This window comes from Miniopterus schreibersii, assembly GCF_964146895.1.
Source record: "Miniopterus schreibersii genome assembly, chromosome: 14".
NCBI lineage: Eukaryota > Metazoa > Chordata > Mammalia > Chiroptera > Miniopteridae > Miniopterus > Miniopterus schreibersii.
In genome coordinates this window covers 44,697,683-44,768,729 of record NC_138114.1, presented here as the reverse complement: position 1 = coordinate 44,768,729, position 71,047 = coordinate 44,697,683, and the positions used below count along the sequence as shown (strand labels likewise).

At 47.0% G+C, this 71,047-nt stretch overlaps 1 protein-coding gene across 2 annotated transcripts; it reads left to right on the top strand.

Moving 5' to 3' along the window:
- The first annotated feature begins 18,086 nt into the window (after positions 1–18,086).
- On the top strand, positions 18,087–59,603 carry XPNPEP1 (X-prolyl aminopeptidase 1). Of its 2 annotated transcripts, none has more exons than XM_081158772.1 (21): positions 18,087–18,227; positions 23,417–23,493; positions 28,277–28,401; positions 33,964–34,027; positions 35,231–35,335; positions 36,855–36,947; positions 37,273–37,416; positions 39,160–39,255; positions 41,301–41,382; positions 42,857–43,067; positions 44,822–44,911; positions 45,534–45,584; positions 46,763–46,821; positions 46,957–47,034; positions 48,900–48,971; positions 50,767–50,827; positions 52,250–52,319; positions 53,257–53,430; positions 54,303–54,379; positions 55,494–55,592; positions 59,051–59,603. In XM_081158772.1, exons 1-21 carry the CDS (start codon positions 18,196–18,198, stop codon positions 59,177–59,179), a joined length of 1,989 nt encoding a protein of 662 aa, XP_081014898.1. In that variant the 5' UTR covers positions 18,087–18,195; the 3' UTR covers positions 59,180–59,603. The 2 variants fall into 2 exon arrangements, with proteins under 2 accessions (XP_081014898.1, XP_081014897.1); XM_081158771.1 differs by having other exon boundaries at positions 18,090–18,227; positions 23,417–23,505.
- Positions 59,604–71,047: the final 11,444 nt, after the last annotated feature.

The following is a 71,047-nucleotide window of genomic DNA, read 5'->3' as shown; positions in this document are numbered from 1 at the left end:
CTAGGTTCTGCTCTTCTTTGCATTGAGTTGGTCAGAGTCTCTTCATGAGTGGTAAATGGCTACTGGAAGCCTTAGGCTTGCATCCTCAAAGCTCAGCACCCTCCGTGAAAAAAGAGCTTCCCCTTGCCCCCCAGTAGTTTCAGTGTAAGTCCTAAAATTAAGATTTATTGGTCTGACTTGGAAACACTATCCCCTGTCCTTGCATTGGCCACTGGTCTCAGGTCATGGGATCTGCTGATTGGATAGAAATGTGTTCTCCCTCTCTGTTTCTCTGTCTCTTTGTCTCTCTGTCTCTTTCTCTCTCTCCTATATGGGCATAGGGCATAGTCTATAGAAACATATAGACTAACACTGGGTGTGGGGTATTCCCCAAAGAAAATTGAGGGGAGATTACCAGAAACTAGGAGAGCAGGAGCTGGATGGGCAAACCCAACAGATGTTCACTACAGTAAACATGATACTTAGGCCAGTATTGGTAAGAAATGACTTACAGACACATTACAAGTGGGTTGTGATTTACCAGTGTGTGAGAGCAGGGTTATTGAAAACCTCTGACCTAATTAATTCTGTCATTTTCCAGATTTTCTTGGAGTTTGATAAGTTTAATTTTGGGAATAATGAGTGAAGTTTTTGTTTGTGATTTTGATACCTCATTAGAGGTTTTCTCAGTGTAAGGAGCCAACCTAAGGGGTCTTCTCCCGAGTTTTCCAAGAAAGAAATTGCCCCTCCAAAAGGGAGGAAGAGATTACTACAGCCTATTTTATACAGGGAGCATCCATACTCCTTGCTGTGGGGAAAAACAAAACACCTTACAGAATTTAATACCTCTGGTTTCCCAACTTTTTTCATGACCCAACGGCAGTAGAAGGAAGTAGAGTTTTATCACCTGGATTTAGAGACAAGGAAACTGAAATAGAGAAAACCAGGCTCAATACCACCGTGGTATGACTTGAAGCATGTCAAAAGGTTGACTATTTCCAGTACTCACCTGGCACCCTACATAGTTATGACAATATTATTAACTATATTCCCTATGCTGTACTTTACATTCCCTTGACTATTTTATAATTACCAATTTGTACTTCTTTTTTAAATTTTATATGTTTTTATTTTTTTAAATGTCTTTATTGATTTCAGAGAGAGGAAGGGAGAGGGAGAGAGAGATAGAAACATCAGTGATGAGAGAGTCATTGATTAGCTGCCTCCTGCACGCCCCCCACGGGGGATCAAGCCCAAAACCCGGGCATGTGCCCTGACCAGGAATTGAACCTCAGTCTCCTGGATGGTAGGTGGATGCTCAACCGCTGAGCCATGCCAACCAGGCCCAATCTGTACTTCTTAATCCCTTCACCTCTTTTACCCAGTCCCTCAAACCCTCTCCTGTCTGGCAACCACCAGTCTACTCTCTGTGTCTATGAGTCTGTTTCAGTTTTGTTTGCTCATTTATTTTTTTCTTTAGATTCCACATATAAGTGAAATCATATGGTATTTGTTTTTCTCTGAGTTATTTCACTGAGCATAATATCCTCTAGGTCCATCCATGCTGTTGCAAATGGTGAAATTTCCTTCTTTTTTATGGCTGAGTAATATTCCATTGTATAAATGTACCACAGCTTTTTTTATCCAGTCATCTATTGATGGGCACATGGGTTGCTTCTATCTCTTTGCTATTGTAAACAACCCTGCAATGAGCATAAGGGTGCATATATTCTTTCAAATTAGTGTTTTTGGGGGGTTCTTAGGATAAATCCCCAGAAGTGGAATTTCAGGGTCATAAGGCAGCTCTATTTTTAGTTTTTTGAGGAAACTCCATACTGTTTCCCGTAGTGGCTGCACCAATCTGCATTCCCACCAACAGTGCATGAAGGTTCCTTTTCTCCACACCCTCACCAACACTTGTCATTTGTGGACTTATTGATGGCAGTCATTCTGATAGGTGTGAAGTGATATCTCACTGTGGTTTTAATTAGCATTTCTCTGATGACTAGTGACATTGAACATCTTTTCAGATGCCTATTGGCCACCTGTATGTACTCTTTGGAGAAGTGTCTATTAAAGTGCTTTCTTAATGAGATGTGTGTAGTTTAACTGAATCAGTGCATTACATTGCCTGGAGGCCAAAGCATAATTAATGCATTTTTAGGGGTCAATTTAATTCAACCAATAGTTATTGAAGATTTAGTACTAGTTGTATCTCTCAGGGTGCTTTTGGTTGCAAGTAATAGAAAATCTGGTTCCAACAGTCTTAAAATAGAAAAGGAATTTATTAACTAGCCCAGTGGTAAGGTGGCCTTCAGGGGAAGCTTGATCCAGAAGTTCACCAAAGTCCCAGTTTCTCCTCTCTTTCTTCTGAGACTTCCAGGCTATCTGCTTCACGGGCTGCCTTATGATAACAGGATGGCTGCCAGAATGTTCTGAGAGCTACCTGCTTCCTTATTTACATCCATCGGGAGAAAAGCAGTTGTCCAAGGAGTTTATGGAGTGAAGCATCCCCCGTGCCCCGAGGATATCTCCTCACATCTCACTAGTTCCAACTGGACCATGTACTGCCTATTACTAAACGGTACTTTGTGGCCAGAGGATGGGATACGCTGGTAAACAAGGACTATGCCTGCAGCATCTTTCCCAGGTGCACCTAGGCTGGGGGTGGGGAGGGGAGAGGGCCAGCGGTCGTGTCTGAGTTAAAGAAAACCCACGTTCTGTCAACAGAAGGAAAGGGAATAATGGCAAATAGGCATCTCATTCGGTGCTGGCTTTTAGATGAATGAGTAGAATGGTATTGAATGTCTGTAAACACAGTGAAAGAATCAAATATCAAGGAGATAAGATAATTTTAATTCTAGACACACTGAGTTTCGAGTGCCTGCAGAGTATTTGGGCAATACAGTTGAGTAGAAAGTTAGGACTAAGGACCCTCTAGTCAGAAAACCAGGTTTGGGCTGGAGATGTGGGCGTGATACTTAACAGATGTGACGGTGGAGGCCAGGCACCCAGGGGCAGCGCAGGGCCGGCGTGAGGAGGAGTCCTGACACCTACAAGGGTGGGAAAAGGGCGACCCAGGGGGCTGGAGAAAGTGAGGGAAACGCCCTATCGAGAAGGCTTGGGGGAGGAATAGTTCCTGAAGGAGGGAGGGGTCATCTCAGAGGCCAAGTCAGGCCTCAGCAGTGTCTGTTCGGTTTGGCATCTGGGAGGTCATGGGTGGCCCCCGCACAGGGACGTGATGGGTCGAGGAGAGTCATGGAGGAAGTGACAGGGGACCTCACCTTGCAGAGCCTGTCTCTGAACGTCAAGGGAAGAGAGACAGAGTACCTTTTTCCTGATGGGATCTGAAAGAGGTTAAATACTTTTCGTATCAGGTCATTTAACCTATTGGTATTCCTCTCTCTGGACAGGGGGGGCAGGTGTGGGCACAGGAGGTGAGGGCTCAGGTCTACTGCAGAGGGTGGACCAGAGCATTTAGACCCAAAGAGTTCCTCCGAAACTAGGTAAAAACTAGTATCACCCCAGGGCTGTGCTCAGGTACGCAGGTACCTTCCTGCTCTCCACCCCCTCCTGCCCCAGGCTAGCCCAGGGGCATCTTCCTTTGGTTGCTCGGGCATCTTGAGTGAAACTCAGTATCTCTCCTCCTCTCGACCTCCCACCTCACCCCAAAGGAAGGTATGAGGACCCCTCAAACTCCATACAAGGACCTCCCAGAATCCCTAATGTGTAGACTACTCGCCCCAATGTCCAGGCTCCCCAAATCCTTCTCCTTTCACTCCTGTCTTCATCTTGCAGCACAACCTTCATCTGTTTTTGTTTCAAAATCCCTGTTTGACCCGTGGGAGTGTCTGTGCCTTGGGAGGATCCGATGAACATTTTTTATTAGGCTTTAACCCCTTTGTGTCTTTCATCTTCCTGCCCAATGACTCACAGCCCTTCTCCTTTCTGTCTATTGCTGAGAGTGCCCCAGCTGGCTTTCTTCCTGTCCCCATGGAAAACACCCTAGACGGGTGGGCAGAGCCTAAGGACAAGCCGTGGAGACTGGGCCTGTGCCAAGGTGCCCCCAGCCCAGCTTCTCTTTCAGCCTCTGCTGATTAGTCAGCACTTCAGAAAGAAAATCTCCATGAGGGTGTTTCTGAGGCTGGAGAAGGGAAGGGAGGGACCGGGCTTCACAGCAAAGCTACAGATAACGCCTCTAATTAGCATCCAGGGGCACTCTGCTCCTTCCAGCCTGCTGCATGCAATCATCTCTGCACTCTGCCCCAGACCTGGGCGTTTACTGGAAGTGGGCGCCACTTCTGAGGCGCAAGAGGAGGATTCCAGGAAATGCAGGAGGCCTGAGAGGGGTGGAAGCACTCGGCCAGGGCTAAAGCTGCCTTCATCTGGGCACACTAAGCGCTGGCATCTTTATCGGGGGAGCTATTAGCCTCTTCCCCAGAATCACGCCCCACCTATCACCTCCCTTCCATACTGGAGCATCAGCTACTTCGGCTTCCAAGTGCTCCAGGCCTGCAGTCTGTCTCTGCCCATCCTGAGCAACAGTTGATTTTAGTAGGAGTCCATTCTTCTCTCTGAAATCAATAAAAATTTAAAAAAAAAGAAGAGAGAAGCCCTTCCTCTTCTCAGTTCCCAGTCCCATATCCCATCCGCACACTTATTACCCCATGGGGGGGAGAGAGTTCTGACTGTAACTGAAATCTAACATACTTATGAGAAAGTGCTTAAGCTATAAGAGTGCGGGCCCACGAACTTTGATAGAGTAACCACTAACCTAACTTGTAACATTTTATTTCAAGTCTGGGGAGAGTTGATGGAGGAAGGATAATAACTATATCGATAAAGAATGGTAAGGACATTCAAGGATGTGCAGCATGTACGCTTAGGTGTCGGGGCCTTGTTTGTGAGAGTCATTTAGGTTGTGTGTTCGCTCAGTCTCGTGGCTCTACACTCTTCAGTTACATGGACATACCACAGTGTATCCACTCTCCCGTCCAAGGACATTTGAGTGCTTTCGGATTTGGGGCTACAGTGAACAGTGCGGCAATGCACATGCCTTTTGGTGAACGTATGTATGTGTGTATGTTGGGTACGCAGACCTAGGAGAGAAATATCGTTGCCATTTTTTACTTAATGTTAGAGTCACCAAATGCTAGAGCAACAGCAGGCCTTGAAGCACATCCAGGCTTCTGTATGACAGATAAGGGGACTGCGGCCAGGTGGGGACAGTGCTCCCTGGGGTCAAACCACACAGCTCAGCACTAGGCAGACCCAGGTCTCCTAAGAGCCAGGGCCCCTTCTCTTTCCAGTTTGGATCCCCTTTTCTTTAAGCTCTGTGATCCTTCTACTCCCAACTTGGGAGCATAGTTGCTGTTCTGGGAAACCTGCAGCCCCTTAGGGCATTTACAACATGCAAAGGTCCTGAGGCACAAAGAAATAATGAGGGGGAAGGTTGGACAGAGCCTTGACCAGCACAGCAGCTTAAGGGTTGTTTTTTTTTTTAACTTTTAAAGGCCTTTGCAGTTGACAAGCCCTGGGAGCTGGTAATCATGGCATACCACAAAATCTTCTTTAGTGATTTGAATCTATTACTTAAAAAAAAAAATTTATTACTTAACACCCACATGATTCCAACTCCACCTAACTTCAAAGAAAGGAAGAGAGACCTGTTTGGTGATGAGGTCATACAATATAGACTATTGCTTTGTTTTTACTCTCTCTGCATTTAGAAGCAGTTCTTCCTTTGCTCTGACCTCCTTCAGCCACCCCACTGCTTCTTTGTGCCAAAGAGCTGGGGAGAGCCATGGGGACAGGCTGTTTGCACAGCTGTGCTGAACTCCGACCCAAGAGAGCGCCTTCCGTGCCACTCCTCATAGCCCGCAGGCTCGGGCAGCTCCAGGGAGGAGGGAAGGGATGTAAATCATGCCCCCACCCCCGCGGTCCCCAGCTCGTTTGTCTCGAGCCTCACCAGGGGCCTCTTAGGTTCTGACTATTAGGTAGTGAGCCAAAGCTGCGGGGAAAGGTGACTCTTCCCCTTAGCAGCAAGGCCTCCCCGTGGGCAGATTGACCCTGGTGTCTACAGGTGTGCCTTGCTCAACACAATAAGGGCATTGACAAAACCCTAGACGGACGGGACCACACACTGGTCAAGGCCACCACCTCATCTTCGGCAGGAGAAAACTGCTTTTCTCATAAGTTTAGTGAACTCGATGCTCTCCAAGGACTCCTCCGGTTTTGACAGTCCTGCTTTCATGAAGATGCATAGATATCAGATTTTAAAAACGCACGGTGGGAGCTCAACAGTAATAACAGAGCCAACACTTCTTGGGTCCTTTCTGGGCTCCAGGCACGGTGGAAAGTGCTTTCCTTGTGTCCTTTTGTTTAGTCTTCAGAACAGCCCGTAAAATCAGGTGCCTTTTTCCTCCCCCGGATCTCCAATTAGCCATTGATTAGAAGAGCGTGGTGTGCCGCACAGCAGAGCAAACTAGGTGGCACTTTCTGGAAACAAGCCCAGCTCCTCGCACCAGGGGAGGCAAAGGGCCGCTGCTCACAGGACTGCATGCTGTTCTGACTTTCTTTGCGGGGACTTGTGCTCCGAGGCATCACACTGTCTTTATTTCTCTTTGAAACCTGCAGGGGCCTCGCAGCATCTGCTGCTCATTTTGTGAACTTAGGCCAAAAGGAGGCCCCACAGCCTCCTCGCTGGGCTCCTCCTCGCAGCACTCTGCTGTTCCTGTTTTGATCCCCTCCCCTCCCCACCCCAAGCCCTCCAAGCCTGCAAAGATCTCAGTTGCTTACCAGGATTTGTCTGTCTGTCTGCTGTCTCTCTCTCTTTTTAAAATTTTTAAATTTTTGTTCAGAATATTACAGATGTCTCTTCTTCTCCATCTTTCTCTCTTTTAACCAGGGCATGTACACTTGTAGACGATAAATGCATCAACACATCTTCTAATTCCCTATGATCTGGTTAAGAGTCTTTTTCAAATACTTTCAAGAACTAGGCAGGTAGCGTGATGAGTGGGACCCACTGGGTGGGCGCTGGGTGGGCGCTGGGTGGTGCCGCTCAGCCCCAGCCTGCTTGCTGGAAAGTTTAATCAGGAACCACAGGTCCAATGTTAATAGATTTTTGGGGGTGAAATCACTTCATTTTTATGAGTTGGTAACTTTAGAAAACATCTTAAAATACCATGTAGGATAAGCCTCGGATACCCAATTCACAACCTTTGATTGACTTTTCACTTGAATGGGCTTGTGGTAGGAATTATCCTGGGGATCATCTAATTCTTCACTTTGCTGGGGGTGTGTATGGATGGAGCCTTTGCTCCTGCAACTGTAAGTGCCCCAGTGTTTGCTAAGCTGGTTTGCACAGCTGACCGAGACTGGGGTGAACTGACACAGTGATAGAGGGAATCAGAAGACCTGGGTTCTAGTCCTATTCTGCAGTAAACCAGCTATGTGGCCTTGCTCACGTGAATCTCTTGGTCTGAGCATCTGCACTGATAAAGTGAAAGCGTTGGTGAAGGGATCCTTAGGGCCCTTCCAGTTTCAAAATTCCATAAATCTCTGGCTTTAATTTAAGTGACTGAATTACTTTCTTTTGCTTGTATCTAAAATATCCAGACTAGGTGCTTAGAGACTCAGGCTTACGCTGCATTAAGGAAACAAATCTGATTTACTAGAGTAAGAGGGACCTTTGAAGTATATTTTTTTCCAGTGGCTTCTATAAAAAGAGAGGCTAAGTAAGAGTTCACTCTAAAATGAAGTGCCACCTCACTTCTCCAGTGGAAAAAGTCATTAGGAATTTCATTTAAAGTCTGAGGAGAGCTGATGGAGAAAGAACAAATATATTGCTAAAGAATGGTAAGAACAGACAAGAATGTGCAGAAACTGGAACCTTTGCTCGTTGCGGGTGGGCATATAAAATAATACAGTCATTTTAGAAAACAGTTTGGAAGCTCCTCAAAATATCAAGCACAAAGTGACCATATGACCCACCAATTCCACTTCTAGTTATATGTTCAAGAGAAATGAAAACACATACCTACAAAAAATTTATACATGAATATTCATAGTAACTTTAGTTTACTTAAATTTTGTTTATTTCCTTATAACAAATAAAAGTGTATATATTTAAGGTATGCAGTGTGATGTTTTGATACAGGGATACATTGTGAAATGATTACCATAATCAAATTAACAAACCATCACCTCCTACAGTTGCTTTTTTGTGTGGTAAGAACATAAGTTTCAAGTACATGATACATTATTACTCGCTGTAGTCACCAGGCTGCACATTAGGCCTCCAGAACCCATTCGACTTACAACTAGAAGTCTATACTCTTTGATCAACAGCTCTTCTTTTCTCCCTACCCCAGCCTCTGGTAACCATCATTCTACTTTGTTGTTATGATTTGACTTTTTTTTTTTTTTTTGAGAGTCCACATATAAGTGAGATCATGTAACAATTGTCTTTCTGTGTTGGGCTTATTTTACTTAGCACGATGTCCTTCAGGTTCATCCATGTTGTCTGAAATGGGAGGATTGTCTTTCCTTTTTTTTTAAGGCTGAATGATATTCCATTGTGTACATATACCACACTTTATCCATTCATCCATTGGTAGGCACTTAGGTTGTAATAAACATGGGAGTGCAGAAGACAGTCTCTCAAGATGGTGATTTTATTTCCTTTGGATATATACCCAGAAGCAGGATTACTGGATCATACGGTAGTTGAATTTTTAATTTTTGAAGAGCTTCCATATTATTTTCGAAGTGGCTGTGCCAATGTACATTCCCACCACGAGTGCAAAAGGGTTCCTTTTCTCCATATCTTTGCCAACACTTGTTATCTTCCCTTCTTTTAGACATTATTAGCACGTTTTTAATGTCCATCTTAACAGGTGTGAGGTGACCTCTTATTATAGTCGTTTTGTACTTCCTTGATGATTAGTGATGCCAAGTACCTTTTCTTATACCTGCTGGCCATTTGTATATCTTCTTTGGAAAAATCTCTATTCAGGTCCTTTGTCCATTTTGTAATTAGGCGATTATTATTATTATTATTTTGCTATTACTTTTTTTAATATATCCCAAATGTCCACTTTAATGGATAAGTAAAATGTGGTATATCCATACAATGGAATATTCTTCAATCAAAAGGAATGAAGCACTGATACATGCTACGATATGAATAAACCTTAAAAACATTGTGCTAAATGAAAAAAGCCATACACAAAGTTGATGATGATTTTATTTCTATGAAATGCTCAGAAGAGGCAACTCTACAGAGACATAAAACAGATTAGAGGTTTCCTAGGGCTGGGAATGATGGGGGAAATGGGGAGCGGTGCTAAAAGACATGAGGTTACTCTTTGGGTGATTAAAATGCTCTGAAATTGGATTGTACAATTCTCTGTGAATATACTAAAAACCATTAGTTGTACACTTTAAAATGGGTGAGTTGTATAATATGTTAATTATATCTCAATAGAACTATTTAAAAAAGAATAGTAAGAAAAAAAAGTATTTATGGTCAATTGGCTGAGTGTCGTCCTGTGAGCCCAAAGGTTGCCAGTTGGATTCCTGGTCTGGGCACATACTTGGGTTTCGGGTTCGAGATCCACTTGGGGCATGTACAGAAAGCAACCGATCGATGTTTCTCTCTCTCTTTCTCTCTCTCTCTCTCTCCCTTCTTTCCCCCCTCCCTTCCTTTCTCTAAGCCTGTCTCGTGAGGATTAAAAAACAAAAAAGAATAAAAAGTATTTAAATAAAGAGGTGAATGAAAGTTATACAAAAATTAAAGAGAAACAGGTGAAAAGAATGTTATGTGACTAGGTTTAAGTTACTAATGTCTTTTCAGAGATCCTCATTTTATCATGAGAAGCTTAGCAGGCAAATTACAGTTAGAGCAAAGGATGATTAACGATTGGAAATTATGATTTTCACCCTTGGTTATGGTCCTAAACATGAAATTGTTTTTCTGGTATTTTTATGTAGTGTTTTGAAGCTCAGGCAGCCTGTTACTGTTTTATTTTTTTCAAACTCCATTTGTTCGAGTTTGGCTGATTTGAGTTAGTAATAAAGATGCATCATGGCAAGGGACACTCGTGACATCAGTACCCACAAGGCTGCCAAAATTCTGGAGGCCTTGCCAAGCCCCAGTGAATGACCCCCTTGCAAAATACAAATCACAAAATACAAATCGCAAGACAGGAAGAGTGGGGGACTTGATAGTTCACGGTGCTAAGTCTGGGGGACTCTGTGTGTAAGTGCCAAAGGTGAAAAGATTTTGGCAAGAAGTAGTTGATTTAACTCAACTGCAAGGGCAATTTCAGTGGAGTTGAAATCCAGGCCATGCTTTGTCAAATTCTCTAGAGGGAGTCACAGGCCGGGATGCCTACAAGCGCCTGCCAGGTAAAACAGAAGGGCTACGTGGTCAGATGGAGGGCGCCCTGGCCCGTTTCAAGGGAGCAGCCCATGCTCTGGTCATGCTGCTTGTTGCTGCATAGAAGGAAGGACCAGTGTTGCCAAACCAACCTTCTGATTTTCCAAAAGAAGCTGAAGATACGGATTTTAAAAATAGCAAACCTTTTCTTTTTAAATGTTGCATAATGGGAGCCCTAGCCAGTGTGGCTCAGTTGATTGGAGCGTCCTCCCATATACCAAACGGTGGCGGGTTCGATTCTTGGTCAGGGCACATGCCTAGGTTGTGGGTTCGATCCTTGGGTCTAAAAATCAATAACATTTTTTTTTTTTTAAATGCAGAATGGGAGAAAATATTTATAAATTACATATCTGATGAGGGACTTGCATCTAGAATATTTAAAGAATACAACTCAATAATAAAAATTTTTAAAATAGGCAAAGAATCTGAATAGACATTTCTCCAATGAAGACATACATATAGCCAACAAACACATAAAATGAAGCTCAACATCATTCGCTATCAGGGAAATGCAAATCAAAACCACAGTGAGATGCTGTTTTATATCCACTAGGATGGCTAGAATCAAAAAGAAAGAGAAGTGTTGGTGAGGACTTGGAGACATTGGAACCCTCCTACCTGCTGGTGGGAATGTGAAATGGTGCAGCCACTTTGGAAAACACTTCAGCAGTTCCTCGAAAGGTTAAGCATAGAGTGACCATATGACTCAACATTTCCATATGTAGGTATATATATACTCAAGTGAAGAGAAAACATGTCTACACAAATGTTTATAGCGGCATTATTCACGATATTCAAAAAGAGGAGACAACCCAAATGTCCATCAAGTCAGGAATGGATAAACATTATGTGAATATTATTTGGCAATAAAAATAAATCAAGTACTGATACATGCTACGGCCTGGATAAACCTGGAAAACAATGGTAAGTGAAAGAGGCCAGTCACACAAGACCACATAAGAGCCCATTGACATGGCATGTCCGGAAAAGGCAAATCTGTAGAGATATCAGATTAGAGAGGGAAGGGTGGAGGGAAATGCAGCCACTGCTAAAGGGTGCAGGTTTCTTTCTGGTGTGATGAAAATGCTCTAAGATTGATTGTGGTGATGGTTGCACAGCTCTGTGAGTATACGAAAAAATGTTGAATTGCATACTTTATTTATTTATGTTTTCATATCTTTATTGATTTCAGAGAGAGGAAGGGAGAGGTAGAGATAGAAACATCAATGATGAGAGAGTCATTTATCGGCTGCCTCCTGCACGCCCCGACTGGGGACCGAGCCTGCAACCCTGACTGGGAATCGAACTCCGATCTCCTGGATCCTAGGTCGACGCTCAACCGCTGAGCTACACCTGGCCGGCCTGCATACTTTATTTTTTAAAACTTTTTATTTACTGATTTTGAGAGGGAGAGAGATAAATATCAATTTGTTGTTCCACTTATTTATGCACTCATTGGTTGATTCTTATATGTGCCCTAACTGGGGGTCGAACCTGCAACCTTGGCATATCGGGACAATGCTCCAACTAACTGAGCTACTCAGCCAGGGCTGAACTGCATACTTTAAATGAGCTATTTTCAACCTTTTTCATCTCATGGCACACATAAACTAATTACTAAAATTCTGCGGCACACCAAAAAATATATTTTTTGCTAATCTGACCAAAAAAAATAGGTATAATTTTGGTTTATTTACACCTGCTGGATATTGTTGTATTGGCTGTTGTCATTTTTTAAAATTTTTATTTGACAATCTATGGGAATAGAAGTCAGTGCCCCTGACAAGTCAGATATTGCATGTTTTAAAAATTGTTGCAGCACACTGGCTGAAAATCGCTGCTTTAAATGGATGGATTGTACCGTATGTGAATTATATAAAGTTGTTACAAAAAAAAATAAATAAAGAATACAGTGAGGGTCACATAAAACATTTATGCCAGGCTATCACCTTCTAGTCCTCTGATTAGGACTTGATTAAATGCATAGCAGGCCTGGAAGGGGCTGGTCAAACATGCATTCTTAGGAAATCAGGAGAGGGTGATTTCCTAAGAAGAGGGTGATCTGCTGCTTCCAAAGTCGCAGGCCTGTTTAGTGGCAGGGCCAGGGCCAGGGCCAGAACTTGCCTCTTGACCTTAACCTCCAGGCCATGCCGCCTCTATCGGAAGCCCAGCTCTTAAGGCATAGCTAGGAAGGGATTGCGAGAAGTCCCTTTCCCGCATTTTACAAAGGTCTCTCGGAGACTTCCTGAGAAAGGAATGAAGAACAGAAGAAAGGAAGGAATGTTCCTTAAAGGGGGAGGCAGGCAGTGCTTCCCTGAGCTCCTTTTTCCTATGGGGGGGGAGGTTTCTGTGTGTTCGAGTCACTTACTCTGTATGTTTCTGATTCATTTACACTTAGCTCATCAACATGTTGTTTGTGCAAGAACCACTCGTTGTCCAAGAAACCCTCCAGGCCATTTTTTAAAATGTGAACCAGAGAAGTGAACTTTGCCAAGAGTAAATGGAACTCAGATATCAAAAGGTCTGAGTTCAGTTTTCACTGAATGCGAAGGGTGAGTGAGTTCTGAACTGAGCCAAATGCATTCTCTCACCCTTAATTTACAGTACATTGTTCTGGCAGATTCTACAATCCCGAAACTTGGCCTTTTCTCTCCCATTCCTTTCTGGGGTGTAACCACAAGCCTATCTTTCAGTTAACGTTATAAAAAAAAGTAAGGCCATGTTATAACAATTTAGGAGAGCCTCACTCGTCACTGTTCCTGTAACTATTAAGTTTATTGAAACAAATTGAAATGTTTGAAAAGGTTAAAACCCTCCTCTGCAGTGTAATTTTGTTTGCTATCCTATAAGAATTTCTACTTTTCAGTCCTTTCATCTGGGCGTTTATCAAAAGAGATGCTGCTCCCTTCTTCAGTCAATGGTCAGGCCATCAACAGGTTATCAGATTGAACACTAGGGGACTATTATTGCTGGTGGTGCTCAGATTTGAAGAATGTTACAGGTCCTCATTCTGTCTTCAAAGAAGAAACAGTCAGAGAGATGATTAGTACTTCGAGTTTCTTTAAATTAAAAAAAAAAAATCTCAAAAAATCCCAACCCAATAAAAGCATAGCAAAATTAAGATGACCCCCAAATCTGCCAACCCAAGAAAAGCACTGTTAATATTTTTGTGGATAATTTTCCTTTTATTCTAAAACCGTACCTTATCAGCATATTTATAAAATTATAAACTACATATATAATTATAAAATGGGATGTTGCATTGTTTTATAATTACTTTTTCCATTTTTAAGTTCATAGCTAATGATCGATATTAAAAACATTGTATCTCCTTCATGTATAAGATTCAGTTTTACAGATGAAACATAGTTAAAACGATTCAATGAGGACTCTTTTTATTGCAAGTAACAGAAAAATCCATGCCACACTGACATAAACACAAAAGGAAATTTTTGGCTGACATCTGAAAAGTCCAGTGGGAGATCTAGTCTCACGCATGGCAGGATTCGGGGCTCAAACAATGTAACGAGGCTTCTGCTCTTCCTCCCTGCTCTGCCCTCGGCTGCTTTGGTGCTATTCCCATCCTGCTCGTGGAGGCAAGAGTTTCAGATGTAAGCATCCAGGTTCCTGCCTGGAAGAGGAGAGCAAGGCTCTGCTCCAGCACTCACCAGGGACATTCCATTGCCTGGGGACCACTGCAATCTCTAGGCCCGTCCCTGCGGCTTATCACTGGGTCACAATGGACTCGTGGAGTCCAAGTGTTTTGATAAGAGAACACAGACTGAGAATGAGGGAGGGAGGGAGGGAGGAAAGGATGGATCCTCAGAGGGAAACAGGATGGTAACCAGAAGGATAAGGGACGAATGCTGCGTGGCCAAAATAACAGTCTCACAGCTCATACACTTGGGCTTTGAAAACTAATTTTGTATTGTTTCTTAGAACTTTCGGAACGAAGTACCATCGATTGGGTGGTTTAAACAGAAATTTACTGTCTTGCAGTTCTGGAGGCTGGAAGTCCAAGATCAAGGCATCCACAGGGTTGGTTCTTTCTGAGGGCCACGGAAGAAACTGTTTCCACGCTTCTCTCCTAGCTTCCTAGCGGTTTGTGGGCAATGTTTGGTGTTCCTTGGCTTGTAGATGCATCACCCTGACTTTTGCTTTCATCTTTACTTGGTGTTCTTAAGAAGGGGAAATTTGGACACAGAGTAAGGACACCCGTCATACTGCGTGAAGGTAATACTCTAGTATGACCTCATCTTAACTCAGTGACTTTCAACCATGGTGCCACAAAAAATTTAAAACATGCAATACCTGACTATTTAGTCAGGGGCACTGACCTCTTTTCCCTCAGACTGTCAAATAAAAAAGTGACAACAGCCAACACAACAATCGCCAGTGGGTGGGAATGAATCAAAATTATATCTATTTTTTTGACAGATGGGCAAAAAATATAATAAAATTTTTGGTGTGCTGCAGAATTTTAGTAATTAGTTTATGTGTGCCAGGAGATGAAAAATGAAGATCGCTATCTTAACTAATTCCATCTGAAACGAGCCTATAGCCAAACAAGATCGCATTTTGAGGTACTGGGAGCCTGGGCTACAGCATATGAACTTATTGAATTTGGGAAGATGCAATTCAACCCATGCATCCACACACTTAATGTTTCTGGCCACATTGAAAATCCATCCAGCCTGAGTTTGAGTGATGAAGGGTGGATCGGGTTACCTCCCTCCTTCCACTGTGTGGGCTAGGTTGGGTGATGTGACCTCTAGTCTTCCTTCCATACAATTTAGTGATTGAGTGTTTAGGGGCTAGGAATCCATCCCACTGCTGAATGCACACCACAGCCCCATCACATACTCGCTTTCAGACTCTGGGCAAATGACAATCTCTAAAAACCTGTCTCCTCAACCAGTAAATGAGGATCCCAGTCCTTTGCTCATTGGTTCATTGCGGCCCAGGCACAGAGCAACTCAGTAAATGTTAGTGCGACTGTTCCACCTCTTCAGACATGTGGGGACTGCAGAGCCACGAGAAGAGCCTAGGGGTCTCAGCCTTTAGTGATACTTCGGCTCAATATCTCCCTAAAGTTCTGCTGAAAGAAGTTCGGGGTCCGGGGGAGGACGCTTTGTTATCCTGCAAATAGGACCACAAATATGTTTCAGAGAGCACAAAGTATTTCTCTTTTTCTCCCCTAAAGCCAGATGCTATAAATTCTGAGCTGACTTGTCTAGGCAACGTGATTACAAAATACCTGTTCCCTTTAGGTCCCGGTTATCTATCTCTCTGCTGTCTCCTTTTTCCTAGTACAACTTGATCTTTCCCACCATCTCTCAGCTGTGGGCTGGAACCAGTCATTTTATTTACAAGCTCTCTCTTTTTGGCTCCATAAATTTGAGGAAATGGAACAGACGTCTGCTGCTTTCCAAGGCACCACATAGGTTTTTTTTTTTTTTTTTCATACTTTGTCTACAGGGGCTGAATTTAGCTCGTGGAGATGCTTGTTGAATAACAATTAGAACTTCGAGCTCTTGAAGGCAGCAGAACATATTTGATTACAGGCCTTCACCAAGGTCAAAGCAAAAAACGTGATCACTTTCATTTAGCAAATATTTCTTACGTGCTGACTCCGTGCCAGGTGCTGTTCTAAGCACCAGGGCCATTGCAATGAACAAGAGAGCTACTGTCCCTACCCTTGAGGACTTCATGTCCTGGGGACATTTATTCATACGGAAAATATATGAGAACTTGCTGCATATCAGTTATTGCCCATCATTAAACAAAACAAACGATTCCTGCACTGAAAGTTATGGTGTGTGTGTGTGTCTGCGCACGCTCAAGGTAGGACAGAATACAATACATATAAATAAATGTTTTTATCGGGTAAAAAGGCAGTAAGTGCTATGAAAAAAATAGAGCAGAGTAATGGGATTAGGAACGTTGGGGAGGGTTTTGCAATTTTAAATAGGGTGGTCAGGGTAGGTCTGGTTGAAAAGGTGATACTTGAGCGAAGACTTGGTGAGGAAGGGAGCCCAGGTATTTGGGGGAAGAGAAGTCCAAAGGCCCTGTGGCATGTGTGTGCCCAGCCTTTTCAAGGACAAGCAAGTTGGCGGGGTTAGCTGGAGCAGAGTGAACACGGTGAGGACGGAAGCTAGGGGCAGATCAAGCAGAGCTTTTAGCCCGAGTGAAATGGGGAACCCTCGGTAAGCGCCGAGCAGCGTAGGGACTTGCTCTCGGGCTGCAGAGGGCTGACCCGGGCTGCAGAGGACCGACCCGGGCTGCAGAGGGCCGACCCGGGCTGCAGAGGGCCGACCCGGGCTGCAGAGGACTGACCCGGGCTGCAGAGGGCTCACCCGGGCTGCAGAGGGCTCACCCGGGCTGACCCGGGCTGCAGAGGGCCGACCCGGGCTGCAGAGGGCCGACCCGGGCTGCAGAGGGCTGACCCGGGCTGCAGAGGGCTGACCCGGGCTGACCCGGGCTGCAGAGGGCTGACCCGGGCTGACCCGGGCTGCAGAGGGCCGACCCGGGCTGCAGAGGGCTGACCCGGGCTGCAGAGGACCGACCCGGGCTGCAGAGGACCGACCCGGGCTGCAGAGGGCTGACCCGGGCTGACCCGGGCTGCAGAGGACCGACCCGGGCTGCAGAGGACTGACCCGGGCTGCAGAGGACCGACCCGGGCTGCAGAGGACTGACCCGGGCTGCAGAGGGCCGACCCGGGCTGCAGAGGACTGACCCGGGCTGCAGAGGGCTGACCCGGGCTGACCCGGGCTGCAGAGGGCCGACCCGGGCTGCAGAGGGCCGACCCGGGCTGCAGAGGGCCGACCCGGGCTGCAGAGGGCTGACCCGGGCTGACCCGGGCTGCAGAGGGCTGACCCGGGCTGCAGAGGGCCGACCCGGCTGCCGCGCAGGCTGCACTGCAGGTGCCCGCGGGCGCAGGGAGGCCGCAGTCAGCAGTCACCGGGCGAGGCTGCGGGGACACAGCCCGAGGAGGCGGTGCAGCGGGGGGTGGTGGGCAGGGGTGGGTTAGGGATCCGCTCTGCAGACGCGGCCAGCACGAGTTTCCGACGGACTTGACGTGGGCTGCGCAAGAGGAGGTAGGGACGGCGCTAAGGTTTTGGCTTGAGCCTCCTAAGAATGGAGTAGCCACTGACGGAGACGGCGAAGGCTGCTTGGCGGCGCCCGTTTTGGATTCGGTGCGCGGGGCCAGGAGCGCCACTCGGAGATGCTACGTTTGGGGCGCCCAGGAGCTATCCAAGGGGAGCGGGCAGCTGGACTTGGAGGCTATCTAGAGGAGTGACTTGGGGGCCACTCTAAAGCCTCAGGAAGTGAGACCCCGCTGAGGTACCTCCAGAACTGGCCATGCGTCCCTCCTCTTCTTTGTGCCACCGTCGTTTCAGCCAACAACGCCCGTCTCTTCCCCTTCGGGGCCTGGCGAGAAAAACGAACGGAAACGCCCCGCGGCCGCGCGGCCCGAGCGCTCTAACGCGCGGCGCCCGAGGAAGACCGGCGCGGAAACCACGCGGCCCCGACCTGGCGGGGGGCGGGGCCCGAGGGGCGGGGCCCGAGGGGCGGGGCCGCGGCGGGCGGGGTCGGGGCGGGGCCAGGGGCGGGGCCGCGGCGCCCGGGTGCGCCACAGCCGGGGGCGTGGCCGGCCGGCGCGCGCGCGCCCGGCCCCTCGCGCAGCCGCCGGCCCCCCTCGCTCCGCCCGCTCCGCGGCGCATCAGCTGGTCCGTGCACCCCTTCCGTGGATTGGGGCACGTCACCGCCGGATGGCAGCCTGCAGAAAGGCACCGCGAGTCAGGTGAGCAGCCTGCCCGGGAGCCGGCGTCCGCGGGGCGCGCGGCTCCCCGGGCCCCGGTGCGCGCGCGGCGGCCCCGAGGCCGGGCCGGGCGGGCGCCGGGCGGCGGGCGGCCCGCTGCGGTCGGGCGGAGGCCCGCGCCGGCCGGAGCCCCCGGAGCGAGAGCTGGGGGAGGGCGCCGCGCGGCGGGCAAGTTCCGGCTTGTGCCCGGCGGGGCCGCGGGCACCCCGGGCTGCCCGAGCCCGGTCCCCGGAGGAGTGTGTCGCCGAGCTGCGCGTTTGGCCGGAGGAGGCGGTGACTCTCGCCGTCCCGGCCGAGCAGGAAGGCCCCCGTGGCTGGAAGTTGACGCCCCCTGGCTCCTCTGGCCAGTCCCCGCCCCTGCGCCTGGACCCAGGGGCGCTTATCCTCCAGTTACAGCCCCGAGGACACTGACTCTGCAGTTCACCTTCCGACCTGTCACCAGGACAAAGACGGGCAGACGCGGGCCCTCCCTGCCCAAAGCGTTGCAGAAGGCTGTGCGGGGCAGTGCTCTCAGGAACCTGTCCCCCTGCCCCCGGGTTCAGCTGTGCCTGGGACAGTCCCCCGTCTCACATTAAATACACGTCGGCCTGTTCACAACCCCTCCCGCCCAAGCCAGGGCGGGCTTATCTCAGCTGCTGACAGAGCAGGAGACTTGGAGAGATGTTCAGTGTTCCCAAGGCCCAGATGCCCAACTCCTTGGAGAACCGCATGGGGTCGGCCATCCTCCCACCAGGTGAAATTTGAATGAACAGGCTGAACAGCTTGGCCGGGCTCACTTGCTGAGCACATACCATGGCTTGTGCTTGTGTGTGTTAGTGGCCCCATCACGAGCCGCCCTTGGCTTGGCCTTGGCCCTGTATGTTAGGGGGGAGAAGCATGCCTGCCCTGTGGAAGGGTGAGGTGAGGTGAGGCAAACCTGCACGTGGGAGGAGCTGCCTGCATCGTAATGCTGAAAACCGGGTCAGGCAAGCTCCTAAGGATGGGTTAGGTCCTAGGTGGAGAACCTTTGAGGACCAAGGTGGATTTTTGCTGGGTTCATAGAATTATAACATTTTAGGGGCAGAAGGGCCCTTCAGCTCCAGCTGATAGAACCCCTTTACCTTATACAAGAGGTCACCGAGGGGCAGAGAGAAGGGAGACCATTTGCCCTAGGCACCTCCCCTAGGCAGAATTTGAGTGACACTCAGTGTAAAAATGACTCAGTTTAGGGGATGGAAATTGAACTCAAATTGGCTGGGGTAAAAAGGGGTTGAGGTGGCTTCTAGTGCAGCTGATTCCAGTAGACCACCACAGGCATCAGGCTTCCCTCTCTTTCACATCTCTTGGCTCTGATTCTTCCAGTTGGATTCATTGATAGGCCAGGTAATGAGAGTTCTAGGCTGACAGCCCCAGCAGAAATAGAGCCTCCTTTCTTAATGGTTGGAGCAGAAATCTCAGATCTGAGTCTCCCTGGGCTGATTTGATCCTTTTGATCACCCCTGAACCAGTCGTTGTGGCTGGAGGGATGGATTGTCTAGACCTGGGTCCCAGAACTTGGTGGGTGGACTCATCTGTGGACTGAAACTGGAGAAGAGACCTTCTCAAAAGGGAAACCTAGGTGCTGTCATCAAAACAAGAAGAGATGGATCCTGGGTAGGCTAAGACAACATTACCCACATCTCCACCCTTGAGCTTGTTCCATTCTACCCTTGCCTCACCTCACAAGGTATGATTGAGGATCTTGGTGGTCCTTGTTTTGTCCCATGCTGAGCGATAGAGTCTCATCATGGGCTGGAGGAGGAGGGAAGGTAATAAGAACCTTGCTGGGATTTTGTTAAAAAGAGAGAGGGAGAAAAACATGCTGTAACTGTCTTATGCAAAGATTGAACAGGAAGTTCTCCGCACGCTTCTTTTCCCTTACCCACCCCGTGGCACTTCATGATGCTGAGAAGGTGTAGGCTGAAGGAGCCCTGGGAAGGGGAAGAGCACTGAGCCCAGTTGGGAGCCCTGGACTCTTAAGTCCAGACTATCTCTGTCACCAAATAGCTGCGAGGCCTTGAGCAAGTTGTTTGATCTACGTTTTGGATGTTATGAACACTATTGTTACGAATAGTTGTGAACAAGTTTTTATGTGGACTTATGTTTTCAATTTCTACACCTAAGAGTGGACTTGCTGGGTCATAGGGTGACTCTATATTTAACTGTTTGAGGAACTCTGGGCTGTTTTCCAAAGCCACATTCCCACCAGCAGTGTCTGGGGGCTCCAGGTTTTTCGAATCCTTGCCCTTATTTGATATTGCCTGTTTGTTTTTTAAATTATAATCTTCCTAGTGGATGTGAAGTGGTATCCCATTGTGGTTTTGATTTGCATTTTCCAAATGATGTTGAAAATCTTCATGTGCTTTTTGACCATTCATATATCTTAGACACTTAAATGTCTATTTAGGCCCTTCAACCATTTAAAAATTGGGTATTTGTCTTTTCTTTTTTTTTGTCGAGTTATAATAGTTCTTTATAGACACTGTATACTAGACTCTTACCAGATATATGAGTTGCAGATATCTTTCTCTCATTTTATGGATTGTTTTTTCACTTTCTTGATGGTATCTTTTGACACATAGAAGTCTTTCATTAAACGATGCCCAGCATATCTGTTTTCTTTTGTTGCTTGTACTTTTGATGTCATATCTAAGAAATTACTGCTTAATCCAAGGTCAGGCAAGTTTATGACTGTTTTCTTCTAAAAAAAACATTTATGTCTATGATCTGTTTTGAGTTAACATTTGCATATGGTGTGAGGGTAGAGGTTAAGCTTTATTTTTTTGCATGTGGATGTCCAGTTGTCCAGCATCACTTGTTGAAAGGACTGTTTTTCTTCATTGAATGGTTTTGGCACCCTTGTTGAAAATTAATTGACACTAAATGTGAGGGTTTATATCTGAACTCTGAATTCCGCTTCATTGCTCTAGAAGTCTATCTTTATGTTAGTACCACACTTTCTTGATTACTGTAGTTTTATTAGCTTTGAAATCAGGAAGGGTGACTCCTCCACATTTGTTCTTTTTCAAGATTGTTTTGGCTATCCTGGGTTCCTTGTATTTCCATATGAATTTTAGGGTCTACTTGTCAATTTTTGCATAGAAGCAAGCTGGTATTGATGGTATTGCATTGCCTTCATTTTGTGGAGATTATTTTGTGGAGTATTTCCATTTTAACAACGTTAAGTCTTCCAATCCGCACATCCATGATCATAGAATGGCTTTTCATTTATTTAGGTCTTCTTTAATTTCTTTCAACATTGTGTTGTAGTTTTCGGAGTTTAAGTTTTGCACATCTTTTGTTAAATTTATTCCTAGGTATTTATTGTTTTGATTCTACTGTAAATGAATTATTGTTAATTTCATTTTTGGATTGTTTATTTCAAATATTTATAAATACAATTGATTTTTATATATTGGTTTTGTAGCCTGCATTCTTCATGAGCTTATTAACTCTAATTTTGTGTGTGGATTCTTTAGGACTTTCTATATTCAAGATAATGCCATTTGCAAAGCGATAGTTTTCATTCTTATATGAGTGCTTTTTTTTTTTTTTTTAAATATATCTTTATTGACTTCAGAGAGAGGGGGAGAGAGAGAGAGAAACATCAATGATGAGGGAGTCATTGATCGGCTGCCTCCTGCAAGCCCACGACTGGGGATTGAGCCCGCAACCCAGGCATGTGCCCTGACCAGGACTTGAACCGCGATCTCCTGGATCCTAGGTCGATGCTCAACCGCTGAGCCATGCCTGGCTGGGCCTATTATGAGTGCCTTTTATTTCAGTTTCTTGCCTGACTCCCCTGGATAGAATCTCTAGTACAGTGTTGACTAGAAGGGGCAAGAGTGGACACGTCTGTCTTGTTTCTGATCTTAGGCAACCCCGTTTCAAACAACCTTTCCCCTTACCTCTCTGACTGTCTGTTCTCCTTGCTCCACTTTACTTTGTTTCATAGAACACATACTCACTACCTGACATACTGTATTACTGTTTTGTGTCTGTTGCCTTGCCTCTCCTATCCATCCCTCCCAGTAATCCCCCCCCATGTAAACCTCTTGAGGTCAGAGATTTGTGTGTTTTGACACACTGTTGTGTCCAGATTATAGAAGATGCTCAGTAAATATTTGTTGACAGAATGGGCTCGAAAGAGAAATCCTTAGGTACCAGAAGTTTAGTGGAACTTGAAGCCAGAATTTTTGAGGGATTTAGCTGGTAAGCTGAGTCTTGGGGAGGTTATCAGACCAGGTTTCATACCAGGAGTCCAGGGTGTCAGACTACCCTCATATGGGGCAGGAGACTTGTGTGCAAATCTCCTAGCCAAGAAGTTAAAATGAAAATTAGTCTCAGAAGCAAATGACAGAGACAGTAATGCTTGTACCATCAGGACACATCTTGTTCTCATAGATAAAATAGTCTCTACTGAAGATAAGCTCTTCCTAAAGGCTCATTCCTAAAGCCCACAAGGAATGACCCACCAGGGGGGAGCCAGTAGACACAGCAAACTTGAGGATTACTATCCCCAGACCTTCTAGTGGAAAGTCTGAAATGAATTACTGTAAAGTAAGGACCCCAAATAATTAAAGCTAAGAGAGGGAATAGAAACGATAGTGAAAGAATAGGGCACCATGGCCCTGGCTGGCAGGCTCAGTTGGTTGGAGCATGGTGTATGGGTTCAATTCCCAGTCCGGGCACATACCTAGGCTGTGGGTTTGATCCCCTGTGCGTGCTAGAGGCAACTGATTAATGTTTCTCTCTCACCTCTCTCTCTCTCTTAAATCAATAAACATATCCTTGGGTAAGGATATATATAAAAAAATAGGACACCATGAAGAAAGAACAGGCAAATTGAAAAGAACCAAGAGCTTGTCCATGTGACGAAGTCATTGCAAATAAAGTCTTTTTATCCTAGTTAAACAAGAGGTTAGACACAGCTGAAGAGAATTCATGAACTGTAAGCTAGGCCTGAGAAGGCTTACCTGTCATGGTGATGTTTCATCTGAGGTTTTAATTTATTTCGCCACTGATACTGGGGTAAGAGTTCTTTGGACTCACGAAGGAAAATTGCTCAGTCAAGATGATGGCCTTTCTGACTAAGCCTTGCCACGTTTACTGCGGTCAAAGTCTGCAACATTCCTGTTCTTTCTCTTCTTAAGGGCGAGCCACCGGGATTTTCAGCTGAAAAACTTAAGAATCATTGAACCTTACGAGGTGATCCACTCAGGAGACCCAGGTATGGTAACAGGTAATAATTTTGCCTATTATTAGATGGACCATCTCAAAAGGATTTTTAGGTACCCCTGCCTCAGCCCCAAGGTGGGAGAAAAGAGAAGGTAAGGGGTTAATAATTGATCGCGGCTGGGGGTGGGAGGACAGCTATCTGGAAATTAAAAACCATTTTGTTTCTCCCCTTCCTGGTTAGTTGGTTACAGTTTCTAAGTATTTGCTACTTTTCTTAGGGTAGTAAGTTAGAGAACTAAAGTTATGGCATTTCCCATTCCGGGGGGTCATTGTTGTGGTGATAGGTTACTATAGAAAAAGTCCTAGTCTAGTTTTTCTAATCTCTAGTATAATCCTGTATTGACTGTCTTAGAGGTTACCCTTCAGTTTTCATCAGATGATTATGAACTGAGAAAAGTCTGTAATATGCACATAATTGTGCTTTATAAATTGAATGTGCATTCAGGAAAATCTTTTTGGGAAAAATTTCTGGAACTATACCTTCTCCCCAGAACTGGTTAGTTGTGTTGTTCCGTTGCCAGAAACCTGAGCTCTGAAAAGTGATGCGTTTCTGCATTTTTAGCCCATGTAAGGCAGTGCTTTTCTGTGGACTACCCAGGAGAACCACAGTGTTTCCTTTTAGCTGAGTGAAAAATTGATCCTTAAAGCACGCAAGATACCATGACTAATCTCTCTTTGGAAGATCAGTGCTCTAATTGCACTGACCCCTTTTCTTTAAAAGTATAGATGTACGCAACACATTTTGGGCCATGTTGGGAGGGAGGAGAGGAAGAAGAAGGAAGGAATGGGAAAAGGGAAGTAAAGAAAGGGAAAAAGCGATAGAACCATCAATTTTAGAGGTTGAAGAGAACTCTTAATTTTTATTATATATGAAGAATTAGAAGTTCAGGGGAGGTCAGTAGTCTGAGGACGCAGATCCCAGTTGGAAACTGGAAGCCGCTTGTTTTGATGCCATTGGTCTTAGAATGTGTATTTGAGAGAGCCTCTCAAATAGTCCCCTAGATGATACGGTGTAATAGAACGTGGACTTGGGAATTAGATAGACCTGGGTCCTGGTTCATGATGATCCAGTTGACTTGGGCAGGTATTTAACTCCTGTATCTTTATCTGAAAAATGGGCATAGTGAAACCTCCCTTGGAGGATTACTGTGAGAATGAATCACTAGTGTATGTAAAGCCCTTGGCCTTTGCTCAGCAGTGGGACAGAAACGAACCACCACTTTTGAAGCTATTGATGCTGGAAGGGCAGCTTTGCATCCGTGCACGTGTTTAGAAGCTGAAATTGGAGAAAACCAGCTCCTTCTATTTTTTATTTTGAGAGTGTGTTTATTAAAGCTGGGGACAGTGAAACAAGGAAGGGCTTAGGATAGGAGAAAAACAGGAGAGAGCCTAGGCGGGGCTGCTTTGGCTCTCTAGAAATATTATAGGAAAGAAATGAGCCTAGGTGGGGCTGCTTTGGCTTACTGGAAAGTTAGAGAAGACAGGTTCAGGGGGTTAACCTAGGACGAGCTGCTGCCACCCATTGCTCCCCTGGTTGCAAGTCTCGTGGAGTTTAGGAGATGCACGCCGTGGGGGAAGAAGAAGGGTCAGGGAAAGGCTTGGGCATGCTCCTGGGAGGGAGAGCGAGTGCGCATCCCCTTCTATTCTCATAACAAGCATGTAGGAATCTCAGCTGGTGATTCAGACCCAGATTCAAATCATATTTCTTGAGGTTCTACAATGGTACCATATGCTGTGCATGTTGCTTTCACACATGTCATGTTGAATTCTTCTAACCACCCAACTAGGGAAATGTGGTGTGCTTTTCATGTACTTCCAAGGAGTGAAAAGTCTTATTTGTGATAAAGACTAAAGGTTTAGGAACTTATTTCTAAAAGCAGACCCACATACGCAAGAGACTTTTAAATGAGTCATTAATTTTAAAGCATGATTTAAAAATACCTGGCAGAGTATGGACTAACGTTACATCATGGACTAGGTTTGTTGCTCTTGGCTTTCTACTTCCCTGCACACCCTGATTAGCTCTTGGCTGCTTCTGACATTTCTGAAAAGTAACGGGATGTGGAATGAACAGATGCTATAAGACGGCATCTTCTAAGATCCTAGCTTTCTTTCACTGAAGGTTCATCACCGTTTATTACATTGAGATCATAGATATAAGCTTGTGATATACATTCAGCCATCTTTGAGTGAGCATACACACACACACACACACACACACACACACACACACACACACACGTGTGTGGGTCAGGTGCTGGGCTAGATAATGGATTCGGAGATGAAGATGACATGGCCCCTGCCTCTAGGAGAAGCAGAAGGTACACCTCTTGTACCATTTATCACATTGCTGTCACAGTTAATTGTGCATTTAACTCTAAAAATTGCAAGCACATGATGTTTATCATAGGCCAGGCACTGTTTCTAAGTGTTTTATGTGTAGTAACCCATTTAATCCCTATAAAAACTACCCTGTGAGGATCGCCAGCCATGCCTTTCATCACCTCCACCTTGAGTGCCTTTTTACCTGCCGCCCCCTCAGTGGCTCGGTCTTACAATTGTACCAGCTTTGTCTTCTCCCTAGCTGTGGCTGCTCATCCACTCAGTTATTTCCAGGGCCTGTTGTCCTTGTGGCCACAGCTGTCTCAACGCCTTGCTCGTTGCATCCGCGTGAGCGGTAGCTGCTCCCAGTGCCCCGGCGCACTGCCCCCGCACCGCATGCTGCTGTTGCTGCTGCATCCTGACTGTTGGCTGCAGTATTGGGAGGTGTTCCATTGTGCCTGAGATAGGTGATAAAGAAGCGGCCCTATCTCGCCAAGGACACCAGGCAGATGTGAAGGGCGTGAGGATGGGGAGGAAGGAGCAGGGGAAGCGTTACGAGTGGTGATGGGGGCAGGTGGCATCGTGGAGGGAAGTGTGAAAATGCCACTAGTACTGATGATTTTGACGAGGCCAGTCAAGTTGGGGAGGATGGTAATGAAGCAGGAGGTGGTGGTGAGGGTCAGGAGGTGGTGAGGAGATGGGCCGCGGCACCGGAAAGCAGGGGGTGCCTCTGACTGGCTCCATTTTGCCTTTGATGGTTTGCAGTTTGTAATTGAGGATTTTGTGCTTGCCATTGGTTCTGTTGACTTTATTGATGAAATTAGTGGCTGATCATGTTGACGCATACTACAGTCAATGCTATGAACACCCAGTGAGTGCCATCAAAGTCCTTAAGTCAGAATGTGCCCAAATAGAAGCCAGATTTTATAAAAAAATTAATGGTCTTGAAAGAAAATGTGTTGGCTTCTGTCATATATTTGCTTTTTAAAATTCCAGATGCCCAGGCTGTACTCCAGACTAATTAAGTCCGGAGTTCCCCAGGTAGATCTAATATGCAGTCAAGGTTGAAGTACTGTTCCAAAGGAAGTCTACATTTTTTCTTGAGTCTAAGAATTAAGTTACTCAGACATATGGCTAGGAAACACGTTAAGTCTATTTGGAAGCTCCTGAAAGGTGTCATAATAAACTTTTCAGGTGTTGGCAAGCTTATGAGGTCGCAACAGGCTTCATTTTGAACTCAGGGGAGGTTTTGCCCAGATACTTCTGCTCCCTTTTTTTCAGATAGGTGAGACATTATAGGCTCTGTACATCAGATAAAAGGAAAGGATGCCCCTCTGAAAGCATTCAGAAGCAGCTGTAATGCAAGGAACATTGAATTGTGAACAGGACGGTTGCAGGTGACTCTGAGTACGGTTGTCCTTCGGAGACTCCTGAGGTGGAGCCCTGAGGCCTGTGGCTGAAGCTGCGCTTGCTGCAGATGACAAATGGGGCACTTTTTCAGTGAGTCCCAAGATCAATCTGGTACCACATAGGAGAGAAAATCACATCTACTGATACATGGAAGCCCAAGGTACTGGCGCTGAAAGAGAAAGAAGCAGATGGAAAAGTTAAAGAACCAAAATAGGATCCATACCTAGCAGGGTACAAGCCACAGCGAGTTAGGGTGACCTGTAGTATAGTTGCCTCAATGTAACCCCTTTATTTGGAGTATTGTGCAACAGACATTTTTAGTTGAGTAAAACGTTGTTTGTTTGTTAAAAAAATGGGTTGGAAAAATCCAAAACTTTGACAGAACCAAATACTGGCAAGGATGTGGAGCAGCAGGAATTTTTATTTATTAATGGTGGGAATGCAAAATGGTACAGCCCTGTTGGAAGACAGTTTGATAGTTTCTTATAAAACTAAAACCAAATATACTCTTTACAGCAACCATGCTCCTTGGCATTTACCCAAAGAAGTTGAAGACTTATGTCCATACAAAAACCTACATGTGGATATTTATGGTAGCTTTATTCACAATGACTAAAACTATGTAATTTTTCATTGTTTCATTGTGTATTGTTGTACATGTGGTAATTTATTTAACCAATCATGTATTTTCCTTCCATATTTTTACAACTGTAAACAAAGATAAACACCTACGCCTTTGTGTACTTGTTTAATTGTCTCCTTAGCATAAAACCCTAGAAATGAAAGGGGTAACTAATCAGTTTGCAAATTAGTATTAGTAGCTCAAGTTTTCTTGCCGCAAATGGCTGTTTGGAAGTGGTATTTAAGAACTGTAAACTGTAGAGTTTTGGGCAGCTTTGGTTTCGGTGTAATGGTGGGGTGGTCAGTTTGAGACTATCTGGGAGTGGGGCAGAACACAGCGGGTGCTTCTCTAGGGCTCCGCTTGAGTAGCCATTGAGTTGCACGGGGCAGGCTGGTGTTGAAAAACTCTCCTGTTGTTGCAGACTGCAGGATGCCTCCAAAGGTGACTTCCGAGCTGCTTCGGCAGCTGAGACAAGCCATGAGGAACTTGGAGTATGTGACAGAACCGATCCAGGCCTACATCATCCCGTCGGGAGATGCCCACCAGGTACTGTGTGGAGATGGGCTGGTGGTGCTGGACCAGACCAGATCCCCATCCCAGACCAGATTCTAGTTGTCAGCCCACAACTAAGCATGTCCTCCAGGGGTTGGCGTGGGGACCTGTGTCCAGTAGGGTTCCACTGAATGCCTGTTGACTTGGTTCTGGCATCCCTGTTTCCATTGAATATAGCCAGCTTTCAATAAATGGCGGGAAAATCAGTGGACAAACAAAGGGGCAGAAGTCTGGACCTTTCTGTTGCTGACACACTTTACCCCATCTCCTTTGCTACACTCTGTGTCTAGCAGAATTGTCTGTCCTTCCTCCTTTCTCTCCATCCAGATTGTCCCATCCTCTGGCACAGCCAGAAGAGCATCTATAAAGTCATTATTGATCTCCATCCAGCATGTTTTAGGGATGATTCTGAATGTCACCCCTTCCTTTCCTCCAACCTCCATCTTTAATGAAAGCAGCTCAATAACTGCCCTTTACCTCTGACAGCACTAATGATTTAAGTGTGGAGAGTTGGGTTTGGAGAGGTGGGGACCTCATGTTATAGGGCTGAAAGGCAGAAGGATGAAAGGATTCTTGGATCTACTCCTTTAGGTCATTGAGTCAGCAAATGTTTGATGCCTTTTTGTGGTCATGGTACTACTATAGGGTTACAAAGATGAATTTAAGATTGAATTACTGCCCTCACTGTGCTTACATTTTAGTAGAGAGATAAGACAATATACAAAGTGCTGTTCTTCCATAGAGTCATCTACACACACACACACACACACACACATATATATGTTTTAATATGTCTTTATTGATTTCAGAGAGGAAGGGAGAGGGAGAGAGAGAGATAGAAACATCAATGATGAGAGTCATTGATTGGCCGTCTCCTGCACACCCCCACTGGGGATTTATCCAGCAACCTGGGCATGTGCCCTGACCAGGAATCAAACCGTGACCTCCTGGTTCATAGGTTGATACTCAAAGAGTGATTCACACCAGTGCTACTTATATATTTTTTATAGCTTTTGCTTATGTGCAAGGAGTTATGCTTACTAGTAGGGGAGGTTCTTGTAGTCAAGGCAAATTTATCTTGATATTCTTGGTCCTGGATACAGCACAGATTTAGATAAAGTGTGGACTGAATTCATAGCTGAGGGGGAAGATGTTAAGCTGGCAAGATCAAGGAAGGCTTCATGAAGAAAGCACATTTAATTGCAATGTGAAGAGGTAGAATTGCTTGGAGATAGGTAGATACGAGAAATACCATGAGCAAATCCATGGAAGTAGGAGAACATGAATAATGATAACCTTGAAAAAGGAAGAAAAATAAGGGCCTGGTCAAGGCCACTCATGAGCCACCCATGACTGGTCATGGGTGTCCTTGACCGCCAGAGTCAGGAGTTTAGGTTTTTGCTAGATAGTAGGGACCCATTGATGGTCTTTGAACAAGGGAGTGACATAATCTATGAGAGAGAGCAGTGTTTAGTGTGGACTGGAGAAGGGAAACACTGGGAACTAAGAAACCTGTTAGGACGCTATTGTACCCAGAGGTGGGGTACAGAGGGCTTGAACTTGGGTGCTGGCTTTAGGACCAGAGAAGAGGGGAAGGGTTTGGAGAAGGAGAACAGAGATTGAGTGTGGTCCTTACAGGCAGATGGAAGAGGGCTTTGGGAAGTTTGGAAGCCCAGTGTTTCTTGTGCCATCCACAGAAAGAAATGAGAAGTCCTGAGTTCCTTGTTTCGGTTTCTGTGGAGAGGTGGGCATAGGTGGGTGACTGTTAAGTGGGATTCTGGGCCCCTGCCAGGACTGTGAGGACAAGCAGGAAGGGTTGGCTTGTATGTGACCTGCCACAGCAGCCTCAGTAATAGGGAGGCTGCTGTTCTTTGTGGCTCTTGTTCTCATTGTATTGTTTCAGGCTGGGTTCGGGGTTGATGGGATTTCTCCTATGGGTGGGGAAGGGAGGGTGTTGGAGAATGAAGGGGAATCTTGAATTCTGTCTTTTGTGTATTTTCCAAAACACAAATACAGACACCCACACACTGTTCTGTGTTAGACAGAAAATGTACCCCAACTGCATAATTACGCAAGGACTTGGCACTCCAGGGGCCTGCTTCTCTGCATCTCGAAGGGTTTTATTTTCTGTGTAAACTCTGAACAAGGGTGTGGTATTAAAGCATTTGGGCCCAGGGGGACTTTTATAGTGAGGGATTGTTCCTTCTCTCTGGTAATCCAAATGCTTTCATGGACCATCTAAGTCAAACGTTGAGATGGGTGGGCACCACTGGCCCCAGACCAGGAGAAGCGTTGGTTGGGGCTGGAGGTGTGCCAGCATGCTTTTTAGAAACCCGAATTCTTCATCCCCCCCCATCCGTAAGGCCCCATTGTCTCCTCTTGGGATCAGCTTAGTCAGAGGGTCACGTTCTGTCAGGGGCGCCTCTGCCAGCTGAGTTTTTGGCTGTGTTTTTGGTTCCTCCTTCTGGAAGACATGAATCAGATTTTCCTTAGCTCCTTGGATCCTAGCCCCATTCCTCCTGGAGTTGGCTTCCTGTTTTATTTTGTATTTTTTAAACAGACTCTCTCCTGGGGTGGGGGTGGCGAGTTTTATCCCAGCGTGATGTTATCCACTCTGTTGATTAGAGTAATGCCAGCTGTGGTGACACATCTTCAAGTGTCAGTGGCCTGGTTCTGTGGAGCCTTATTTCTTGTGCATGTGGCAGTCCAGTCCAGAGTGGCTCTTCCTGGTTGGTGGGCGACTTTCTCCCACCAGGAAGAAGAGTGACTTAGGGATCTAGGCTCTTTTCATCCTATGACACCACCATTCTAGCTGGCGGAAGGGGAAAGAATATGGTGAAGACACACCCATTTTCTCTGCCCTGACATCACTTCCACCCACATTTCATTGGTGAGAACTAGTCATGTGACCCCCCCCCCCCAATGCAGGGGGCCCTGGGACATGAAGTCCTGGATGGGAAGCCTCCTTTCAGCAATTGTACACTAAGGAAAGGGCATGAATCTGGGCAGTTGTTTTTCCCGCATACTTTGACTTGGTTTCATTTAAGGGAGAAAACGCCAAAGACTGGAAGTTACCTTAGTATTTGGGGACAGGTAGCCCTTGTCTCCATTCACAATCTAACCTGGAGGTCTGGAGTCAGAAGTGGGTCAGCACTTTGAAAAGCTCACTCCCAGTGTGCGTGATGGGTGGTAGGGGCAGTGGTCCCCGCAGAGGTGATGGAGGCCTGGACTGAGCGCTGACATTAGAGATGGAGAGAATTGGATGGTTTGGAGGAGAAGCCAACGGCTGTGCCGCTGTGCCTTTCTCCTTGCGTGCTACGACTTTGGCTTATTTTAGACCTTTTGCTGCCCTCAGGGGAGAATGTTCCTGGGCTTTGCCAGCTTCGTGGCTGGGGGAAGAGTAGGAGGCCTGGGCCCAGTGCTTGTCTGGCCTCTAGCCTGTTGGTGTGGAGGTGACAGCTTTGGTAAGCGACGTCTTTCTGGCGGGTCGACCACTTAGGTCATGTCTAGACGTTCTTGCCCCAGACCTCATCTTGATCCCAAATCAAATGTGTCCACCTGCTGTGACTATATCACCTTCCTTTGGAGAAACCTTCCTCCTGCCTTTTCAGATGGGCACCTCTAGGTAAACCCTATGGGTGCCCTGTGCCTCCTCTGAGGCTGGCCCAGAGAGGGGAGGACATCCTCCAGAACTGTGCCCCTGTGTGGAAGAGTCCAGCTGGGCCAAGGTCAGCAGTACCTTCACTGACTTTCGTCAGTGTCCTCACTGAGTGTCTCAGGTGGAAGAGCCCCAAGCCAGGTCGAGAGTGTCCTCTCTGTGTCTTCTGCATTGTGCACTGTGATTTCTAGTGTAAGTTATTTTTGTTAACGTAGTTTGCCCAGCCTTTTAGATGCCTTTTCACCATCTAGGAAGCAGAAACTAATAATACCTCTCCCACTGCAAATATACAGCCCTCTCAGGTTTCAGGTGTGTTGTTTTAAACATTAACTTACTGTTCCTCACAACAGTCCTAGGAGAAGGGTGTGACCCTTCTCTCCACCCATTTTTGCTTTTTTTTAGTCTTGCACCAATGATTACTGGGCTAATAAACAAATGAGGATTGTACAGTTCATACTGTGAGCACTATTTCTTTCTGTGTCCTTAGTGCTGTCTGTGAAATGTTACTTTATGTTTTGGGGATAAAACCTGTGCCTGTTGTTGCACTTGGCAATCTGAAGTGACCATTTTAGAAATGAGGAACTGAGGCTGAGAGGTGGTGAGACTCATTGCAGACCGCATAGCTGGGCCAGTAGGGAGCAGGGTGGCTCGGAGCCCCTTATCCTGTCATTACGATTCTCTCTGCTGGCTTTCCTAGCATCTCCATGGGTAGTGGTCTTGTGGCTGGTCTGAGGATGGGATTGTAGCTGCCTTGGTGAAAAAGGAAGTTCTCACCCACACAACAGGAGTGGAACACTGGTACCTTCCCCCCCACATCACGTGGACCCCTAAAATGCCTTGGGGTGCAGCCAGAAGCCCCATTTTCTATCCTTACCATTCTTAACCCTGCCAGGTACTTTAGCTCGGGAGAAACTGCTAGTGGGAAAAGGAGCGGCGGCTCTGGTCTGCAGTGGGTCGGGGCCCTGTTGCTGGCTTGGCAGTGGGCAAGTTGCTTGAAGATTCCGTGTCTGAGCCTCCGTCTTCTCGTTAGTTGTTGGTCTTATCCTGGAGAGTTGTTATGAAGATGAGATGATGTGTCATATGGGGCAGCGTGGCAGAAGGCTACAGAGTCCAGGTTCTGGAACTGACAGCCCAGATTCAGATCCTGCCTCTGCTACGTACTGGCTGCGTGACTTCGTAACTCCCTGTGCCTCATTGATTGTTCCCAGAAGTGGCACACTGTGACTTCGTACTCTCCGCCCAGGAATGAGAACCTCTTACTTTCTTCAGTCCCTGACCCCCCTCCATTCAGAGGCAGGGGGATTGTCATCTGGGAAGGACCCGGATTCCGACGTGACATTTTATTTTGCTGAAGCCTCCTGGGCTGCAGGAAGCGTTTTCCCTCTTTCCCTAATAGGAAGGGACAGGGTCTGTCAGCGAGGGGGCGATTGGTGACACTACCTGGGAAAAGGGAAGTTCAGACACAAGCAAATACCTAGGGAGATTTAAGTTAGTGAATTATCGGCACTTAAAGCAGAATTCAGCCTTACTTTTCAGAAAAATAACAGATGCCTAAATGTCGGTGGCGGGGGGGGGGAGGGGAGGCTGTTGGTTTGTTTTTTGAGTAAGATCTCAGTGAGGAAAGAGCAGTTTTGATCGTTTCTCTCGACTTGTTTTGTTCTCCTGATGGGGAAAAAAGGCTAGAAGGAAAAGCTCTTTGAGCCCTTAATAAATTAGGGTCTTCCCATTGTTCGCTTAATGTTCAGCTGGCCTTTTAAGCTAGACTGTCTGTCCCCTGAAGGCAGGTGCCAAGGATTCGCCAGCCTGTGTCGTCTCTGCTGGATGCCGCACAGGGCTGAGCACGGCGGCACCAGCATGTGACTGACTCGGGTCCAATTCCTCTTCCTTTCGTTGTCCAGAGCGAGTACATAGCTCCGTGTGACTGTCGGCGGGCCTTCGTCTCTGGATTCGATGGCTCTGCGGGTGAGTTGCTGAATTCTCTCTGTTCTTTCTGTACTTTTGTTCGCCTCCCAAAAATAACTGGACCGAGTTTCAGCCTGCGATAAAGCACCAAAAAGAAAATGCAAACCAGACGTTCCCCGTCGAGCCCCTGCAGAAGAGTGAATTCCCAGCATCCTCCAGCTCCCAAGGTCCCCTTTGAGTGACCCCTTTCTCTATGCCTTGGCTTTTAAAGTTTTAAAAAGTTTTTTATTTAAAAAGTGTTTTTGAACTTTCTAATTTTCTGTTGAATATAACAAATATGGAGATTCATATCAATTAAACTGAATATACCTGTGCAACTAACTAATGGGACCCTAATATCTCCCAGCACCCCCACCTTAGCTTACTGCTGGTCTTGCCTAATTCTGCAAGTGGTTGGCTCTTGGTTTCTCTCTTTTCACTTTCGGCTTAAATGACAAAGGTTAATGTTGAGCTACATGGGTGCCCTGCCCTCACTTTCCCAAAGCTGATGTGCCCTTGAGTTTTAGGGTATGTTTCCCACTTGAGACTTGCATCCCTTAAGCTACCTGGATTTGGCGAGAGCCCCTCTCTCCTCATAGTCAGTCTGATGCTTCCTTTGATGTAAGTGCTTGTGTTGGTTGGCACTTAGGATTGGTTTTGGCTGGCACCTCTCCTGAAAGCCCTGAGCTCTGCCAGGTCTGTGGGAACTGAGGGCAGGTAGAGGCAAGAGGCACAAACTCCCACTGAGGCATCACGAGCACTCACAGGGTCTGCCGGTTGGTCTCTCTCAGGAAAGGTGACACATTCCTTTGGGTGTCTGGTGGAGCAGATCGCTGTGATCACTGGGCAGGAACCCTTTCTACGTCTCGCTTGTGGGTTATGAGGCCATTTTGGCCTTAGGTCCACAGTCTCTGTTCTATTGGCTTTGACTCATGCTTCAGAGGTTGGCTCCTTTCTATTCAGGGACCAGTGTCCAGGCAGCCTGGGCTGCCTCAGGACTGTTTCCTTCAGAGCCTGGCCCATAACTGGTTCTCAGGGCTTTGCATTCTCTTACCTGGAGGCTGCCCTGGAGTCAGAGGCCGGCTGCACCGCCGGAGTGGTAGAGGGTGGCTGGGCCTCACAGGGGCTGGTGCTCTCACCGGGCATGCCCATCTGCTCTTATTTTGTGCAGCTTTATGGGTGGCTGTCAGGAGCCTTTCTCATTTCTTTGCACCCTTGCTTCAGGCACAGCCATCATCACAGAAGACCATGCAGCTATGTGGACCGATGGGCGCTACTTTCTCCAGGCGGCCAAGCAGATGGACAGCAACTGGACGCTCATGAAAATGGGTGCGTAGAGGCATGGCAATCCCAGCCTTAGTTGGCCAGCTCAGGGAAGGGACCCGAGAGCTCCCCAGGCCTCGTGGATCTTAACCCCTTTGATGGGGTCACGGACCCTTTTTAGAATCCAAGGTGTGTTAGTCTGTCTGGGCTGCCGTACAAAATGCCATAGACTGGGTGGCTTCAACAACAGAAATTTATTTTCTCAGTCTGGAGGCTGGAAATCTGAGATCAGGGTGCCAGTGTGGTCAGGGTCAGGTGTCAGGAGTAATACTGCCTGTCTGCTGCTTAAAGGGGGTGTGTGGTGGCCCCGAGGGATGAGTCCTTGCTCCTACAATCCCCTCTCTAGTTTCTTCTCTGAGACTTCCCTTCTCCAAGCCCGCCTTTCCTCAGGCGGCCCTCCCATGTCGGGAGATTCTGGTGGGTTTGGTTGGTGAGTGATTCATCCCTGGTCTTTGCCAGATATCTGTCTGCTAGGAGGTGACATGACTTCATCCTGTGAAAGTTATATTGGGGACATTAAAGAAACTTCATTAACAAGTGGCTTGTTTAGCGGTTTGGAAAAAAATAGGAAGGACTCGAACAGCAAAATAATAGCTCAGTTCCAGCTTCGAGGCAGTTTTTTAAAACTGAGATTCATGAGCTCATTTCCTTTTAAACCTTTGAACTTCCCTTCTGTGGCTATGAGGTTATCAGTACTTAGGAGAGAAAATCGTAAAGATAAGTACTGTTTTAGAATATGTGAACTTTCACTCCAGATTGTGTGTATTTCACGAAGATGTTAATTGTTTAGCAGAAATCTGATTGAAAAACTATACATCCCAAACATAGATGACTTGGATTAAAGAAAAACTGGAATATCAAAAATAACTTCAGTTCCTTTCTTGAAGCTTATTTGGCGTCCTATGTCTAGTCCCTTAGAAAGAGAAAGGGCTGCTTTCTCTTGGACTTGGGAAGCCCAGGGAGCCATGTTAAAGATGGTGATGGAGCCTTGTGTGTCCCCTCTCGGAATCTCTAGGAAAGATTTTTTTGCTGCCGAGACTTGTGCTTAGCCCTCTGGCCAGGCCTGGTTGTGGGCCAGGGGTCTTCTCTCTTCCATGCTGCCTTCAGATGACGGGGGGCCCTGGGGCATGTGCTCCGCTTACCTGGTGTGGGATGTAAGGGGAGCTCCCAGCTCCCAGCCTTCACCGTATCACCACCCACATTATCACCAAGTGACCAAAGGCTGATGAGATGATCGTCACGATGACACAATGCACCTGTGATGCGGTGATTCCCAGGAGGCCATTTTTACCAGGGCTCTGATGAAGATCCTGCTTTTTGCTTTCTCTCTCACCCTTATCTTATGCTTCCCTTACCTACCACCTTCCATCTCCTGCAGCCTTCCAGAGCTAAGGGAGGGTCACATTTTCCAGATCCCGCTAGTCCACCTTAAGAAGGTGCTCAGTGACGACCCTGCTCTCATGCTGTTGGTGAATTGCATCCTCTGGGCAATGGAATTGTTTCTCATCAGCTCTTCCCTCTGTAGGTCTGAAGGACACACCAACTCAGGAAGACTGGCTGGTGAGTGTGCTTCCTGAAGGATCCAGGGTTGGTGTGGACCCACTGATCATTCCCACAGGTACGTGAGCTGGGGCCCTTGCAGCCTGGGTGAGGAAGTGGGTTCTAGGTGCCTTGCCACCCTCCGTGTTTGCATGTGGGTTGTGGAACATTTGTGGGCTCAGCGTGGCTCGATACCACAGTACAGGGCAAGATGAGGAGGTGAATTCTGGCATAGAGGCCAAGGAAGGCCATTGGTGGTGAAGATGTCCTTTTACCATTTATCATCCCACACCCCCAGCTCTGGGCCACGGAAGGACCACCTTTCAGAAGGTGCCAGGCTCTCAAGGCCCTGCTGCCTGTTCCGGGCATCAGTTCATGGCCAGACCACGTGTGTTTCTCCTCAGATTACTGGAAGAAGATGGCCAAGGTTCTGAGAAGCGCTGGCCATCACCTCGTTCCTGTCAAAGAGAACCTGGTGGACAAGATCTGGACAGACCGTCCTGAGCGCCCATGCAAGCCCCTCCTTACTCTGGGCCTGGATTACACAGGTCAGAACTGCAGCTGTACCCAACAGGGCCTCCCGCCACTGTCCCCTCCACCTGTCACCGTTGTTCCATTCTGGTCCTCCGAATCGAAGTCAAGCTTGAGCTGATGGGAGTTTTTTGACCCCACCCTGGGCCAGGGGGGCATTTGATGAAAGCAGGAGCTTTATTTATTTTCACTGTTGCTACCTACATGCCCCTTAACTTTGCAAGAGTTTATTTTTGCAAAGCTCTCTGGGCAGACTTTGGGTGCTGCTATGATACACACACACACACACACACACATATGCATGCACACACACGCACGCACACGCACGCACACACACAGGCACGCGCACACACACAATTTTCCATTCAGTTGCTCACTGCCTCTTAAGGTGCCTGATTGGAAACAGAGCCTAGAGGCTTCTAGTTGCCATTTTCTTTTCTTCTGCTGGCATTTTGTGGGCTCACTTTCCCGGGCCCCCTGCCTTCTTGTACCTTCTGCTTTCGGAGGTTTTGGAGTGGGGTAGGTTTCTTTGGCCTGTGTAATAGTGGTGGGGAGGAGCAGGTTCTGTGAACAGTTTGTGGGAGATGAAAGTGTGGATTTATGGGACAGTGAGGGGTGCAGGGGGAAAGGCCTGGGAGGTGGGGCTGCAGGGGAGGGAGCCTTGCTGTAGACACAAAAGGGGAGAGGTGGATGGGGGATGTCTGGAATGTAGGCAGATTGCCCAGAGGGGTCCTGGGAAGAAAGCATTACAGCCCAGACTCTCAGCCAAGTTTTAAATAGCATTCCTGTGCTGAGCTTCAAAGCAGTGTTTGGTCGTGGGGGCAGCCCTAGCTCACTCTCCTTGTGACACCCTCGCCGAGGGTATCACAGATCGCGGGGGGATGGGTCCGCTGAGTCTCCTAGGTCAGCTAAACATTTTCCATCAGTGTGTTTTGAATTTTTTTAAAAAACTGAAGCAGAGGCTCTTACGTATTGCTTGTAGGAGAGGAGAGAGCAAATGTTCAGCAAACATTTGAGTTCAGGATACTGTGAGGTGCTGGGTGGAATAGGAAAGACGCCTGCTCTGTTTACAGGTGGCTGTAACCAGTTACAAATGCTGCTTGATGGCAGGTGGTGGTGGGGTGAGCTCCTTTAGGGCCACAATTTCATCCTGGGGAGCAGCAGGGGGGCAAGTGTGATTGGAAGTGATAGTCACAGTGAGTCAGACCACAGGGAATTCCCATGGTCTTAGCACTGAAATGCAAGTCTTGCTGCTCCAGGAATGTAAAGTGGTGGGCGATGCTCCCCTGACCTTTAAGATTGGATGAGTTCTCTCTGCAGGGTAGTGTGTTTTCAAGCTCCCCGTGCTTCCTCCGTTGCATTAATTTTTACACAACAGAGTAACTAATTGCTGGTTTAATATCTTGTCTTCCCTTCTAGATTTGTTAGCCCCACAAGGGCAGGGACTGGGTAGAGCTCAGAGCTGTAACGGCAGTGCCCAGCAGCACAGTGCCCCGCAGGTCTAAGCACTGTCTGTGCCTGGGAGGTCTAGGTGCTCCGTAGACATTTGCTGGGTGAACAAATGAATCCATTTTGCTGGTGAGGTCATCAGGGCTCGACAGTCAACTGGCTGGGACAGTCACACCTCTCGAGTAGGGTCCGATGGCAGGTTTCCATCGGCTCACATGGCACGTTCCCTAGGATGCAGCGCGGGTTAAGAATGTTTGGGATGCAGGTCCCTGGACCAGGGTGGGGGTTGCAAGCACGTTTGTTTTTTGCAGGCATCTCATGGAAGGACAAGGTTGTGGATCTGCGGTTGAAAATGGCCGAGAGGAACGTCGTATGGTTTGTGGTCACCGCCCTGGACGAGATTGCGTGTGAGTGCTTGGGTTCCACTGTTTGGGCATTTTACCACATCTCTGCCTATACTGGAGACACCGTGTCACCAAATGGTTACATGTATGCCAAGTAGGATGAAGGAGTTACCCAGAGTGGGGGGTGGTTAGCCTGGCCCCGCGCAGGGTCACAGCCGAGGCTGATGTCGAATCTGTGGTGGTGTCTGCCTCTGGCCAGTCTCTTCAGGACTGTGACACCTGTGAGGAAGGACATTTTCTCCCAACATCCTGTACTTGTCCGCATTTGTGTCTCTCTATAGGTAAACAAGTGCTGTCATAGGAAACATTTTTTTCTTTATATACTTTTCCTGGGGTTCCCTAAGTTCTTTACAGTGAGACTGTTATAGAAATACTTCTACCTGAGAAAGCTTAGGAACAGAAACTTCTTTGTGAAGCCTTTTGATACAACAGCAGTTTCCCAACTTTTAAATGAGCCGCATGTAATTATTCAGTGCCTTGTTGTCTTCTAGAACTGAAGGGATCTGGTCGAGCCCTCTGTCTGCAACTTTCTGACTAGATTGGACACAGGGTAACTGAGAAGAGGCGCTTTCTATTTTCTCACTAGTGAAAGACCCGATAGTGTCCTATCTCTCCAGTCCCCAGCCCCAGACTTTGTCAGCAATTCACATCCCTAATTAACTTAATAACCTCAGCACCTGAGAAAGTAACAGATAAAGCTGATTTCTCCCCTTGGTTACTACAAAAACACATGCCCACTGTGGAAAACCTAGAAAATGCAGTGGAAGTAGGAAGAAGAAAAACCCACCAATAGTCTTGTTTACCCAGAGGTGTAATCACTTTTAACATTCTGTGCGTATATAATTTTGTAGCTTGATTTTTTCAATGATCAGTATACTCTAAGCATGCAAAAGCACGATTTTAAGTGATTATTAGATATCCTGTCATACGGTTATACCATAATTTACTTAACCATTCCTCTAAGGATGACCTTTGGTTATTTCCAATATTCCCACGATTTTATTATGATGCCATCAGAAGCTTGGTGCATCACAATTTGTGTCTTAGTTTCTGATGATTTTCTTCCTGTTTCCGTTGGCTTTTAGTGATGGTATTACAGGTTGGAGAATTTTCGTGTGGTTGGGTTTTGACCTATCTTGCCATCTACCTGCCAGAAAGGTTGTGCAGGGGTGTGCGAATGGGCCCCTCATGCCACAGCCTTCCCTGTCTCAGGTACTATCTTTTTTTTTTTTTTTTAAGTACTAGTTTAGCCTGATGGGCAAGAAATGTTGCCTCATTGCTTTACTTTGAGAAGCCATTATTTAAAAATAGAGGCAGTACTTTTTACTCTAGGGTCTTTTAGGGACTCTGAGCCTTAGGGGAGAGAGAGCATTAGGCAACTGGAATCCCGCGGCCAGAGCTGTGCCCTCGCTGGTCCTTCTGGTTTCTCAGACAGGCAGTGACCTCACCAGACCCCCTGACGCTGGCCGTGGGCGGGTCCTCTCCGCCGGCTGTGCTAACCCCTGGGTGGGCCGCGGGTCGGGTTGCATCTGGGCCCCTCTGACTCACTGCTTTTGTTCCTCTGCCGGGAAGCTCCGCCCCCGCGGGGCTCCTGGGCCCCTCCCGGGAGGGCCTCTTGTGGCCTGTCCTGGGTGGGTCTCAGTTTTTCTGCCCTCAGTTGTTTGCCTCGCCTGACAAGAGAGACAGTGCTTGGCTCTGTCCCCTTTACTGGGAGTGCCAGAGGTCTTTCTGCAGCGAGGCCTGGCAGGTCACCACCGGGCGGGCCAGTTCAACTCTTTGTTTGAAGGGCATTTCTTGTGTTTTCTGGCTAATAACTCTTCCAGTCCCTTCTTGGGCCGGCGAGGTGGCAGCCTGAGAAACCGTTCTGGTGCCCTCGTTTGGCGGCCGTGGGCAACTGCAGCTCGGGTGGAAGCAGGAAGCGAGGTGCCCGCCTTTCTGAGGTGCCACTGCCTCCTTCCACAGCCAGCGAAGCTCTCACCTCCCCTGCAAGCCACCCCTTCAGATCTCAAGCCAGGCAGGTGACAGGGACTCTATTTTTTATTTTTTAGGGCTGTTCAATCTCCGAGGATCAGATGTGGAGCACAATCCGGTATTTTTCTCCTACGCAATCCTAGGACTAGAGACAATCAAGTGAGTTGGCCCCACCCCTGAAAGTCCTGCCCCACAGCACCTCAGAGCCCCAGTGTCTCCGCTCTGGTCCCGGCCTCCCAGTCACTGCCCGATATTCTGCCGATGCGCCGTTTTCTCCCGCTTCTCCCCTTCCTGCCTTCTTTTCCCTCTCCCTTCCTCTCTGGTTAACAGCAGGTGTTTTTTTATATCCTGCCTCTATCCCAAATGATTTGAAATCTGAAAGTCTCTATAGTACTGTGGGGTAAAAGATTAAGTAGGCAAGGACATCAGGACAAAACCAAGTGAGGCTAGTGCAAAGTCTCGTTGAGGCCACACATTTGATTGTAGGTTTTCTAGCAACCAGTGCCAGGGGGTGTATAGGCTCAGTTACCCAATGCTGGGTTCACAGTGCAAATAAACCCAGTCACTTGGAAGGTCAGAATGACACAGGAAGACCCCCTGAGTCACACCTTGTCAAATCATAGTTTATCTTTTAGGGTGTTGTCTGTGGCCTTTCTGCCATTGTTTTTCTATTTGGAGTGCTTTTTGCATTCAGGCAACATATTTATTGAGTGCCTGTTATGTGCCAGGGTCTCTAGTGGGTGCTGGGGTGAATGGAACAGACAGGGTTCCAGGTTAGAGTTGGGGAGATGAGTGTCTCCTTGGGGGATTCGGGTGCATAAGTGGGCACCAACTAGTCAGTGGGGTGGGTACAGGCGGGTGCAGGAGGGGCCTGAGCTAGACTTGGGGTCAGAGGAGACTCTTGGGGAAAACAGTACTGAAGCAGAGATTAAGGGTACATGTGAGTTGGCTAGGTGAGGGGTGGGTGGGTGAGGGGAATGGTGATCTAAGCATAGGGAACAGCATTTCAGAGGCTCTGGGCAGGAGAGAGCACAGTGCGTGTGGAGGACCCGCATTGGGTCAGTATGGTTCGAACATAACAGTCGAGGCCAAAAGGTGAGCAGAGGCCACATCGAGGCCTTGTGAGCCACATTCAGGAGCTTTGACTCTTACCCTGAGGACACTAGGGAGCTATTGAATGAGTTTTTCACAGGGAACCACATCAGCCTTGCAAATCATAGGGCATTCTGGCTATGAAAACAGGATGGGTAGGGAAGGCTGGAAGCAGGGAGGCCAGGTAGGAGGCTGAGAGATGCAGTGACCTGACTAGGGCAGTGACTGGCTGACCAGGCTGTAGCTAAAGCTGGGCAGATTGGATAGACATTTAGGCTGTTGGTCTGCAGATCTTAAGGAGGGAAGGAGGGGCGTCAGGGAGGACAGTGCCAAGGTCCTGACTTGGGGAATTGGGTGGATGGTCACGGTATGCACTGGGACAGTGTACACAGTCTGCGAGCAGGATTTGGGAAAGGAGCAGGGAAGAAGAGTCGCTGCCTGGTGTTGACTTCCAGAGGATCGAGCCTGTTGTATGTGTGGGTCTGTGCTCTTGCTCATGACCCCTCCTTTCTCTGTGGCCTCACCTGTGGCCCCTCTGCAGGCTCTTCATTGACGGTGACCGCATAGATGCCCCCAGTGTGAAGGAGCACCTGCTTCTTGACTTGAGCCTGGAAGCTGAATACAGAATCCAGGTGCTTCCTTACAAGTCCATCCTGAGCGAGCTCAAAGGTCTGTGTGCCAACCTTTCCCCGAAGGAGAAGGTTTGGGTCAGCGACAAGGCCAGCTATGCCGTGAGCGAGGCCATCCCCAAGGTTGGTAGCCCCACTGAAGCCCATCTAAACCCGGCCCTACTCCACTGCCAGCCCCCTCCTCCCCTCCTCCCCCCAGTTCTGGCACTGTGTAGCTTTGACTTGGAAGCAGGCAGACCTCCAGGACTGGCTCTCAGGTCAGAGGTGTCTCCCTGGATAAGTGCTTCTGGCTGGAGCCTTATTGAGAGTCTGGGTCCTTAGAACCCATTGAGTCCTGTGTTTTCCAGAGTGTGGCATGAGAAGCAATCTTGGGTGGTACACATTAATACTTTGGTTTATTTAAACATTCTGTTTTAAAAGTGTTTTAGTATATACTAGAAAAAATATAACTAACATCTGATACCATGATATAAAAATTATTTCTTAAGGCAAATTTGAGTTAAACTAAGTTGATTTGCCAAGCTGGTGTAACTCAGTGATTGAGTGTCAGACCCATGACCCAGGAGGTCACAGTTTGATTTCCGGTCATGCCTGGGTTGTGGGCTTGATCCCCAGTAGGGGGCGTGCAGGAGACAGCTGATCAGTGACTCTCTCATCATTGGTGTTTCTGTCTATCTCTCCCTCTTTCTCTAAAATCAATAAAAACATGTTGAAAACATAAAAAATAATAAACTAAGTTGATTTAAAGATAGTTTAAAGAAAAGTGTTAAGTAAATAAGAGTCTAAGGGATAGACAACTAGGGTAAGAGCTATGCAGGTATTATGAGAAAGCTTGAAATTTGGGGAATATAACTCACCCCCCCAATCCCAAACGTTTTATAGATAGGAGACCTGAGGCCCAGAGAAGCCTTGGGGGAGTTGGGGATTTGTCAAAGGTCAAATAGTAGTGATAGCCCTGCCCTTGAGGGCAATACCTGTTCCTTCATTTTAACGGGCCTGGGGCAGGACTGGAATCCAAGCCACCTTATATGTCACCATTTAGACTGTTCTGCCCTGGGCCCCTAGCTATCAGGGGGCCATGACAAGCCCAGTGATGTCCCTCTTCTCCGTCAAGCTTGGGCCATCTGGGGAGAGCCCAGGCCTGGCCCTCTAGACCTGGCTTGTCATCACACCCTGTCACTGTCACACTGTGGGACACTCAGTTACTCCTTGACTTAAGTGGGGATCACACCTGCCTTCTCTGTTTCATGAGGGGCATGTATGTGAGCGTGAGTAACGAGAGTGGAGGGAGGGAAAGCGCTTTGAGGAGCTCCACTAGTGCGAGGTGGCACTGAGTCCCCCTCCCTGTGACACAGACTGGATTCTAGCTGGTTCTCAAACTGGGAAGGGCTTTCCCAGCCCTTCAGGGTCAGACCATGCATAGAGATGACGTGTGATCCCTGAGTGAGACAGGGAAAAGGGTAGGAGCCCTCCCTCATCAGTCATGTGTGTCCCCAGACATTGGGAAAAAGCCTCCTTTGTGCAGCAATAAAGGGGTTATTTCGGTCAAGCGTTGATCCCTTAGGGAACTCTGACCACAACTGTGGAGGCTTGTAAAGCAATATTTTGCTGATCTGGCAGCCAGAAGTCTCAAAGAACTAACGGGGTAGGGGATAGAAAAGAAATACCTTGTTTGATGTACTTTATCTTTTTTGATGAGCTCAAGCCCCTTTCTTTATGCTGAGTCATCAACCAAAAGAAGTGGGTCTTCGGGCCCCATGGTTCGGCCAGCTTGGGTGATTTGTCTTAAGTGTGGTGTGCCCGGTGAAGAGGTGGTTGTCTTGGTCTCGGGAGAGGGGAGCCAGCCTCGATTTCCCATCCTGTTGCCCTCTCCCTAGGATCATCGCTGCTGTATGCCTTACACCCCCATCTGCATTGCCAAAGCTGTGAAGAATTCTGCCGAATCAGAAGGCATGAGGCGAGCTCATGTGAGTAAGGCGGCCTGTGCAGAAGAGGGGATGCATGGTGGTCAGAAGGCCCAGCTCCTCATCTGCTCTGTGGCCTTGAGCTTGGCACAAGGTTGGAACCTCTCCGAGCCTTCTGGAGTTCATGAGAGAATGAAATAAAGTACTTGATGGGCTAGATCTTGACGACCTATAACATACAACACAAAAAGAGATATTGATGGTGATAGTATAAATGATGGTGATGATGACGAAGATGAAAATGGAGGTGAAGCCTCTTAAAGGGCCCCGATTGTGTTTCAGAGCCAACGGAGGGTCTAGAAAGATTTGGGGCCCAAAGACGGCTTTTGACAATGGCCTGTCTTTCCTGGCCCCTGTAGGTCAGGAGTGAGCCTTCTGAGGGAGCTGCGTGTGCTCTGAGGTGGGCCCCTTCCTCACGGTGCCTGAACTGCTCAACAGCAGGGTAGCCCCGTCCCTGATGGGGAATTGCTGCAGACTTGTCGCAGGAAATGCATGTTGAGCCCCAACTGCTGATGGCTTGTGCCCTGCAGGTGCGGCCCTCTCAGTATCACATTAGGCCTAGGCTCTGAATCTAATCATCTGATTTCCAGTAATAACTTAAAAAATGTCTCTATTGTTGGCACAGATTAAAGATGCCGTCGCCCTCTGTGAACTCTTTAACTGGCTGGAGAAAGAGGTTGGTTCTTTAGTCTTTGTTTAATATATGGGTACAGATTGTCCAGAAATTAATACGTGTGGTTCTAACCGAGGCACCTTCTGTGTTCTGGTGACCATGGTGTCTAACATCTGGATCTGATTTTAGTACTCTCTTTTAATAGTTGTGTGTGTTTTTTACTGGAAATTTGTTGTGTCTATTTAAAATTCTTTAATTGTAGAAAATAGAAGCAAGGATAAAGAAAGAAATTCCTTACCAGAATCGATCCTTTTGGGGTTAAGAAATTGTTTTGTAACTAAGTGGAATTTCGTTACAAGGAAGAATGACTCTCATGATAATATAAGTATACTGACTGTATTAAGAGCAAAACATCTTTGTGTACATTTTGAACATCAGTTTAAGCCATTAACCTTTTTTATATTAATTCCTGCCCTTTTACTCCCTGTGGTTGATAGGAGGGTGGTTTCTTTGTGCAAGTATTCCATAATATCAGGTTCCCTTTAAATATTAAATAAGCAACTCTTTAAAAGTTGCTTAAATTGGAAAAAGAAAATAGCACCCTTACTGCCGCCAGTGTAACTCTATTCCCCCCTCTGACTATTGTTCATCTGTGTAAATCATTTTCTCACTGTGAATCATTTGTACACGTCTGTCAGTGTACAAATATGATTTTGTTTTGTTTATTTGCTTGGTATCATAGTGTGTGCATTTTCCATGTGCTTTGAGGCGTTTAAGAAATGATTTACATGGAGAGACTGCATTTAAGGGTTAGACTGACTTATTTACCCATTTCTCCTATTCTCAGATTCTTAGGTTTTTCATTTTTTTGCTATTGTCAGTAACCCTGTAATAATATCATCACATTTGTCTTTTTTATTTATTTTGGATGACTTTCTTGGGGTGCTGCTTTTGAGTTTTTAAACTTAGATGTATGACGTTCTGGAAAGTTGCAGGATGTTATACTGAGGTATGAAATAGGGAGTGGAAGGGCTAGATAGGAACTCTTCACCCTCAGTAGCTTTGGTGAGAGCCCTGGGGAGGTCCCTTCTTGTTAACGATGAGACATAAGCTGTGTCCTGTACATCGGATAGTTGGGACATGGGGAATGAGGGAAAAATAAGCTTTCAGTGTACCCCCTTTGGTATGCAGGAGACACGTGAATTATGCACCAGATGGTTTATAAGCAACTTCCTTGTTAGGTGCCCAAAGGTGGCGTGACGGAGATCTCAGCTGCTGACAAAGCTGAGGAGTTTCGCAGGTAAGGGTCTGCCTGGGGGGTCCCGTGAGCCTGTACCCATTTCCTTGGCGAGTTAAATGAGGCTGGGAGGGCCCTGATTCTTAGCACAACAAAAAACTGCTAAGTCACTCTGTTCTGTGTGTCCTTCTGTTTCAGGCAGCAGGCTGACTTTGTGGACCTGAGCTTCCCGACGATTTCCAGTACGGGACCCAACGGTGCCATCATTCACTATGCGTAAGGCCCGTCCGGAGCATGCTGCCTGGCTCGGCGGCTGCTTCCGCCAGGAGCCTGAGCCGGGGATACAGTATTTACCGGAGGCCCGGTGCCCACCTCCATGTGTCTGCTGACACTGTTCTTACGTGGAAAATAAGACTCTTAACGCCTCATTTTCTCCAAATCCTAAGCCTCTGCCTTCGGGGGCCTCCTCTTAGGCTCGGATGTATGGCACTGATGTTCTCCACCATGTAGTCAGATGGTTGTTCCACCCTCCTTTGCAGAAGCTGTATTCATAGCCCTTGAATCTTGATGATTACAATTTTTCAGTGTGCTTTCCCCCCCGATAACAGCAGTTTTCTTGGTGCACTAGTTCTAAAAAACTCCATATTAAAAAAACTTATTACTATGTTTTGGAACACCTGTTACGGGCAGGGAGATAACCAGCTCCTTCTCTTCCCTCCTGTGGGCTTGAAGCCTGGCACCCAGCTTATGGGGATTGTTTACCAGGTGACCTGCAAGAGCCCATGGACCAAGAGCCCAGCATCCCCGCTCTGGGAGATAAGAGGGGTGCTGCTAGGTTCAGGACGGGTGGCTCTGCCTGTGGAGATGGTCAGAAACAACTCGCTTGGCCCTCGGCCCTTGGCCCTTGGCCCTTGGGCTCCAGCTTCTGCTTTCCCCAGTCAGATGGTTGTGCCATGTCCTGTGTTGGGCATTTTGAGCCCCTTGCTCCCCATCTGGGACATGAATAGTCAGTGAAAGCACTTGGTCTGTCTCACTGTGCTGTACCTGGGCACAGGTTCCCCACCCCCTTTTTGATACTTGCTTTTTGAGTCTTCAGTCTTTGGGCAAATTCCGAAGCTGCGCGTGGGAGACAGTCACAGGTGTGACTGCACAGTTCTCTCCCATTCATGCTTCTGTTCCAGCATTAAATGTCAGAAGGGCTTCAGCTTTCGTCTTGCGTTTCACTTAGGTGATGAGTTTCCCAGCTGGATACTATCCTAGAATTTCCAGATAATTAACACATTAAAACATTTCAGAGCAAGGGGGAGAATTTGCTTCTCCTGCATTTCTTCCTGGCAGGCTGTTGGCAGCCTGTTGAGGGCAGGGGCCTGCATCTGGTTCCATGTCTGCCTGGAGTAGCTGCTGACGCCTTTGTTGTTGAAGGAGGAGGTGGTGCCTGGAAACGGAGGAGCACCTCTCTCAGCCACAGGGCGGAGACTTGGACCGCTCTCCTCCCTTCAGCATTCCCCAGTGCCCTGATATTGTGAAAAAGGCACAGGGAAATGTGATCACCTTTTAAAAAATGCCTCACGTTCATTTGAAAAAAGTGCTCTGGTGTAAGAGCATCATGATCCACGCCTTTTCCCAGCAAAAACCTCTTGTAGTTTTTATCCCAAATTGAGACATTTACCAGCCTGTCTGGTGGCCTGAGAAGCAAGTGGGGAGGCACCTTCTGGGGTCAGGACTGAGGGAGGGTCATGGAGGCTGAGGCAGGGCCTTGGGACCCCACACCCAGAGACTGGTGACTACAGGCTGCTCTCTGCCTAGTTTTCAAGACTCTAGTTTGGTCCTGCTGTGTCTGTTGATAATTGTTTTTGTAGTTTTTACAATTATCTCGTGAATACCTATTTTGTTCCAGACACAAATAGAGATGGGTATAAAGAAATATGTTAGTTGGGGAGATAGATTGACTGGGTCTTTAAAGAGTGGAAGTTTAATATTAGTTGGAATAATTAACTTACTGGGTAACTTTTTATTTTGATATGATTTCTGACTTACATAAGAATAATATTGTTGTAAGAATAATATTAAGTGTGCCCTCCTACTGCACTTAGCAAGCATTTACATTTGTGGAGTAATTAATTTTTGATTGACTTTTGCAGGCCGGTCCCTGAGACGAGTAGGACCTTGTCGCTGGATGAGGTGTATCTCATTGACTCGGGTGCTCAATACAAGTAAGTGAACTGGGGCTACTGTAGAACCGAACTCTGTGGAGGGAAGGCAGCTGAGTAGGGGGACCAGCCCAGCCGCTGCCGAGAGCACTCAGCTGGGAATCCGTTCTGCACCCCCCATTGATGAATTCATTCCCATGTCTTGTCCTGTTTTTCACCCCTAGTTGAAATAGCCCAGTTGTGACTCTTTTCCCACAGGAGACTATTTGACAGAAACATTAAGTCCTTGACCGGAAGTTGTTAAATACTAAATAAATAGCTGAAAGCAAGTTTTCAGAACCATTGGGAAGTCTTCTGTCCCCGATCATGAGCTGCCTGCTGTCTCCCTGGCCTTGCAGTGGTCCAGGGGCTTATGAAGTGAGGGGCATAACTTTGAATGAATGAATGAGAAACGAAGGTTGCCCCTGAATTTCTGAATTTCCTTCTTCATGTCTTGCTGCTTTCATAGTCATCTCCTAGAATAGTTTCTCAGAAGAGAACCCAAACTGTGGTTGGGTCTTGATGTGGAGCCCGTGAGAAGGAGCTGAAATAGGTGTTGTCTGCACTGAGAGAGCACGGGCGAGGCCTTTTCATGGTCCATTCCCCTCTGCTTCTGGGACTGTGGCTGGTGGAGAACCTGATGATTGAATGAGCTCAGCCAGCTATGTGGAGACCACAACTTAGCCCTGAGTGTTCATAGTGGCCCAGAGCCTAGGGTATTGGGCTTGCTTGGGTCATGGTGTAAACTCTGGTTCACTTTTACATTTTAGCAGGATTCAGGACGTTATCTTTTCTGTGTCAGGGGTGTGGATTAGGGTGTTCAGAGAGATGCATTTGGGTGTTTTCAGGGTCCAGTAAACTCCTTGCTTTCCTGATAGGAGGTATTGGGGTTCGGGTCTCTTTTGCTAGAAATAGGCTCCTGTTTGCTTTGTTTTCCTGCCTTTTCTTCCACATCCCAGCAGCGGTGTCTCCTGTAAATCGACTCTCACATGAGTGTGTGAGTCGGGGCCGGGCTGAGCTCACTCCCACTGCATTGGGCCATCCTTGCATTCACACATTGTCTCATTTTATTTTGTGACAACTTTATTGAGATGTAATTCACACACCATACAGTTTACTCACTTACAGTATACAACTCATGGTTTTTAGTATATTCACAGAGTTGTGCGACCCTCACCTCGGTCAATTTTAGAATATTTTCACCACCCCCCAAAAGAAACCCTATTCCTATTACCAGTCCCTTCCCATTTCCCCCTCCCCAGGGAACCACTGCTGTGCTTTCTGTCTCTGTCGATTTGCCTATTCTGGACATTTCATATAAATGGACTTGGATGATCATATTATATTCTGGACATTTCATATAAATGGAATTATACGGACTTCTGTGTCTGGCTTCTATCACCGAACATAATGTCTTTGAGGTTCATCCATGTTGTAGCATGTATCCGTACTTCATTCCTTTTAATTGCTGAATAATATTCTGTTGTATGGATATACCACATTTTGTTTATCTGTTTATCAGTTGAGCATTTGGGTTGTTTCTACCTTTTGGGTATTGTGAGTAGTGTTGCTGTGAACGTTTGTGTACAGGGCGATGTGTGGACGTGTGCTTTCAGTTCTCTTGGGTGTTTGCATGTGTGGTGTTGCTGGGTCATAGGGGAGCTCTACGTTTAACCTTTCAGAGAGCTGGAAACTGTTCTCTAAAGTGGCTGCACCATTTTACAAGTTCACCAGTGATATAAGAGGGTTCTAACTTCTCCACATCCTTGAGCAAAAGCTTGTTTTGACTGAAAACTAACTTGCCTTTTTTTTTGGAAAGGGACGGAACCACAGATGTGACCCGGACCATGCATTTTGGGACTCCTACAGCCTATGAGAAGGTGAGGGGTGGAGCAGAGAACTCGAGAGCTCTCTAGTTTCTTAAGAAGGGCATTGTTTTTATGAAAAGGGACTGTATGAATAAGTAAAAATTATGTGTGGGATAGTAAAATAGCTCGTTACTGGGGAGTCAGGCTTATCTGCTTTATGACATCCATTTAATTAATTCTTGGAGAACTTTTAAAAGCATTCTGTCTGCTAAGGTCAGAGCAGCTCAGACTCAAGTTTAAATAGCTTTGGCCTTCTCTGGAGTCAGGAAATCTCTTTGGGGAGGAGAGTTGGTTACTGAAATACATGCTATTATAAACAGTGTCTAGATTTTTTTTCAAGTTCAGCCTTTCTATTTATGGCCTCATCTCTCTAGGAACCCTCTGCAATGATATCCACTGCTCAGTTGCTGGCCTGTCAGGAAAGGAGTAAACAGCTGTGAGGTAGAGAGAGGTTTACCAGGAGTCTGGAGACTGAACTTCAGCTCTTCTCTGCTGTCTGTTGGCTCCATGACCTTGAATGATGCACTTAGGCCATAACAACAGGGATAAAAGGCCCCACATCCAAGGCTGCTTGGGAAGGTTCCATGAGCCCAGCAGGTTGCCTGTTAGTCACTGCCCAGTGAATGTTGGCTGAGCATCTGAATCTCGGAGGGGAGCTTCTTCAGAAAGCTCATCTAGGGGAGGAGGGTTTTAGTGATGCACTGGAGCAGATTTCATAGTTTTGGTCCCTTGTGCTTCGTAGGCACCTGCACCTTAGAAGAGTTTGACCCTGTGTCCAGATACCTTTGGTATGACCCTTTTTGTGCTGTGGGAAGAGCCCCAGACCAGATTGAGGAGTGTGGGGTTTAGGCGTGACTCTGCACCTTAATGGCAAGCCACTAACTTCCCAAACAGCACTCTTCTTGTCTGGGATAACCCCTGAGTATAGCAGGTGGTAGGGAGCCCAGAGTTGAAGCAGGATTGCCTGGCTCTGAGGCCAGATGATGCCACTTGCATGGCCCAGCCTGCTACCCCACTTCTCTGTGGAGTGTGGATGACAGTCGTGCGCAGTCATGAAGTGTGGAATGAGATGTACAGTGTTTAGCATTTTGCCTGACTCTGAGGAATAGCTTGGTGATGTTAGCCAGTGTCCTCGTTACTTTTCTAGTCTTCCTAAGGCTCAGATGACATAGCGTGTCAGGGTTCTCATTGTAAGGGAAAGGCCTCTGGGGCCATCTCTCTGCTAGTTTTCTTTTACTGAATTTAATTTCAAGATTTTCTGGAAAATTGGGTCCAAGGCCAACATTTTTCTACCAGCTTTTTAAATTATTACTTTGATTTCTGTGTGGTGTTGCTGAAAAATCTTCAGAGGCAAGGCTTTCTGAGTTACCAGAAAACCACAGGATCAAGGCCCTGTGGCTGTTCTGCAACATGCCCCTGTGTTCTCTTTGGCAGGAATGCTTCACATATGTCCTCAAGGGCCACATAGCTGTGAGCGCAGCTGTTTTCCCAGCTGGAACCAAAGGTAGGTGGCTCCTTCTGTTGCATGGCATGCTTTTTATTGTCCGTGCATCAAACATGTCTGAGTCTGAGTGGAAGACTATGTCCTTCCCTCTCTGTGTCAGCCCCCAGCCCGCTCAGGCCCAGCCAGGGCATAGGGTGGGTGCTGCACTGAGTGAGTCTCCTGGGCCCACCCATTGAGCTCAGAGGCCTCCCAGGGAGCTAGGCGTAGTATCTGGCCTGGTGTCAGCTGTGTGCCTCACTCCTGGCCACGGATGGTGTTGGGTGACACTGGCTGGTGGCTTCTAGGAGAGGGCAGCAGGACATGAGGGCTTCAGGGTTCCAGTGGACGTCAGTGTAGCCTCCTGTCTGCTCTTCAGTGCTGGCCATTGCGTTCTTTCAGGACACTTGTTGGGGTTTATTTTATTGGGCCCCTGACTTCAGACATATACTTTCTTGCTTGAGGACTGGTGGGCGGGGCATTGGATGGGGAGTGGATGAGACCTGGGCCTTGAATCTGCTTCTGTTGGGCCTGCATTCGGCCCCCTGGGTGTCAGTTTCCTCATCTGTCCTGCCTGCCTGCTTGCTTGTAGTCTGGTTAGACTCTCATCTGTGTAATTCTGAAACCTCAGGGTCCCAGGGCTGGGTAGAGAATGCCCGTGTTATCTAATGTAGCCCTTACTTACCTGCTGCAGGCTGCCATCCCCCTACCAGAGTCCCGACAAATGATCCTCCAGCTTCAGACTGAGCTGCCTGGCTGGGGAGCTGCCCTCCTCAGGAACTCTGATTATTAGAAAGCTCTTCCTTGTGCTGGGCTGAAATCTGAATCCTCTAGTAACTTTTACCCCTGGTTTCTGTTTCACTGTCTGGAGCCAAACATAAGACGTCTAATCTCTGAAGTGCTTTGCGAATTGAAAAGTGCTGTGCCCATGTCATCAAGTGGTCCTTTATATGTCTTCCAGGCCACCTTCTTGACTCCTTTGCCCGCTCAGCGTTGTGGGATTCAGGCCTGGATTACCTGCACGGAACGGGACATGGGGTTGGGTCTTTTTTGAACGTTCATGAAGGTCCTTGTGGTATCAGTTATAAAACGTTTTCCGACGAGCCCCTGGAGGCCGGCATGATTGTCACTGACGGTAGGTGGCTCTCACATAGTAGGAATACATGGGTCCTCTTTGAAAACTTTGTTGTTTATTATATCTTAATTATTTTAAAATGTATCTTTATTGATTTCAGAGAGAGGAAGGGAGAGGGAAAGTGGGAGATAGAAACATCAATGATGAGAGAGTTTATTGATCAGCTGCCTCCTGCACGCCCCCGACTGGGGATTGAGCCCGCAACCTGGGCATGTGCCCTGACCAGGAATTGAACTGCAATCTCCTGGATCAAAGGTTGATGCTCAACTGCTGAGCCACGCCAGCCGGGCTATTTTAATTATTTTAAAGTTAACTGGGAATAATTTCCCCTTCCTGTCACCTTGAATTAAACAACTTTTTATGATTATAAAAGTGATACGTGTTCATTGTAGAAAAAGTGAGACATTGGAATAGTATGGGGGGAAAAGAGTCATTTGCAATCTAACTACCCAAAGGAAAAATGATTTAATATTTAGCTTTTGGTCTCTTGGGTATGTATATATCTTCTTTAATTGTACATATTATCTGTATTCTGCTTTCTTAATATATTGCCTTTTCCTATATCATCACCAAGTTTTTGTGAATATATTTTAACACCTGTATCATTATGCCTTTTGGATACGCATCGTGATTTACTTGGTGGGTCCCCGTTACTGTCCGCCCTACCCTGCAGCCCGTTTTCAGGAACCTCAGAACCTTTCGTGGCCATATGGGAGAAGGGGCATCTCCAGGCTCTTGCATCGGGTTGAGTGGGCCCTTCAACTGTTTTGCCCCCTCTTTGGGGCGGGGCTGGCCCCCCCCCCCCGCCGGGAGGGAAAGCTGTGTACCTCTCCCCGGGGACTGCTGCTCATCCTGGGCTTTGGTTTGTTTAGAGCCAGGGTACTATGAAGACGGGGCTTTTGGAATCCGCATTGAGAATGTTGTCCTGGTGGTTCCTGTGAAGACCAAGGTGAGTAATTGATGTATTTATTTTTAAAATTTCCTTATTCCTTGATGGGGGAAGATGAAGACTTTTATGTTTGGAGTCAAGTCTGTGCCATTCTGGGGCCCAAATAGAGCTTCCTTTCCCTGACATGAGGGACTTTCCTGGGATTCACTCTCCTCTGCAAAGCTGGGAAGAAAATCCTTAGTGAACTGGGACCCAGGAATGGGATGCGTGGAGCCTCAGGCAGGCCCCTGCTTGGAGTTTACTAGAGGCAGCGTTTGCCAGGAAGTCTCCTCTGCTGGGGTGTGTGCACGCTTGCTTCTCAGACCCTGAATATGTTTCCAGGCCTGGAAACTATTTTCAAGAAAGCCCTAGGTGATTTTTCTCAGGTAGAGCAGAGGCACACATGGGTCAGGCCTCACGGCAGGCAGTGGGACAGGTGTGTTGCTCTCTGGAAGAAAGATGTTGCACCTTCTTGCCATCAATATTGCCAAGAGGTCATGGGCTTCAGGTGCTGAGCTTTACCTAAAAGACCCAATGGCTCCCCCTCTATTGGTGAGTACAGAGAGTGAGCAGATGGAGGGACGTGGCTTCCTGTGCCTCCAGTCAGGCTGACCGCAGGAGTCTGCTCTCTGCTTCCACGTGGAAGTCACTGTTCTTGAAAGTGGCCCCTCTTCTCCCTCTCAAAGACCCTGTGGGGTCAGAGACCCAGTGTGCTGTGTGTGTCCTGGCTGTTGGACACACCTGTTGTCTTGGGTCTAGCTAGGTCAAGGCTGGTCACATATTTGACTGTTTAAAAGTGATTTTGGGAATTATACTCTAGCGAAGTCTTGAGGACCAAAACCAGAGAGGCCCCTGAACCCAGACAGTGGACAGTCTGTGGCCCTGCTGCTGGGAGCCCCGCAGCACCCTCTGTTTGGCTTTTCCTGATGCAACAGGCTTTGTTTGCTCCTCTGAGCAGCTCCCGGAGAGTGACCTCAGCTGTGTCCTGTGCCTGTCGGAGGTCCTGACCAGCTCGTCAGCCTTGATAGCCAGTTACACCTGGCTGGGAGGACTGGCCGCGGCTGGCGGGACTGGCCTTATGGTGGTTCACTGTGTTAGAGGAGTCAAAACTTCTGTTTCCTTCCTTACCCCACAGTATAACTTCAGTAACCGGGGAAGCCTGACCTTTGAACCTCTAACTTTGGTACCGATACAGACCAAAATGATAGATGTGGATTCTCTTACAGACAAAGAGGTAATGCGGGAGCCTTGGGGGAGAGCAGACGTGGGGGCGGGGTGGAGAGCTCTGTGCTCTTTATTGCAGTCTCACTTATTAACCAGGGGCCTAGGCCAGCTGAGGCTGATCATCTAGGCCTCCTGAGCACTAGAGGTGCTTTTCCTGTACTGGTCGGGCCTCTAGGTAGAGAAGCCCTCCTCCCCCACCATTGTGGGTGGTGGGGTTTCATGGGTGGAAGCCTTGTGCCGTTGGCCAGGAGGGCAGGAGCCATAGCTGCCACGAGGCATGTTTAGCAGACGTGGGCCATGTGTCTTCCCTACAGAAAGCCCGGCAGTGGGGGGGCTGTTGGCTGTTGCACACAGCAGGTTGTTTCCTTGTGCTGCATGGAACGTTAAGGAAATGAGAAGCAAAGCTGTGATCATACGCCTAACGTTCACACGGAGAGAGGCGATGCCTGCTCTTCTGGTCTCTCCGGGCTGTGGCGCCCTTCACAGGGCAGGAGCCCCGTGATGCTCACCTATCAAGCTCAGAGTGCCACAGACCTTGAAACCCCTTCAAATCGCAGGGTAGCTCCCCAGGCTCACGAGGCCGGGAGGTGGCAGGCCCAGGACTCTGGAGTAAGGCTTGAGGGATCAGGCAGGTGATCAAGGTCAGAGTGGAGACAAGGGTGAAAGATGGGGCAGGGGCAGCCCAGCACTGGACAGACAAAATAGTTCCCAAGCCAGGGAGACAGAAGCCAGGACACAAATTCTAGAACAAAGCAGGTGGTCAGAAATGCTGTTAAAAAGCAAGTGATTGGCAGGAGCCAAAGGCAGGACAAGCATAGTGGTTCCTGGAGAAATAAGACATTTTTGTTACCTGAGGTAGCCACCGGCCTCATCCCAGGGGCCTTGGAGCGCCTCTTGAGGTTGGAACGTATCCTCAGCGGGGCCTACCTGGGCCTGGTGCTTGGCCTCCTGTAGGCCTGTGGCATGGATCCTCTCAGCTGGAAGCCTTTCTGCCTTGTGTGGCTCACAGACGGTGACAGAGGAAGGTCACCCCCTTTTTGCTGAGCCTTCCTCTATGCCTGGTCACCTCTGCTGGACCATCAGTGCCTTGGTTCAGCCAAACATTCCCACTCACGGGACCTAAATAGGCCATGCTGAAGCTGGCTTATTCAGCTTGTAGATGGATGCAGAACAGGAAACCACCTGTGAGCAGCACAGGGTCACTTGTGTCTCTTCAGCTGGAAGAGTCCTTGCCACGGTCCAGGGGCTTTTCTCCAGCCCCCATTGGGATGACTTAGATAAAAGGGGACAAGAACACATAGTGGTCCCAGGAGCCACCCTGCTTAGAGGCTTCTGCACCATAGGAAGCAATCTCTTGTAGTCACCCTTAGGCACAGATTCCAGGGTCTCAGCTGGGGACTCTACAGGAATAAGTCATGTGTTCTGTTGGAGCCCAAGGTTGTGGCTTCCTACCAAGTAATTCTAGGTCCTGCAGTGTTTGCTATCCACGTGAAGTGACTAATCAGGAGGCATTTCTCCCATGTGACATTCTACTTCTTCCAGGCAGACAGTGCACCAGGAAGGTTAAATGAGGCCATTTTTCTTGAAGGAGGGTTTGTTAACCTGTGACTCACAGTCTGCCCCATGACATTGGACATAGACCAGCCAGATAGCTCGATCTCACCCAGGTTCACGACTGTACCTTGAACATCCAGATCACTGGACTGTTCTTCTGTCCAGTTAGTTTGTATAGGACAGATATCAACTTACCCTGGGACCATAAGCATTTCCCACAAATAACCGTAGACAACAGTATTCAACATACCAAGCAGAGTACATGATCTCTTTTAGCAAAAGGGTCCCTTTCTCATTTACCACTCGATAAATCTGGGGCTTCATTCTGTTTGAAGGCACAGTAATACCCCACAACAAGAGTCTGTTCACTGGGCTATTAAAATACCTGCTTGTGGCCTTTTATCTACTATCTCCCAAACAGTCTAGACAGTCTTAGCTGTCACTTTTGGCAGGTTGGGTGTAGGGTCAGCATTCTCGTCAATTGTCACCGGATGGCAGCAGAGGACTTTGGTTGGATGTGAACATGAGCAGCTGCAAACTGTCTGGGTCTTTGGGAGGTTGCTCAGGCGCCCTGAGTCTGCCCTCGATTACCTTCTTCCTTGCCCTCCCCCCTCCAGCAGGGCCTTGGGAGTTCCGCTGTGGTCCATGGTTGGCTCCTGCTGTGGCCTTCGCTGTTGAGCTGCTTTGGACAGCAGGCTGCCTTGTAGCCTGGCTTGCCCCTTGTTGCAGACACAGCACTTGGTTCCTTTGGACTCTACCCCCTTCCCCAACTCCCAGCAGGGGCTAGTAGGCTCTTTAACAGTGGAGAATAGAGCCCTAGTGGGCCAAAGGCAGTTGGCATCATCACCCCATCTGTTTGCCCTCGTGCCTTGAGGACTCGTGTGCCCACCTTGACTCCTTAGCTGGGCATCGGTACCTGGTCCAGACTGTAGTCTTCAAAGCCCATAATTTTGTAACAACACTGCCTCCCCAAATGGCATTTGGCTCATTACAGCAACCACACCCATGGTGGTGGCAGCTTGCCAACCTCCCTGAAGCTGGGTGTCCAGTCAGGCCCACTTCAGGGACAGTGAAAGCAGCAGGTGGTTGTCCTCAAGGTGGAAACTTACTTCACTACAGCCTTCATCCCCCCCAAACCCTACCCACCACAGGGGGGCGACCTCACCCTTTTATAGCTGAAGGACTTACACTCTCAGACCCAGCCATCAGCCCTCCCCCAGGCACCAAGTCCTGCCTCCTTTCTTAGCTCCTGTATCTCCTGATGTGGTGGCGCATTCAGCTGAGAGTCTGGCAGTGACGCTCACTCCCTGCCCCCCCTGCAGTCCCACGGACCTTGGCCACACTCAGAAGACCCCCATCCTGGTTAATTCAGCTTTGTCAGTGGGTACAGGATAGAAACTCAGCGTGCAGGCAGGCCAGCCTCAGGTGTATCTCTTAGCAGGAGTCTTCATAGTGGTCCAGGGATTGTTTTCAGGCCCTCTCTCTCCCCTCAGCACCCTAAGATGGCTCAGGTGTAGGGGAATGAGACGACTCTGGCCATCGCAGGAGCTACAGACTCCCTGCCCCCTCCTAATGGCCTGTGGGTATGGTTTCCAAGGTCCTGTCAAGGAGAACACCTGGTTACGGGTTACTCTGCGCTCAAGGGAAGCCTACAGCCAGGGCCTGCCATTAGGTATTTACGGTCCCCTCAGTAGTCATAGCCAGGCCACATGTAGTAGATTATTCCCGGAGCATTTTCTGCCATAAGCGATGTGGCCTTGTCCCGTCTATTTCCAGGGAACTAGAACACAGGGAAGTCACTAGTCCATGAGCAGGGTGAGCTCAGCGCATGGGCCCTTCACTGTCTGCCTGTGTAGCCTTCGGTAAGGGTGACGGTGAACACACTGCATCCGTTTGTCTTTCTCTCTCACGTAGTGCGACTGGCTCAACAACTACCACCAGACCTGCAGGGATGTGATTGGGAAGGAGCTGCAGAAACAGGGCCGCCAGGAAGCTCTCGAGTGGCTCATGAGAGAGACGCAGCCCATCTCCAAACAACATTAATACCTCCTGGTTTTTGTTTTTGTAAAATGCTCTGGAGAAAGAAGAAACCTGGCAGACTCCTGACACCTTCCCCCTTTCCCCTCCTTTCTTACCTCCCCTTTTTACTTTTAGACTCTTAAGAAGAGCTGAAAATCTTCTTACCCTCTTTGATATTTTCTTGCAAACACTTGATCTTTTATGATTTTTTAAAAAATTGTCGAGAACGAGCCAAGAATAAATATGCTGCAGCAGAGGCAGGGTCCCCTCAAGGCCGAGCATCCTGGGGAGACACCCTGGGCAGCCGCAGTGAGTTCTCTCTGGCCGGTGATGGGGGAGCAGCGAGTGCTTTGCGACGGTCAAGTTCCAGGTGCTAGCACATTATTCATGATCACCTTGATGCTCACGGGATGGTATTTATGACCAGTGAATAAAGTGTCCACAGGTGCTTTGTCTCAGCTGTCTCTTTCCTCACGGCACTGGCCACCCTGCGTGTCAGGCGGGCTCATCTCCAGGGCTGGTGGCCTCTGGGGCAGGCGGTGTCTAGGTGGAAGGCCCCTTTGAGGTGAGATCCCTGGCCTCCCTGCATATTGCCTGGCTTAATGGTAAGCCTCTTTGTCTTTAGAAAAACCTAATATTTTGGTGAGTATTTTTATTAGGTTTTTCCCCCTGATTTTAAAATGTCATTGGTATGCAGAAAATAACAAAAAAATCATAATGTCCAAAAGCCTCGGAGCCTCACAGACTCGGAGCCTAGCCTCGTGTCAGCTCCTCGCCTCGCCTCTTAGACGTGGCGGGTGCCTCCCCCGTAGCACCACAGCTCTCGTGGTCTTACTACTTGTAGACAACGGGGTTTCTCTTGACTTGCACACGTGGGGCAGACCCGCGGGCCCGGCAGGGCTAATGTCCCTTCGACCTCAGACCGTCATGGCTGGGGGTGGGGAAACCGACTGCCTCACCCCTTGGCCGGGATGCCTGCGTTGTGGTGCACACTGTCTCCTGCGGTTTTCCCCTGGGACTGAGTCCTAGTTGCCCCTACGGTAACCCTTTATTTTCTTCCTTTCTGTGTCTCACTTTTCTTTCGCCCACTGTTGTTTCTGGGGCCATCCCCCACTAAACTATTTACATGCACATCCTTGTTTTAGGTTGTGCTTCTTTAGGACCCAACCTAAGATGGACCCTCAACCACTAATTATATACTATAAATATATTTAAAATATAGGGTGTCCCAGAAATTGTATATACACTTTAATAGCTGATAGCTGTAGATTCTATTGCTTTTTGAAAATAAAATGTATTTTAATAGACACTGCCTTTATAGTGTGTATGTATATTTTTGGGACACCCTGTATATGCTATATATTTAATATATAAATATATATTTAATGTATGCTGTATATTTTTGCCAGTTTCTTTGTACTCAGTAACATACAGAATGTGTGTAAGTATAAAAGAATATAGACATACATCCCTTGTACAAAAATTGGGTCGTTCTGTAATATGCAATTTGCTTTTTTAATTTGGCAATATAACTAGGTTATTTTTCCATACTGGTGCATATAGATCTAATTCTTTTTAATGACTGTAGACTATTCCACTGTATGGCTATGTTCTTTTTTAAAACTAGCCTCATTAAATCTTAAACCATTCCTTCGATTTGGATGGCTTTCAAAGATGAGTAATAGAATCACAGTTTGGCCCTTCACCAAAGTGTGGTTGGCAGTGTCTGTTACTTTCTCCAACCAGCGGAGCAGGAAATGAAATGAACTAACCTATATTTACAGTTCAGAACCAGGGTGGCAGCAGAGAAAATTTTACTGGTAGGTTGAGCCTAAACTGTCAGAGTGCTGAATAACAATCTTGCCAGCTCTCCACCACCCTCCTCTGTTCTTTTCTCTCAAGGATTGTTGATTCCAACTTGCTATGCGGGAGGAAGCAAGATCGCACGGCTAGTCCTCAGGTTATATTTGTAATGTGGCTTCATGATAACGGTATATTTTGACCTACTAAAGGTCAGTTCTTGAATGCCTTTGGTTCACACTTGATCACATTTCTAATATGTGACACTTTTTTAAATTGGAGCTTCCTTGAGATATAATTCACATACCTTACCTAGAGTGAGGTGCTTTCTTGATCTTTGCAGAAGGTGTCATGCTGGTTTTACATGGTATCTATCGCATCTGTAGGCCAACATTTATTTTGTACTGATTGACTGATGGTCTGTCTTCTCTAGTAGACTGTGGACTCGATGGTGTAAGAGGCCACATTTGTTCTCATGATGTCATCTCTAACACCTAGCACAATACCTCACACGTAGTAACAAAGTGTCACAAATAACTTTCTGTTCACTCAGCAAATATTTATTGAGTGCTCATGAACTGATTCTAGTGACTACTGTACAGTGTGAGAAAGGGGAAAAAGAGCCCGGAAGATGATGGTTGTAGAATCACCGGAGAAAGGAAAGTTTCAGAGGTAACATGATTTAAAGAAGCAAATGAATAAACTATACAAGTGGGTGAAACAGTTTCTCAGTCTCCACCAAAGAAAGGCTCCTGGCATGTCACACCTCAAATCACGTCTACTACCAGGCGCTCATGGTTCCCCAGGATTACAGACTCGCTGATGTAGCCAGCACTTTCTCTGAGACATCAGAACGGCTGTGGGGAGTTGGTCAGAGCTCTGGGAAATTCAGCTGAGATTCTTTATTCCATTTAGCAAATATGTACCTAGGTGTAGCCTTTTATGTGGCAGCTGTAACGTGTCAGGACCAGCAGGAAGAGTCACCTGCTCAGAAATGGGTCAGTCACTGGGCAGAATGTGCTTGATGGCTGTAGGAAAGAGCTATAGCCTTGGTTTACTTATGTCATCTCAGGCATACCTGGAGGGCATCTTTCATAATAAAAATCAAATTCTGGAGATGAAGAAGTGTGTTTTTAAGGAGACCTTTTTTGCACTGACACAATCACTTGGGAGGATCAGTTGGAGTCTCTGGATTCAGAATTTACTGAGCTGTAGGATGAATTAACTGTACTTTCTCTGCCTTAGGCCTTGCGCTGTAAATATTTCATGGCTTAAATATGTGCCATGATCAGGTGTGTGTTTCAGTAGTCAACTGAATGAGGGTTGAGAGCAACGAAATGGAGATACTTTCAGTTTAGCGTGTTTTCACCTGGGGGCTTTAAAAATATGTCACAGAGACGATTCTATCTCCCAGGCTAAGGTTCTGGTGATGCCAGAGTTGAGCAATGGGAAAGAGATCCCGAGTCTTGGCCCTTAATGCCTCCACTTTTTTTTTCTAGGAGAAAATTCCCTAAAAATGCTCATGGAGGTCCTCAGCTATTTCACAAATTTGTTTTGGTAGGAAATATTACTCCAAAAGCCAGTTTTGAAATAAATTAGTGAATAAAGATGGAAAAAGTTTTAATGTTGAAGTGGCCTTAAAATCAGATGAACAAATAACATTCCACAAATAATGTGCACTTTCCAGGTATTGAGCAGTTTAATGTCCAATTTGAGAGAACAGTTGGCGGCTCCTGGCACCCTAGAGGTCAGGACGAGATTGGTTTGAATCCCTGAGTCCCTATTCTGCGCCAGTCCACGCTCCTCTTAAAGCAACGCGCCCCTTACGAGGGAGTAAGGCCAAGTTCAGGAATAATTAGGGTATCGGGAGGGGATACAGGGGAGGAAGGGACAAGTGTTTAGAGGAGGAGAGAGCAGCACCTCCAGCTCCAAGAACCAGAGAATGCTTTTTAGAACTGCGGAGGTGTGTTTACGCGAAGGAAAAATCTTTTGTTATCGAGCAGGGAGACTGAGCAAGGACAGGGCAGCAGGAAAGTGTGGGCAGGTGCGGGGAGGACCGGAGAGGGTGGCACCTGAAAGGAGCGGTGAGGACTCCGCAGGAAAGGCAAGAGGATAGGTTATCGGGGACCGTGGAAGTTAAGGATTCTGCCTTTGGACACGTTCCCTGGAGAGATCACCCAGATGTCCTAACGTAAAGACATGTTCTGTCCCAACGCTAATGACGTGTGGGCGCAATGATTTGTTTGAGAGCCCGTTTTCGAGTCTTTTGAGTGTATACCCAGGAGTGGGGCAAACTCCAGTCTTAATCCTGACCCGATAGACCATCTCACTGTTGCAGTTTGGTCCCAGATCCAAATCCTTTCTGAGGATCTCAAAAGCACAATTTCCCTGTTCTGCGAGAATGTTCCCTTTAATTGGGCCTTATATTCTCTCTGTTGAAAGGCAGCGAGGGATAAAGGACCCGTGATTAGAAGACACGAAACCTGGGACCAGATCTAGCAACTGGTTAGCTAATTGTATGTCCTTCAGCTTAATTAAACCTCAGCGTTACTCCACCATCCCCTTCATTCCTTTCAAGGTTGTTCATTAACAGCGTGACTACGGGTGTTTTGGAAAGTATTTTCCAAATATTAATGATTGCTCCACATAGGTCCTTAAAATTTTAGGTCAGAAAGGACTTTTAGAGATTAACTGCTATGAAGGTCTCACTGAGGCCCAGAGAGGTGGGCTATTTGGGGCTGAATTTGGGGTAAACTCCAGATCTTCTGACCCTGAGGTCTGGGCCCTTTCAACCTCGCCAAGTTGGGCCTCAGAAGAAGGCCAGATCCTTTGTCCTTTCTTCTTTTATTGGGGAAAAAAACAAAAACTGGACCTGTGTGTCATTCCTTGAGTCAGTTGAACTCAGATTTATCTCTGAAGCCTGGCTGCTTTGAGGCCTTTTCTGAGTCTCATCCTCCAGGTGTGGGAGGGAAGTCAGGCCTTCCCTGGCCCCCCTGCTTAGTATCATTGGGAAATCTCTTATTTGTATTCCTGTCAGAGCCACATTTAATGCACCAAAGCCTGAGTTTGCAGCAATAACCAGGCTGAAGTTTATGAAATAAAAGATTGATATCAGTTTCATGAAGCTCAGGCAAGAGCAATATCTTCTCCATATCTCGCGATGCCTTTAACTCTAGGAGTCTTCATACTCGGTGGCCAATGAAAAATGAAAAAACAATAATAATAATGACAATAAAAATAAAATAAAGGAGCCATATGTTCTAAGAACCGCAGTTTTGAGTAATGTTGTCTTTAATTTTTTTTTATTGATTTAATGACAAGGGGAGATTAGACTTACTGCTTTTTTCAGTTTCCAAGTACATTTTCACTTTTAAAGGAAAGATCATGGCATGTAGCCTAAAGGTAGTTTTGTTGGTCACCTGGCTTATTTATGCATTGCTGGCTTGGGCAGCTGCAAGGTATGACCACAGCTGCAGTGTTTCATCTCAGGGAAAGTAAAAATCAGGAGATGGGATAAAGATTTACGTTCCTTATCAAATAAAGTATTCTGAAAAGCAAGTCAGCTTTATACCTGTTTTTCCAAAGGTCATTCCACTGCACGGGGTGGGCTAATTATCTGCACAGAGAAGACACACGTGTCTGTAGTAAGTATAGGATTTCATTTCTACGACCTAACATAATTTGGCTTCGGTCAAACTTCCCAGTCTTATCTCCCATTACTTACCTTACCAAACCTGGCGGATAGGTCAAACTGGACATTTGCCATTTCCCATGTGATTATTTTCTATTTTACTTTTATCCAGTCAGATAACCTCTGTCCCTGGACTCGAGTGTTTAATCTCTTTACCTTTAATTGGGTCTTAGTTCAGCATCTTGCTGTTTGTTTTCTGTTTGGGCCATGCGTTCTTTGTTCCTTTTTCCCTCCTTCCCTGCATTCCTCAAGAGTAACTTAGAGTTTATTTTATTTTTTAAGTATGTTACTTTTATCTCTTCTAATGGCTGTTTTAAATCCCTTTCTGATAATTCCATCACCCCTTTCATTTCTGTATCTGTTTCTATTGACTGATTTCTCTCTTGGATTTGGGTCACGCTGTCGTGCTTTCCGACATAACTAGAAAGTTTTGATCATGTGCTGGATGCCATAGTGTGATTATCTGTATTTCAGCATCTTCCTTGATGGGCGTGTTAAGTTTTGTTTTGGCAGGCAGTTAATTTGCTTGTGGATCCATTCAAGGCTTGTTGAATGCTCATAGTGAGAAGGGGTTAGAAAAATACAGTGATTTAACGTTAGAAAAATATTTAGGAGCCAAATCACTCCCGGTAAGGAGTCTGGATTTTATGATAAGTAAACAAGAAGCCATTAGAAAATTTTCAACTACAGAATGACACAATCTCACTTATTCTTTTAAAAAAGTTGCCTCATTATTTCGGTTCAGTTGAAAATATACTTATTTAAGACCAACTGAGAGTCAGGACACGCAAAAGGCATTGGAAACAAGACCATGGATAAATATAATGGACATCCTTGCCCCTGAAGAGCTCACAGCAGGATTGGGGCTATTAGGTGTCACCATCATGACGGAGGCAAGCTCAGGGAAATGTTGGGAGACAGACCTGGTGCCTCAGCCATGGTGTCCTAGAGGCAGTTACTCTCAGCTGACTCTTTCCATCCCCAACCTGACTTCATGTGCGTATACCTTCACCCGTTCTTCAAGGTGTAATTCAAACACCACCTCCATGAAGCATTTCCCGGTGCCCACAGAGAAGTGATTTCGATAGTGCTTCTGTTATGCTTATATCTAATTGTCCATGTCCAGCTTCCCTGTATTTCAGCAACATAGCCCAACAGGGACTGGTCCATACATAGTAAGTGCTCCACAAATATTTATTGATGAATAAGTTCAGTAAATCTCCCAGGATGCTGATCTCTAAGTTTATTACCAATGCCATTATCTTTATTCAGGCTTATATGTCTTTTCTCCGCATTGGGCTTAGCCTTTCAAATAGTTTCCCCAAATCCCAGGCAGCCACACCTCTGTTTGCACCACACCATGTTCACTGACCTGTCTCAATTTAAACATCAGGACAATCATTTACAAGTATCTGGTACTTGGAATCTTAAAGCTGGGAGAGCTCTTAAAAATCATCTAGTTCCCTGGGTTCCAAACCCGGCCACACATTAAAGTCACATGGGAGAATTAAAAACAACAACAACCCATGCCTGGGATCCACTCTCCAGACATTATGATTTAATTGGCCTCAGGAGAAGCCTGGACATCCTTTTTTTAAATAACTCTCCTCAGGTGATTCTAATGTGTAACTTGGAATTAGAACCATTGATCTAAGGCAAGTTCCTTATATTATACATGACAAAACATTATCTATTACAAGGGAAGAAACTCAAGTCCAGAGAGGTCAAGTGACTTGTCTGAGGCTCTCACCAAAGACCCAGTTTACAGCAAATCTGCATCTAGGACCAAAGTCTCCTTTCTATGCCGAAATTTTGACTTGCCCCTGTGTTTTCTTCTCACGTTATCAACTTACGAGCAGTCAGTGCTCCTTGAACCCTGAACTGCCTCCCCTTGACACTTCTCGAGACAGAATAAACCCGTTTTCCTGAGCCTGATGGGCTTCGGTTCGAGAGAGAGCATCTGTTCTCATGACTGTGTCCAACTCCACTTCACAACAGAGAAGCTCTTACTTGTCCAAATTTGATAATCATTTGAGCATAATTTCATTGGAAAATGTTTCCAAGGGCAAACGTGTACTGGACTGTCCCGCTCTCAGGGCTGTTGTGAGGACTGAGTGAGAAAACACAGAAAAAGCGTTTAGCATTGTGCCTGCGACACCGAGCAAGCTCAGTAATCAGGCACAGGCGCAATGCCATTATCGTCGCTATTACTCATCAGCGCTGTGCGACGGGCCTAATTAGCAGCGATCCTGATTTGCAGTGGGTGTGGGGAGTGGCGCACATTTTAGTGCCTTTGAGTGACTACCAGGCACCTCGCATGCAGCTTCGCTTAGCCTCATAGAGCCCCTGCTTTCGTATAATGACCTCTAGCTTACACAGGCGCGAACGGCAGCTCGGAGCATCTCGGCGCATTGCTCGGTCTCACCTATACTCGCTGGAGGTATGTTTCGGTCCCAGTCTGGCGGGTCCCAAAGTTTAGGTGCTTTTGTCCTCAACTGACGGCCTCATTTTGCACATGGGGTGATGGAAAGTTAAGGCTCTTAGGGAGCGTTCCTGACCTTTTCAGGTCAACTTCACAAGAAGCGACAGTCATGACCTTCCTGAAAATGGGCGTTTCTGATGCTCCTGCTCCACCTGTCCCAGCCTCACGACATCAGCATGCTTTTAATCAGGCTGGCCCAGGGTCTTCCCTCCACGCCCTCATGCCTGTCCCTTTGCCTTTGGTCATGCTGCTCCCATCATCTGCGACACTTCCTTTATCGGGCTTGGGGGCGAAGTGACTACCCAGGCCCTGCCGCTGTTTGCCAACAGCAAGGCTTGGGCTCAAGGCTGGTTCTCCCCCCAGCATCTTCCTCCCCAGGTGGAAGGGGCCAGGCCGCCCCCAGCACACTGAGCTTCCTGAGCCGAACGCTGCCTGACCAGCTGCCCTCCCCACAGTGCTCGCAGCATCTCTCTTACTCTTGATTTCAAGCTGCATCTCTTTGGACAAGCCATCTCTATACACTGGCAAATTGCAGTAGTTATGATCATAGTAATAACACCCCAAGAATAATCAAATGCTATTGAAACAAAAATGCACCATTTCAGGCGAGGCTTCAGCTACCAGAATGCGCATTTGAGTTTATGCACATTTATGATTTAGGATAAAGACGATGCCCTTTGTGATTCCCTGGAAGCTGTGATAGACTGCCCTCTGCAACCTGCTTCTGTGTGGCAATTTCTCTCCCCTCCTCCCACCCTTCATTTTGAAAGGGAGGGAAACCACCCCACCTGCTGCAATCTGAGCCTACGCATACTAGGGCAAGAAGGGCATCCTGTTGAACAACTAACTGATAATTCTTTTCAATCCCTTTTTCACTGGCTGGACCAGCTTGGGTTTGTGTAAATAACCTTTATGCGGTGATCATTTCAGCAACTGGGCCCCTTTATTATTTTCCTGAGGCTGGCTGGAGACTGCTACATACCCTGCCCCATGTCAGTTGGTCTCATTCGGACGGCTCTGGTAATTTTGGACTCTTGAAAGCAGCCGTGTCTGCCACTGATCTTCCCCATAGAAAGAAGCAATCTGGTTGGTAGTGGGGGCCAAGAGGCTTTTTTTTGAAGCGAACATATTTGAAGCATATCAAGGACATTGGTTTTACTTTGATTGTGTGTTTAGGAGATGGCTTGGGGAGAGTTGTTGCAGGCGTATTTGGAATCTCCGCTCACCCCTCAGTACCACCTGTAGGGGGCCACACATTGGGAAGATTGCTTTGCTCTTCTATACCCATTTTAAATCCCATATTCCTGAGGTAGAATTCCTCTCTCCATCTCCACAGTTGCCTTGGCACTCTTGACCTGTCTGAGCACTTACTACAGCCTGCCAGGTACTAGGACTTCTTAGGTTCATGTATCTTTACTCTATTCCAAGTTGAAGTCTTAGAGGAAAGAGTCATAGTTATCCCCTGCATGTGGGTTAGAGGTTCAATGAAACCTGGGCAGATTGTCAAAGGCAAAAAGCAGTCGATTGTATCTCAATAAAGCTGGGAGGGAACAGGCAAATGCCAGATAAGGAGATTGATTGTATTCAGGCTGTTGCAATAAAAAGAGCTCCCCATATCTGGAGATCAGAATGTCTCCACAGGGTGGTTGCCTTAGACTTTTATGGGAGGGGAAGGAGAGTGAATACATTGCCGATGAGCTGATTTACAGTTGGGGTTGTTTTGCAAGCAGGACCAGTCTCAGTCAGTTACCAGACCAGGACATGTTTTCCTCTGTGGTTAGCTAAACTTCACGGGGGAGAAACAATTCTAATCTCAGCTAATCAATCATGAGACAAAGAAAAGGAAGTTGGAGGGGCTGGGCCCAGCCTTGTCAAGAGGCTCAGATAGAAAGGGAAATGTCTGCATTTGGCCTTGTTGCAGGTAAATACCGGAGCCACGCCCATGTCTTAGGACAGTCACGAGGAAGAGTAGACTTTGAGTCTTATCTAAGCCACATGAGGAGTAGTTTTTAGTGGTAAACTATTTAATGAAACACAAAATGTTGGGGGAATTTCTTAACTGTCCCTGTTTTCTGGGAGCACAGGGCTCAGGTAAAGTTCGATATTGTCAAACCAAATGAAACAGGTGGAATAGGCTCCTCGAGTGTGAATATCCTGCCCTTTGTCCCTCTGTCGCTGAGCCTCTCTCTCTTCTTCTGTATATATAAAATCTCCCCCTGTATACACACATATATAGAAACTCAATAGATTCTTTCCAGCTCTAACAAATCTATAACTCTGATTGGTCTATGTTGCGGTGGAGATCTACCTGGGAAACTAGACTTTTCTTGTGATTTTGTTAGTAGTGGTATATTAGGGCCATTTCTTTTGCAAGTAACAGAAAATAGAACAAAACAAAACCCCATCCAATCATCTCCAGACAGAAAGGAACGTGCTGGCTCATAGAACTGCGAAGTCTAGGGCCACGGTTGACTTTAGGGGCAGCTTGCGCCAGTGATTAAAACACCATTTTTAGTAATACATTATGTCTATTTGAACGTGTGGGTTTTTTTTTTTTGGTCTGGAATATATAGAGTATGTACTCAGCATCCAAAACACATAATCTGTTTCTAGGGTGAGGTCCCAAAAGCCCTGAGAAGGACATGGTGGTAGAGTGGGAAGAAGCAAGGGTTTTGCAGACAGATCTGGGATGTGTTCCCGCCTGCCCTTGCTATCTCTGTGTCACTCACGAAGCAATTAATTTCCTCTTTTTTGAGCTTCAGGTGCTTCATTTGGAAAATGGACTTAATACCCAAATTGAAGATCAAAAGAGTAGATACTTGTGAAAAGCTTATAAAGTACAAGTATTCTATGCATGAGGTACTATTGATTATCAAGTCATGGCAGATTTTTCATTGACATTTTGGGTAAAGTTAAAGGATATGATTATCTGATGTAGCCAATATATAAAACTACAACACCTTTCCTTGGACCCTAGGGTGCTAGGTGGTAAGGGCATTGATCTGCCTCGATATAGTAATGCTTATAGTTCACATATTTTGAGTTTATGAAGATTTCTGCAATGCTCTGCAAAGCTGTAATAGAAAAAAATAATAAGTGGACTTCAGAGAAATTGCCATAAACATGTAATGGAAAAACAGATACTATTTGGGGACAAAACTTTACTTGTTGATGGACGAAAATTATATGCAGACACTGCGGAAAGCCATGTATAACAGCAGTTTCTACCATGAAACGCTAGCAGAACTTACCCTCCTGTTTCCAGAGAATTTCTCCTTTGATCATGGAATCAAGGGCAGGCAGAGAATGAGAGCCCAGCATTGATTTTTCTCCCCTGGGCCCCGGGTGCCCCTGGATAGTTGAAGCAGAGAATCTTTAATATTCCTCTCCTCTGCTTTTTTCCAGTTTCTGATGAATTTGGCCACAGGAAAGCAGTGAATCTTGCTGTCTATGAATATAACTGATTTTCAGATAAAGCAAGGGGAGGACAGAAAAATCCTAGTAGGATCATTGTCTTCATTCCAGTATGGCTGAGGCTGGGGCCTTCCTGCCAGCACATCCTTGGTGACTTTGTCCAGTTGAGTTTTAAATAACTCAGGCGACTGGCCTCTTATTATTTCCCTTGGGAGGCTCTTCTACCATGTAATGGAGCTGACTCTGAGGAAGTTCTTGGCATATTATTGTGTACAGTTTCTTCATATATTTTCCTTTATTTAGTAGTTTTCCATAAAGAAATCAATAAGAATTAAAAAGAGAAAAAGTAGTTGGGAGACAGAGGCGGTGGAGAGCGGCTATGGGCTGGCAGGAGGCGGGGCAGGAAGCAGGCTGTGCCAGGGTATGTGCAAAGAAAGGACCAGTTGGGGAAAATGCCCCTCAAAATGCATCTGAGGAGGCAGCAATGGCCCGGATCGTCAGGTAA

Excerpts from the sequence above, each read along its gene's own strand:
- XPNPEP1 (XM_081158771.1), top strand. The coding sequence starts at position 18,196 with ATGGCAGCCTGCAGAAAGGCACCGCGAGTCAG. Across the intron at positions 23,506-28,276 it reads AGACCCAGGTATGGTAACAG|ACTGCAGGATGCCTCCAAAG; the intron begins GTAATAATTTTG and ends CTGTTGTTGCAG. Across the intron at positions 48,972-50,766 it reads GACTCGGGTGCTCAATACAA|GGACGGAACCACAGATGTGA; the intron begins GTAAGTGAACTG and ends TTTTTTGGAAAG.